Source organism: Suncus etruscus, chromosome 4 (assembly GCF_024139225.1).
Source record: "Suncus etruscus isolate mSunEtr1 chromosome 4, mSunEtr1.pri.cur, whole genome shotgun sequence".
Lineage (NCBI taxonomy): Eukaryota > Metazoa > Chordata > Mammalia > Eulipotyphla > Soricidae > Suncus > Suncus etruscus.
In genome coordinates, this window is record NC_064851.1 from 15121512 (window position 1) to 15179497 (window position 57986).

General features: G+C 50.2%; 2 protein-coding genes across 2 annotated transcripts; one reads left to right on the forward strand and one right to left on the reverse strand.

Moving 5' to 3' along the window:
* Positions 1–7329: 7329 nt before the first annotated feature.
* Positions 7330–12527, reverse strand: RBP5 (retinol binding protein 5). Its single transcript, XM_049772169.1, has 4 exons — positions 12353–12527; positions 11978–12156; positions 8231–8332; positions 7330–7659 (listed from the first exon to the last, which is right to left on the reverse strand). The coding sequence occupies exons 1-4, from the start codon at positions 12423–12425 to the stop codon at positions 7606–7608; spliced, it is 408 nt and encodes a 135-aa protein (XP_049628126.1). The 5' UTR covers positions 12426–12527; the 3' UTR covers positions 7330–7605.
* A 1773-nt stretch (positions 12528–14300) lies between these two features.
* Positions 14301–48446, forward strand: CLSTN3 (calsyntenin 3). The gene is given in 25 exon segments (XM_049771969.1): positions 14301–14634; positions 16927–17049; positions 17451–17646; positions 19222–19430; positions 19589–19738; positions 20823–21008; positions 21712–21993; positions 22989–23101; positions 25932–26021; positions 26024–26104; positions 27059–27107; positions 27709–27770; positions 27772–27867; positions 28002–28040; positions 28042–28151; positions 37503–37540; positions 37543–37728; positions 37929–37988; positions 37991–38098; positions 39085–39230; positions 39323–39364; positions 39366–39411; positions 39414–39461; positions 47069–47271; positions 47520–48446. Coding segments are annotated over 25 exon segments (2919 nt in total). The 5' UTR covers positions 14301–14519; the 3' UTR covers positions 47661–48446.
* The last annotated feature ends 9540 nt before the right edge of the window (positions 48447–57986 follow it).

Genomic DNA, 57986 nt, shown 5'->3' on the forward strand with positions numbered 1-57986 from the left:
AACCAGGCGGTGCTCTAGGGGGCCACGAAGTGCTGGGGATAGAACAAAGTCAGTTGCTTGCAAGGTCTGTGGCTTCACCCCTGTACAATCTCTCTGTACTTCACCACATGTTAGGGAAAACATCTCCAAGATTACAAGTGGGAAGGTATATACTCTTTTGAACTGTTTGTGTTTTTGTTTATTTATTTATTTATTTTGGTTTTGGGGTCACACCCTGCAGCGCTCAGGGGTTACTCCTGGCTCTGTGCTCATAAATTGCTCATGGCAGGCCCGGGGACCATATGGGATGCCGTGATTTGAATCACTATCTGTCCTGGATCTGCTGTGTGCAAGGAAAACACCTTACCGCTGTGCTATCTCTCCGTCTCTCCATCTTCCCACATATTTATGTCCCATCTGTCTCTTGAGAAATTGGAGCTTGTTTATTGTTATTGGTTTTGGGGCAACACCCATATTTGCCCAGGTCTTACTCCTGTTTTACTCTGGCAGACTCAGGGGACCCTATGAAGTGTCGGGGATTGAACCTAGAGCTTCCACATGGAAGGCAACCCTTCCCGCTCTGGTTCCTTTTAACATTTCTTCTTCTTTTTTTAAATTATTTTTTGGGGGGGCTCATACCCAGCAGTGCTCAGGGGTTACTCCTGGCTCAAAGCTCAGAAATTGCCCCTGGCAGGCACAGGGGACCATATGGGATGCCGGGATTTGAACCACTGTCCTTCTGCATGAAAGGCAAAAGCCTTACCTCCATGCTCTCTCTCTGGCCCTTCTTCTTCTTCTTCTTCTTCTTCTTCTTCTTCTTCTTCTTCTTCTTCTTCTTCTTCTTCTTCTTCTTCTTCTTCTTCTTCTTCTTCTTCTTCTTCTTCTTTCTTCTTCTACTATTGTGGTGTTCCTGACTCTACACTTGGGAATTACTCCTGGCAGGGCTTTGGGAACCATATAGTGTGCTGGGGATTGAACCCAGGTTGGCCCCCTTGCAAAGCAAGTGCCCTACCCACCATCCTGTCATTCTGGCCCAAGAAATAGATGTTCGTGACTAGTTTCCACTCTAGCTTGGGCAGATATTCATTCACTCAGAGTGTCTTTCAGCTCCTGTCCTTGTCTCCCCAGGGACAGGCTGGTGGGAAACTGGGGTTCAGGAAGCCTGTGAAGAGTAGTGGTCCTATCCTCACTGGATAACTCAGAGAAGCTGTGCTGACTGGGATCTGGAAGGGAAGATGGAGGCAGGTGTGAGAGACTTTGCATCTCTCCTGTTCACTTTATCCCCAGCATGACCCCAGCTGGGGTCTGTCTCAGTGCTTTCTCTCCTTCTGGGGCTTATGGTCCTCATTACACTTTTCTTGTGGGGGGGGGGGGCGGAGAAGGGATCTTTTGAGCCATGCTTAATGGTGCTCAGGGGCTATTTCTACCTCTGTGCTCAGGAGTAACCCCTGGTGGGATTACTTTGCAGTGCTGGGGATCAAATTGAGGCTGACCATATGCAAAGCAAGTGCCTTAACCTCTGCGCTATCTCTCTGGCTCCTTCATGGTATTTTTGGCCAATAGCTCTATGGACCATTTCTGTCTCCCTTCTTCTATCCATCAAAGCTACATGGGCTGAGATTTGGCTCCTCAACCACCAGGATTCTTCTTGGTTCACTTTGTTTATTTTTTGTTTCTTTGCTTGTTTGTTTTGGGGTCACACCTGGTGGTGCTCAGGGCTTACCCTTAGCCCAGTGCTCATGGATCTCTCTGTGATAACTCAAGTGGGCTCAGGGGACCCCCTGATTAAACTCAGGGAAATTGAACCCAGGTTAGATGCCTGCAAGACAGATGCCCTACCCACTGTACTATCTCTCCAGCCCCAGTTGACTTTGTTTTATTTTAAATTAATTTTTATTAATTAAATAACAGTGAGATACAGAGTTAAAAATTGTTGCTAGTTGAGTTTAAATCATACACTGTTTCAACACCTAGTGTTCATTTTCCCAGTTACCTTCCCATCTTCTCTCAACCCCTACATCCCCACCCCCCTCTCGTCCTCTTAGGCACTCTGCTTTGCAGTATTGTTGCTAAAGGGGTATTATGCATATCACTTTATTTCCTTTCACTTCCCAGTTTTTGTCCAGGAGGATCATGTCTAACATGTCTTAACTGTACCCCCATACCCGTCATTTTTATTGTCTTTAGGTATTATTTTCATACCATGTTTTTTAAAAAATATTCCACAGACGGGGCCGGTGAGGTGGCGCTAGAGGTAAGGTGTCTGCCTTGCAAGCGCTAGCCAAGGAAAGACCACAGTTCGATCCCCTGGCGTCCCCCAAGCCAGGGGCAATTTCTGAACACTTAGCCAGGAGTAACCCCTGAGCATCAAACGGGTGTGGTCCCCAAAACAAAAACAAAAACAAAACAACAACAAAAAATATTCCACAGATGAATGTGATTATATTATGTCGGTCCCTCTCCAGCTGATTCATTTAATTCAGCTTATACTCCTTATATCCATCCACATATAAGCAAATTTTATGATTCCATTTTTTCTTAATAACTGCATAGTTTTCCATTGTAGATATACCACAGTTTCTTTAGCTACTCATCTGTGCATGGGCACTTGGGTTGTTTTCAGATTCTGGCTATTGTGAATAGTGCTAAAATTATCATAGGAATTCAGAGGACTTTTTTGTATTGTTTTTGGGTACCTAGAGTATATTACCAGGAGAGGTGTTGCTGAGTTGAACGGAAGTTCAATTTCTAGTGTTTTGAGGGAAGTCTATATTGGCTTCCACTTCATTTTAAACTTTATTTATTGGTTGGTTGGATATTTTCGGGGGCCACATCTAGCGATGCTCAGGGTTACTACTGGCTTCTGCACTCAGAAATTGCTCCTGGCAGGCTTGGGGACCATATGGGATGCCAAGAATTGAACCAGGTCCTTCCCAGGCTGGCTGAATGCAAGGCAAACATCTCACCATTGTGCTATCTCTCTGGCCTCTTCCATTCCATTTTAAAAACACCTCTGAACCCCAAGGGAGCACATTTCTCAGTCTACTTACTCCACAGTACACACACAAAGGCCACAACTGTGGCTAACTGGTGCCTGGCCCATGAACATGATACAGAAGATGTGTGGTTACTTAGAAAGTTCTGTTAATCTTTCAGGGGCTGGAGAGATAGTACAGTGGGATAGGGAACTTGCCTTACACATCGCTGACCCTGATTTAATCCCTGGCACTGCATATGGTTCCCTGAAACCTTCCTGGTGTGATCCTTGAGTACACAGCCAGGAGTGAGCCCTGAGCACCAATGGATATGACTTCCCTAAGCCCCCAAATCCTCTACTGTCCAAACTCCTGCATATCCACTTCTTACTCCTTCTGAGCATGCTACTGTATCCACTGGATTGGTTCTTCATGGACTGAAGAGGGTCAGAGGACAGAAGAAGGGTGAATTTCTCTGCAAAGTTGTGATGGGGGTTTAGGATGGAGATGAAAGCTGGGGAGAACGCAGGTGTGAGTGCCTGATGTGCTTATCCCTCCCTTCCACCCTTCCTGTTTTTCTCCCTCCCTTTCTTTTCTCAATGATGGAGATCAAAAAAGCCTCATGCTTATAAAGCCTTTCTGAGTCTTCTGGATGGAAGAGTCTTCTGGATGGAATTTTTTGTTCCATTTTAGAAATCCCCATTGGTGCTGCCACCTGCTGTTCAACTGGGTAAGGAAGGAGCAGGAGGGAGATTGCTTTGCTTTGGTTAGTTTTGGTTTGCTTTTGGTATTTTATTTATTATTTGTGACACCCACACCCAGTGGTACTCAGGAATTACTCCAGGCAGACTCAGGGGACCATATGGAATGCCCAAGACTGAATCTGGGTCGACCATGTGCAAGTCTTGTGCCCTACCCACTCTGCTGTCTCCAGTCCTGTCTCTTTTCTTAATCCTAGCACCATCCACCCCTGCTTCAAACCTATTTACTGTGGCTGGTCCACAGTAAATCTGCTTCTGGGCTATCACATGGCACCCCTCTCCTCTATGCTGCAATCACACTCATGATCTTGCCATTTCCCAAACACTGTCTTGTACATTGTGGCTTAGAATTCTCTAGCCCACCCCACCTTCTTCACCCATCAGAGACAAAAGGGACAAGACCCTAGTGACTGGAGTGGATGCCCAGGTCAGCTTTATCAGGTTCAAATCTGGGCTCTGCCTCAAAAAGGATAATGGTTGCTTTTGTTTTTTGTCTTAAGGCCACTCCAGGTGATGCTCAGGGGTTTCTCCTGACTCTGCACTCAGGAATCACTCCTATTGGTGCTCAGAGAATGATATGGAATACTGAGGATTGAACTCAGGTTGGCCATGTGCAATGCAAGCTCCCTCTCTGCTGTACTATTACTCCAGCCCCTGTAGTGATAAATTTTTTGGGTTTTTTTGGCCACACCCAGCAGCACTTAGGGGTTACTCCTGGCTCTGCACTCAGAAATCACTCCTGGCAGGCTCAGGGGACCATATGGGATGGCAGGGATCGAACTGGGGTCTGTCCAGGGTTGGCTGCATGCAAGGCGGGGCTCAGCAAGGAGGGTCTTAGGTTGGTAGGCCTTTGAAATGGAGACTTCATCAAGGCATTTTTTTTAGGGCTTCTGCTAGACCCCTCTGTGGGGAAGATATAGGAGAGGGGTGCTGGGAATGGGGAGGGCTAGACTGGACAGCATGTGGTCCTTGGCTTCTGAAAGCCTCTCCACTGCCGCCCTGTCACAGGCTGATTCCTTTTGAGTGGAAAGGAGCAAAGGTAGAGGAGAATGTGGAACTCTGTCTAGAAAGTGGGGTTCTGGCAGACATTTGGGGCTCCTGGTCCAACACTGAGTAGAACACTGCTGGTTAGAAGGGGAAAATCTTCCATCTCAGGCTGAAATAGCATTTTATTTATTTATTTATTTATTTATTTATTTATTTATTTTGGTGGGGGCCACACCTGGCGGCACTCAGGAGTTACTCCTGGCTCTGTGCTCCTGGCAGGCTCAGGGGATCTTATGGGGTGGCGGGGATTGAACCTGCATCAAGTCCTGGATGGGCAGCATGCAAGGCAAATGCCCTACCGCTGTTCTATCACTCTGGCCCCAAAATAGTCACTTTAAATGCTCAAAGTGTCTCTGGGTGTGAGTGGTGCTGGTCAACAAGTCAGGGACAGTCCTGGGAGCTTGTTGTGTCTCCAGACTGGGGAGGGTCCTCTAAAACTTCCAGAGGGCCTGACCATCCTTTGTCATTGTCCCTTCCCAAACTTTTCTTCATCATTGTTGGTGGTCCTTGTTGTGTATGTAAACATTTTATAGGATTATTTTTTTGTTCTTGTTTTTTTTTTTGTTTTGTTTTTTGTTTTTTTTTTTTTGTTTTTGGGCCACACCCGGCGGTGCTCAGGGGTTACTCCTGGCTGTCTGCTCAGAAATAGCTCCTGGCAGGCACAGGGGATCATATGGGACATCGGGATTCGAACCAACCACCTTTGGTCCTGAATCGGCTGCTTGCAAGGCAAACACCGCTGTGCTATCTCTCTGGGCCCATTTTATAGGATTATTATGTTACTGACCCTACCCTGATCGGTGATTTTGCCCTACCCTAGGGTGTGACCTGGCATTCTGCCCCCACCCTAGGGTGGTACCTGATTCTGCTTCCACCATTGGGTGGTATCTGATTCTGGGGGATAAAAACAAGGGTCTGTGGAAGGCGAGGGGCTTTTGGCTGTAACTGATGCTGAGGCTTTGGACTTCAGTCTTGTCCACCAAATAAAGCTAATATTTCCACAAGCCTGACTGTCTACGAGCTGTTTACCCACCACTGCACCTCAGAACCGCTGGCTGAACAGGGTGGCAGACTCGTGCTCCGAGCTGGAGAGGAAAGACCTCATCCTCCATCCCTCCATCAGTCTACCTCTTCAGGGGCTGACTTGCAACAGCCCTCATGACCAGTTCTTTGCTCTGAGAAGCCATGCAGAGGCCTGATTTGAAAGATGCGGGGGGAGGGGGGGGGTAAAGGGAAGAGAAAGAGAGGAGTGAATGAATGATTGTGTGTGTGTGTGTGTGTGTGTGTGTGTGTGAGAGAGAGAGAGAGAGAGAGAGAGAGAGAGAGAGAGAGAGAGAGAGAGAGAGAGAGAGAGAGAGAGAGAATGGCCTACCCAGATTGTGTGAGTGTATGTGTGTGTTCAGTTCACTGACTTTACTCAGGCTCCTAGAGGTTGGACCAGGTGAGGTGTGTACCCACTGTGTGCACATCAGGAGTTTGGTGTGTCTGCCACTTTCTGAGGTGGGGGGTGTCTGTCAGTCAGTAAGAGCCAGGTCAGACCCTGTGGCAAGAATCCAATAAAGGCTGCCTGACTGAGAAGCACAGAGGACAGTCCTTGGGGAGAGAAATGCTGGGACCCCACCATGCCCCAGTACCCTGGGCCAGGTGAGCCGCTCCAGATGACCCCACTCTGCTTTGCTGTGTTTCTCGAAAGGGAGCTAGAGGATGGCCCCCCAAAACTTAGGAGCTCTGTTATCCTGAACTTCTTTTCCTTCCCAGAGTCACAAAGGCTGTGAAGTACCATAATCCTCACAAGCTGAGTTGTCCTGGGTCCAAGCTCTAGCACTGTGTGGCACAGAGTTGAGTGCTGGCCTGGCCATAGCCGCAGTGGGGGTGAGAGGGTAGGGCAGGCCTCATCTCAAGGATGGGGACTTTTCATCACATCACCCCTTTCCCCCTGCCCCAACCTTCCCATCCATATTCTTCTCTCTCTTGGCTCCAGTGGGACTATTTTTCTGCAAGAAGCAAACTCTGGAGATTGGAGGTGGCAGAGGCTGGATCTTGCCTTACCAGAACTCCACCCTCTGCACTGTTTTTCAGAATGATATGCTAGGACAGTAAGGGTAGGGTTCTGCATTTCTCACTTCCCCTCAACTTTTGTCTCGAGCCTTGAGCTTTCTGATGTGACTTAAATATGCCCAGAGACCCTCATCTTCCTCTCTGCAGACTGTGGCCTTGCCTGGCTCATGTGTTACTGTTTCTGTGTTTTTCTGCACTACTGGAAGTTAGTTCTTCTCAAAGCAGGCATGCAAGCCAAATCACTTTAGGTTTTTTGACCCAAACAGGCAGGATCTAGTCAGTAATGGCTGGGACTCTTGTGGATGAAGTCAGTGTGCTCTGTTAACTAGCTCTGCTGTTTTTTTTTTTTTTTCTGGAGAAAGGCACAAGACAACCAGAAACTCCTATTCGCTTCTTTAACCCTCCCCACTCACAGGTTACCAAGGGGCTCCTGCACTGACTTTCCTCTAATCTCCAGGTACTCGAAGCTTAACTCACTCTTGGAGAAAACAAAGACCAACAGAACTCTGGCATGGCTATTGGTCATTCTCCAGGCCATGTCCTCTCAGACAGGGTCTTTCACCTTGATACAAGACCTTGAACTCAGGTCCAGGCCTGCAAACAGACACTGGGCAGTGGAGAGAGGCAGAGCAGACTTTAGACTGGGGATTGCGAGTTACAGATTAACAGGGTGGAAGAGGGAGGCAAAGAGAGATTCAGAACAGGGAGTCCGCTGATCTGGCATCATCGGGGCTCCGAGGGGATACATGCCAGGGGATTCTTGTGACCCCGCAGCTTGGCTCCCACTATCTGACCTTCTGGTAGACTTGCAGGCACACAGCCTCCCTGGCAGTGAGCTCCTGAGGAAAGAAGAAGGAAGGAGGAGAAGAGAGAATGAATGGTCTGGCCAGAGATGCTGCACACTTTTGTAAGCAGGAATCCCAGATTTTATCCTGGACATGCCCCCACCCCCCAAGGATGTGCAGAAAGAGTTTCCTCCTCAAGCATCTTTATGCTCCCCCTTTGAATCCTTTTTCTTCCTGATTCACTTTGTTCCAAATTGCCCCATCTTCATTTCCAACCTTCCTCCCATCAGTTGGGTCCAGTCTGGCTTAGTCTGTCTTCCCAATTCTCATTTGTTTTGGGACCTCTCTTCAAGGCACCCCTGGCTCTGCACTCAGAAATCACTCTTGGCAGGCTCGGGAGACCATATGGGATACCGGGGATCAAACCTGGGTCAGTCACATGCAAGGCAAATGCTCTCCCTGCTGTGCTATCGCTCTTGGCCTAACCCCCATCCCAGTTCTGATTTAGGGTGATGTAGCTGGGATCACCTGGCCCCTCTCTTCCACCTGCTGTCTGATATCCCCACATGGCTGTCCTTCCTTGGCTGGGGGGGAGTGAGTGGAGCAGACTTCTGGTCCAGCTTACCAGAGACAAATTCTCTCCATCCAGCCATTGTCTCCAGCCCCTGTTGGGAACCTCTCCTCTCTGCACACACACCAGCTGCTCCTCCTGCCAGGTTACCACCGGCTGTAGTGGGGGAAGCAGGATAAAGGCAGTTGGAGAGGACCTCTTGCCCTCTCGACACCCCCCACAACACCCTCTCAACCCTTTGTCATACTCCTCCTGTTCTTTTGGTGTTTGGGTCACACTCTGCGATGCTCAGGGTTTCTTCCTAGTCCTGCACTCAGGAATCAGTCCTGGCAGTGCTCAGGGAACTATATAAGATGCTGGGGTTAAACCCGAGTCAGCTGTGTGCAAGGCAAGTGTTCCCATACATATTTTTTCTTTTTGGTTTAATTTTATTTTAGACATTGGGACTTAACATCTTGATAGTGGTAGGATTTCATGCATAAAATATTCCATCTCTGGAGCCTGAGAGATAGTACAGCAAGTAAGGTACTTTCCCTGCATGCAGCCAATCTGCATTGTTGATTCTATCCCCAACATCAAAATGGTCTCCAAGCACCACCAGGAGTGATTCCTGAGCGCAGGGCCAGGAATAACTTCTATGCACTGCTGGGCATGGCCCCAAACCAAATAAAATAAGATAAAATATCCTATCTCCATGCCTTGCAGCAGAATGTTGGCTTCCTTCCAGCCTTGCTCCTGTTCCCCCCTCTTCTTTTATCTCCCACCCCCAACATGGTGATGTGCTTCCTACTAATGACCAATTCTCACTTTCTATTAACTTGGGGCATTTCTTATTTCTTTACTATGTATCTTTATATTCCACAGTTAAAGACAGAGATAAAAAGCGATTACATTTTAATATGGAGTCATAAATAAAAGCCCAGAATAGCCAAAGTGATTCTAGGGCAAAAGAAGGTAGGAGGTTTCTCTTGTTCCAATTTTATTTTATTTTGTATTATTAAAACATTTTTTTTTTTCTAGTTTGAGGCCACAGTTGGTGGTGTTCAGGGCAGACACTTGGCTCTGCATTCAGATATCATTCCCGGTGGAGCTCAGGGGACCATACTGGCGGGGTGCCAGGGATTGAACCCAAGCCAGATGCTTGCGAAGCAAATACCCTACTCTTGGGACTATTGCTCTGCCTTCTAGGGCCTAATTTTAATACATATTTTATTTAATGTAATATATCTTGAATATGATCATTTCAGTATAATCTTTTTTATTTGTTTTAATTTTTGGGTCACTCTATGCTCAGGGGCTACTCCTGGCTCTGTACTCAGCAATGACTCCTGGGAGTGCTCAGGGGACAATATGGAATATTGGGAGATCAAACCCAGGTTGGCTACATACAAGGAAAATGCCCTACCTACTGTACTATCTCTCTGACCTCCATTTAAGTATAATATTAAGGGAACTTTTTTTTGGTTGTTGGGTCACACCCGGCAGCACTCAGGGGTTACTCCTGGCTCTAAGCTCAGAAATCGTTCCTGGCAGGCTCGGGGGACCATATGGGACGCCAGGATTCGAACCGATGACCTCCTGCATGAAAGGCAAACGCCTTACCTCCATGCTATCTCTCTGGCCCTTAAGTATAATCTTTTTTTTTTTTTTTTTTTTTTTTTTTTTAGTTTTGCTTTTGGGTCACACCAGCAGCGCTCAGGGATTACTCCTGGCTCTATGCTCAGAAAATCACCCCTGGCAGGCCTGGGGGACCATATGGGATACCAGGATTTGAACCACCATCCTTCTGCATGAAAGGCAAGTGCCTTACCTCCATGCTGTCTCTCTGGCCCCATCCTTAAGTATAATCTTAAGGGAACTTTTTTTTGGTTTTTGGGTCACACCCGGCAGTAACTCAGGGGTTACTCCTGGCTCTAAGTTCAGAAATCGCTCCTGGCAGGCTCGGGGAACCATATGGGATTCTGGGATTCGAACCATCGTCCATCTGCATGCAAGGCAAATGCCCTACCTCCATGCTATCTGTCCGGCCTATAGGGGACTTTTTCTGAGATGTTTAGGGCTGGAGAGATAGCACAATAGGGAAGGCATTTGCCTTGCAAGAGACTAACCTGGGTTCGATCCCTAGCATCCCATATGGTCCCCTGAGCACTACCAGAGATGATTCCTGAGTGTAGAGCCAGGAGTAATCCCCAAACAGCACCATATGTGTTGCTTCCCCTCCTCCCAATTTTTTTTTGAGATATGTCACCATCCCCCCTTTTTTTGTGTTGCGTTGAAAAGCTCTGTGTGTGTGTTACATTTATGGTTAATTTGGTTCACTACAATCATGTTGGAAGATACTAAAAAACTTCCATTAATTCTGAATGTTATGCACTTCCTTGCATAGATTTGTGCAGGAACTCAGCAGTCAGGGAACATGAAACCTGAGTCTTGCTCCATTAACAAAGACAGGAAGTATAAGGGTTGAAGCTGGTTATGCCAGTGGGCTTGACTTCAGCCCAGGCCAGTTGGAACATTGCCTCGGTGGTTGAGGACTTCTCTTCAGAGCTCAGGAGAATGCTGGGGCTGAGGAAGACTTGAGGGTCAGTGTCTGGAAGATGACAGAAGCAGGGCAGCAGAAGACAGGGCCCCATGAGGGAAGTAAGGACAAGAGAAAGTAAAGAACAAGAGATAGTACAGTGGGTAGTGTGCTTGCCTTGCACACTGCTGTTGCTGCTCCACCTTAGTGCGGTTTCACCACATATGGTTTCAGGAGCAAATGTCTCTGGTGTTCAAGATTTTTATAACGACAGGGACCTGTTGCAATCCAAGTTTCTACCTGACGTCCTTCCTGCCCTCACAGACTGTCTGTAGCTGGGCAGGGCCTAGGCAAGGTTTTGTCTGAGTTGCTGAGGAAGGGACCTGGAACCTTGGAACCCAGAGCAGGTCTCAAGCTGTCAGTCATGCGAGCCTTATATCTATCTGAAGGTCACTTGCACTGGAAAACACCCTTAGCCCACCCCAAACCCTGAGGGTAATCTTCCCCGGAAGGGAGACGGAATGGCAGTGAGCAATGAATTTTTCTCAGCCCCCCAACCCCTGGAGAGATGCAATAACAGTATTATTATTACTCTTTTTTTTTTTTTTGTCACACCCAGTGACGCTCAGGGGTTACTCCTGCCTATGTGCTCAGAAATCGCTCCTGGCTTGGGGGACCATATGGGACGCCCAGGGATGGAACCGCAGTCCATTCTAGGTTAGCAAGTGCAAGGCAAATGCCTTACCACTTGTGCCACCACCCCAACAACAGTATTTTTGAGGCACAGAGCCAGGAGTAAGCCCTGAGCACTTCTGGGTGTGACCCCCAAACCCAAACAAACACATGCCAAAAATAAAATGGAAGAGACAAGGAGGTATAAGGGATGAAGAGGGATCTGCAAAGGAGACCAAGAGATCCCCGCTATGAGATTGGAAGACGGGGGTGGGGTGGGGAGGAGGAGAGATAGAGACAGAGAGACAGAGACAGACAGATAGGGGGATACGAAAGGGATCATTAGAGGGTGAATGGTGAGCAAATGTTGGCTTGCCTTTATTTTTTCCTCTATTTAGCAGTTGTCAAGAAGGGATAGAGAATAAGGAGGAAATGTGGGGATGGGGGAAGGTCTCTCCCCCATTTCCTGGACTCCACAACTTTCCCTCCAATTTCCAGGTCTTAACTCCTGGCTCCATTGTCCTAGCTGGAGCTGGAACAGGCATCTCTGGACTGTCTTAAATCTCAAGAGCTCAGCGCTCCACTCTCCCAAAGGACCCGAGAACCCTTACCTGGCACATTCGCCCATCAATGATCCTGAGGTCCTCCTCAAACTCAACCCCCACCTCGAAGTTCAGCTCATGATTATGGACGCTGCTGAGGGTCTTCACGGTCATTCGGTCGCCCTCGTGGTGGATCTCCTTGTCGGGTTTGAGCAACAGTGCGACCTTTCTCAGAGCCACATCGATGCCTATGTTTAGGGTGAGAAGAGGTACGTCTGTGTAGCAGGGGTGCCATGGAACCTGGGGGCTGTGAGTTGTCCCCAGATTTCTGGAGCCCTTCCAGGGTCCCATCCCTCCAGGATTCTCCTTCCCTAGGAGCTGGAGAAAGAAGAAAGAAGAGGGAGGAAGCAGAGGAGAAAGGAAGGGTCCTGGGGGAACCATTACTTAGGGTTTCCAAATAATTCTCCAAGTCCTTCTGTGATACAAAGCGGTAGTAGCCTGTGTGGTTGGGGGGCATCGTCTGCCCTGACCCAGAGGGTGATGAAGCTGTGAGGAGAAAGAATCCAGGAGAAGGGGAGCAGAGGGGACCTGTTTGGCCCGTGAGGATGAGGCACAGCCCAGACAAGCTGTAGCAAAGGTCTCTTTGCTCTTTAGGATTTTTATAGGACAGGACAGGGACCTGTTGCAATCCAAGTTTCTACCTGTCATCCTCCCTGCCCTCACAGACTATCTGCAGCTGGGCAGAACCTTGACAAGGCTGTGTCTGAGCTCAGCTGTTGCTGAGGAAGGAACCTGGAACCTTGGAACCCAGAGCAGGTCTCAAGCTGTCAGTCATGAGAGCCTTAGATCTGTCTGAAGGTCACTTGTACTGGAAACACCCCTAACCCACCCCAACCCCTGAGGGTAATCTGCCCCAGAAGGGAGATAGAATAGCAGTGAGCAATGGATTTTTTTTCAGCTTCCCACCCCCAAAGAGATGCACAAACAGTATTTTTCAGGGAGGGGGGTACACCTGGCACTGTTTATGGCTTACTCCTTGCTCTATGCTCAGGGATCACAGCTTTGGAGGTTTCCGGGGCACCCTGTGGGGACCAAATATCAGTCAGCTGCATACAAGGCCTTATCCACTGTACTATTCAACTTAGCACTAAGATATTAGGAGGGAGCAGAGACTAGCGAGATACTTGGCACTCAGTCCATCTTTTTTCCAAACCCCTCCTACCTCCCACCTATGGTCCTCTGAGCACCACCAGGGGTCACTCCTGAGCACAGAACCAAAAATAGCCCTAGAGGACCATTGGGTGTGGCCCAACCTCCCCACATCTCCCAGAAAACAGGGTGGGCAGTCAGCAGGCTAGAATTTCATAAGATAATCCTATTGTGCGGCCCCAGAGCTTCCCCAAACAGCTTCCTGCCAAAAACCCTGGCATTCTGGACCCCCAATTCTTCATGAGGTGAGATTGCCTTTCCCAGGGGCAGCATCCACTGAGGTCTCCTGATTTACTCCTCCCTGTTGGAATTGCCTGAGCTGGGACAACCCATGCTTCCAAGGGTAGCCCCAAATTATGGGGCTGGGGGATGCCTAAAATATTGTATCCCACCCCCCCTGAGCACATATGTTTATTCCTACACACACACACACACACACACACACACACACACACACACACACACACACACACACACACACATTCACCTTCCCTGTTATCTGCAGCAGATCATGGTGTTAAGATGAGAAATTTGGGGATCAGGAGGCAGGGAGGGGGCTCCCATATCCTGGTGAATTACATTGACACACCCAAGAACCCCAAAATTTGACTCAGAAATGCGGGGAAATGAGGGGGAATTCTGAGGTTTGGGGAGAGGGTGTGTAGGACCCCTCTTCGCAGACCCTCTCCGCAAGGATTCGCAGCAGCATGTACGTTGCAACGAGGTTAGCGCAGATTTGGGGTGTGCAATCTCATGCGTGCGTGTGCATGGTGTGTGTGTGTGTGTGTGTGTGTGTGTGTGTGTGTGTGTCTGTGTGTCTGTGTGTGTCTGTGTGTGACGTGGATCCTGCCCCTCCTCGACTCTCTTGGGTCTCCGTTGACGTCTCCCTTCCCCACCCCCGGGTTTCTAGCATCTCGAGTCCCCCCCCATCTCCTCCTCCTCCTGGACCCCTAATTTCATTTTGCATCCCCTCCACGTCTTTGCAGCTTCCTCCCCGGTCCCCGCAGTTCCCTTGCTCCCCCCAAGTTGCAGTCACAGGGGAGGGGAAAAAATAGCCCAGGACTGGTTCTCTCCCCCAACCACACCAGCCGGCTCCCTGGGGGGCCATGGGGTCCCGCCCCCCTGCAGCACCTGGCCCGGCCCCCGGCACCCCATTGGCCCAGGGCCGCGTCCGTCAGCGCCTGCCGGTGTGACGTCATCCTGCAGCAGCTTCACCGGGGTGCGAATGAGCGAGTGAAGAAGACACCCGGCTGGGAGCGATCGGGGTGCCACTGCGAGTCCCCCCCCTGCCCGGACCTCCCCGCCTAGCTGCACGGGTGTGTGTGGGTGGTCTTTTCCCGGGGACCCTGCTTTGGGGGAGCTCCTGCAGGCCCCATCCTCCAGGTGGAAGACTCTGGCTTGGATGGGGGTGCCCCAGAGGCGAGTGATCACTCCATCCTCCCCACCCCAAGCCATGGTCCTCCTGCTGCTGCCCCTCGTGCTGGCTTCCCTGCTCCCCTCCAGCTCCGGGAACAAAGGTGAGCCAAAGGGGGGGGGGACAGGACACGAGAAAAAGGGTATCAGGAGGTGTGGGGGGTAAGGATGGAGAAATGACAGGTGTCACTCTTCCCCCACCCCCACCCCGGCTTTCCTCTCCCCTAGACCCCCCCATCTTTGCCACTGTCTCCTCTCTGTTCCTTCCCCATCCCTGAGTCTCTCTGGATGGTGGGTTTTGGCCCAGCCACCCAATGGCTCCTGGCTGGGGCACCTCCTTTCTCAGGTTTGTACCTGACGGGTGCTGTCCTGGCTTGGGGAGGCCTGGGGAGGGGCTCCTGGGAATGGGGGGGCTTGCCTCCAGTTCACCCCTTCCCACCGGGGACAAACTGCTCCTGGCGGCTCAGGGATTCGAAGCACGTAGGTATTGGCGCAGCAGTGCTGGCATCACGCGAGCACGCAGCTGGGCTGGGGGGTCACTGAGCTGCTCCTGGCTGAGCCCTTCCAGCCACTGAGCTGGGTGAGGGGTGGAAGGAGGAGGGAAGGGAGGAAGGAGGGAGGCCCAAGAGGGTCCCCCCACCCAGGTGGAGGAAAGGCAGAAGTGGGTGTGGGGTGCTGCTGAGCAGCGAAGGGAGCATGAAGTGTGGGAGGGGGGTAAAAGGGGGACCATAAAGGGCAAAGGAGGAGGCAAAAAAAAAAAAAAGAATGAAATGGGAGACCAGTGGGAAGGAGAGAGACAGGGTGGGTGTGCAAGGATAGAGAGGTGCCTGGAAGAGTCCCTGGGCCAGGAATGGGGGAAGAGGCTGCACTGTTGATATGGGGACTCAGCTTGGCAATGCCCCAGTGCCCACTTCTGGGACTCACCCGGCACTGCCTGTTTGCCCTTGTTCAGTGGCCAGTTCTCCAGGGAGGTGGTCTTGGGGGGTGGTGCTTGGCAGGAAACGTGTGTGTGTGTGTGTGTGTGTGTGTGTGTGTGTGTGTGTGTGTGTGTGTGTGTGTGTGTGTGTGTGTTTGGTTGGTTGGAGGGAAGAGTGGGAAGAGGCCATCTTGCTCACCACCGCCTACCGGCAATGACTTCCTTCCCTTCTGTGACTCAGTTTCCCTCTGACAATCCACTTCCTAGGCTCATGCCCTGTTGGTGGATATGCACCAGGAGCCTGTTAGGGTGTTGGAAAAAATGAGCTAGGGCAAGTCCTTGTGGAGGGGGCATGGGACATCATGGGGGAGGGGAGGAGGCCCCCAGAACCTTCCTAGGTGAGGCACCAGCCAGTTCTGAGAAGGGGACACACATGGGCCAAGGCTGGTAGGAATGGGGGTGACATTTGGAGGTAGAAGGAGTCTTGTCTGAACCCTGGCATCAACTGGAAGAGGAGAAAGAAAAAGGGGTGAACTGGGAAGGGAGAAAATGGACCTATTGTGGGTGTGTGTCCAAATACAGGGATTCAGGGATATGGGGAGTGTGGGGTGAGCTGGTTTGGGGTGTGGGGTGCTGATTCGGTTCAGAATGTGTCCTAGGGTGCGGGGGTGAGAAGCAGGACAGGGATTGGTTCTGTTTCTAGGCCACTTCCATAATCCCTTATGATGTGGCGCTGCGGGGACCAGTTCTTTGGCACCAATTTCTCGGTTCTATCTGTCCCTGTCCTTCCCTGTCCCCTCCCTCTGGCCTATAAATGTTCTCTTCTGTCCTGTCTCCTCATCTCTCCACCCTGGGGTCACAGGGCCTTTGATTGGGCTTGGGGGGGGGTTGAAATGGGGGTTGGTGGGGATAGATGGAAAGGCAAAAAATAAAATAAAACAAAGTAATAAAAGAAACCCAAATCTCGGCTAGGGACTTAGCTCAGTCACAGAGCACTTGCCTTGCATTTATGAGGTCCTGGATTCGATCCTTGCAGCACTGCCCCCCCCCAAAAAAAAACCCTATCAAAAAACCTACCACCAAAATCTCAGGAAACTTCTAGATCTCTTCATTACAATTCTGCCCTTCCATTTCTCAGGGCCTTGAGTAACCCACCATTACGCCCTGAAAATCTGGTCTGCACTTGAAATCATTCACTTGAGATCCCTAAAGAAAATTCTCTACTCTCTGAGCATGTTTCCCAGAGATGTGCCCCCCAATGTTACCATGGAAACTGCCTATCCAGCTCCAGGAGAAGGTTGTGACCTCTAACAGACCCTTTGGCTTCTTTGCCTGTTGAATGCTGGTGTGTGTGTGTGTGTGTGTGTGTGTGTGTGTGTGTGTGTGTTTTAAGGGAATGTTTAAGGCCTGTGGGCTTGTCTGGGTCAGCCAGGGCCCAGGCAGAACAGAGGCTCAAACTCTTCTCCCTGGGGGGGCTCAGCCAACAAGCACAAGCCATGGATCGAGGCGGAATACCAGGGCATCGTTATGGAGAATGACAACACCGTCCTGCTGAATCCCCCTCTCTTTGCCTTGGACAAGGATGCCCCCCTACGCTATGCAGGTAGTTGGGGTTGGGAGTACCCTCAGAAATGGGGGTGTTGGTGGTGAGGAGCTTGGGAGAGGGCAGATGAAGTGAGAAGTGGCTGGGAAAGGGAGCCAGAGAGCAGGATGTGGGCTGGCAGGAGTTAAGTGCATCCGGGGCATCTACTGATCTCAGTTCTGGTGGTTTGGAAATGGGGTGTGTGTGTGTGTGTGTGTGTGTGTGTGTGTGTGTGTGTGTGTGTGTGTGTGGCAGAGCGGTTGTAGCTTTGTGCATCAGTGAAGTCAGCCTAAGCTTTCCTGTGCACAGGAGAAGGAAAAGGGCTCTGGAAGGCGGGTGAGGGGGCTCCCTGGAGGCTAAGGCTGATTCTGGAAGGGGGTGCAGGCGCCTCACACTTCTTCCCTCCCTGTACAACTGGCCAGGTGAGATCTGTGGCTTCCGGCTGCATGGATCTGGGGTGCCCTTTGAGGCTGTGATCCTGGATAAAGCGACGGGAGAAGGGCTGATCCGGGCCAAGGAGCCGGTGGACTGCGAGGCCCAGAAGGAACACACATTCACCATCCAGGCCTATGACTGTGGCGAGGGCCCTGACGGGGCCAACACCAAGAAGTCCCACAAGTGAGGCAGCCCTGCCCTGTCCTCTGTCCCCATACCCTCTCCTGGCTTCCCTTCACAAGGACCACCATGACCGGAATCTACACAGGGAATATATTAGAGCTAGGTCTAGTCTGGCCCTGCCTCCTTTTCTTCCCCATCATACCTGGCAGTGCTCAGAGGTTACTCCTGGCTCTGCATTCAAGAATCACACTCCTGGTGGTGTTCAGGGGGACCATAGGGAATGCCAGGGATGACTGGGTTAGGCACATGCAATTGCCTTCCTTGTCTGCTATCGCTCCAGCCTCTGGCTCTGCCTCTTAAGACCCGGATAACTGGCTTATTCTCAGTGGAATGAAGAAAATGGGGTGCAGGAGAGAACTCAAGTGGTCAGGCACTTGCCAAACATGGGCGAGGCCCCAGATTGTTTGGTTTTGGTTTTTGGATTACTCTTTCGGTGGTGCTAAGGGCTTACTTAGCTCTGCAATCAGCAATCACTCCTGGCAGTGTTTAGGGAACCAAGTGGGGTGCTGGGGATGAACTTGGGTTGGTCACAAAGAAGGCAAATGCCCTCCCCACTTCACTATGGCTCTTACCCTTAGTCCCTGCATTTTATCCTCAGTCCCATATGCTGCCCTTCCCCTTTCTTTTGCCTCCCTCCCCAACACTGGGGATGGACCCTGTACCAAACCCTCAGTCTCAAGCATTGCTGAGTGGTGGAAATGGAAATCATGCCTAGACCTGCTCACTGGGTTGTTGTGAAGATTGGGGAAAGATAGGTTGAGTACAAAAGAAGCACCCCTACTCGCATGAAGCCTGCTGAAGGGATGAAGAACACAGTACATGGAAGGAGGAGGAGGGATTGGAGGGAGAGGATGGGGAGAAAGAAGGAGAGAACAGAGAGGAGGAGGGAGGGAGTGGAGGGAGAGGAGGGGAGGGATGAAGGAGAGCAGCAAGTGGATGGAGAGGAGGAGGAAGAGGATGATGGAGGATGGAGAGGAGGGACAGAATAGAGAGGATGATAGAGAAAAGGGAGAGGAGAAGTGGGAGAGGATGGGGAGGTGGAGGGCGAGGAGAGAGTCAGGGAGGAAGGTGAAGAGAAAGAAAAGAGGCAGGAAGAGGGAAAAGAAGAAAGGACAGGCAGGAGGAAGGAGAGGACATAGAAGAGGAGGGAGAGGAGCGAGAGAACAGAGAAAAGGAGAGCATCCATCTCCCCTCCTCCCTGCGCGCGCACACACACACACACACACACACACACACACACACACACACACACACACACACTGACACACACATGCACACGATGGCCACAGCACCAAGGAGGAACTTGGACCCCCGACCCAGCAGAGAGAAGCCTGAGGCCTAGGCTCCAGGGCCACCGCAGGAGACACAAATCCTCGCTCAGGCCCCATGTGTGACCTCCCACCCAGAACTGCCCAGAACTTTCCATCCCCTCCACTGCACAGTCCCCTGGACCTGTCCCCCCGCATGCATGGGGATCCTGTCTCTCACATCAGGGCCCTGTGGCTGGGCGGTGGCCCCTGGCCGGCTGGGGGTGTCCCTGCGGCCCTGGCCCACCCTGCCATCCTGTCCCCACAGGGCCACGGTGCATGTGCGAGTGAACGACGTGAACGAGTTTGCACCTGTGTTCGTGGAACGACTATACCGCGCGGCTGTGACCGAGGGCAAACTGTACGACCGCATCCTGCGCGTGGAGGCCATCGACGGCGACTGCTCGCCCCAGTACAGCCAGATCTGCTACTACGAGATCCTCACCCCCAACACCCCCTTCCTCATCGATAACGACGGTGGGTGGCTGGTGGGTGCGGGGACCCCCGGCCTACCCTGGACAGGACACCCCCGGGCCCTGCTGTGACTCCCCACTCCCCCCTTCCACACCCACCCCTGCTGCCTGGCTACCCTGGTCTGACCCCAGCCCCCTGGGCCCTCCCTCCTGCCCATCCAGGCAACATCGAGAACACCGAGAAGCTCGAGTACAGTGGAGAGAAGCTGTACAAGTTCACCGTGACGGCCTACGACTGCGGCAAGAAGCGGGCGGCCGACGACGCGCAGGTGGAGATCCAGGTGAAACCCACCTGCAAGCCCAGCTGGCAGGGTGAGCATCCCTGGGGAGAGGAAGAGGGGGAGCATGGGGGGAGGACCAGAGGAAGAGGGAGAGGATGGGGAAGAAGAAGGAGGGGATGTGGAGGAGGAAAGAGAGGACAGAGAGTGTTGTATAGATGAAAACATTTCCATAAGATTATTCTTTGCCTGTTGCCCCACCTTGACCTTCCAGGTGGGAGCGCTGTTGAGAACTGAATAAATAGTTTAGGAGCGAGGTGTTGGGGTCTTTTGGGAGAGTTTGCTGGGTGGCTCCAGTTGTTTTTGGGGGCTGGTAGTAGGCTGACAAAGGACTCTCTGTGCCCAACCTTTTACCCCTTAACCCTCTTGTCTGGGTGGATTATTTGCTGCAGATAAATATTACCAAGATCTCCCCCCCCCCAAAAAAAAAAGGGGAGTAGGGGGTGGGAATCAATTTCTCATTCTGGGAGCTCTTTGAGGATATACAAATAACCAATAAAGGAGTAAACGGGAGTCCACAAGAGAGGAGGAGGGGGAGGATGTGGGGGAAGACAGAGAGGAGGAGGGGAGGGAATGGGAAGATGAGGGAGAGAATAGGGACGAGGAGGAGAAGAAAAAGGACAGGGAGGAGGAAGAGGACAAGAAGGCAGATGACAAGGAGGAAGGAGGGGAGAAGGAGGAGAAGGAGGAGAAGGAGGGAGAAGATGGGAAGGAGGATGGAGAGAAGGAGGAGGGAGAGAATGAGAAGAGGAGAGGAAGGAGAGGACAAGGAGGAGGATGGTAAGAGAAGGAAGAAGAGAAGGGAGAGAACAGGGAGGAAGAGGAGGACAGAGAGGGAGAGGTGGAGAAGGTGGATGGAGAGAGGATGGGAAGGAGAGAGAGGAGGAGAAGGGAGAGGAGAGAGGATGGAAAAGATGATGGAGAGGAAGTGGAGGGAGAGAGGGAGAGGACGAGAGGAGGAGGGAGAGGACGGGGAGGAGGGAGAGAGTTGTGTGGGAAGGTGGCAGCCATCTCTGCAGTCTGGCCGCTTTCACCCTACGGTAGAGCTGCTCAGAGAAGCATAAAGGGGGCTTCCGCCCCTTCCTCTTTCTGCATCTTCCTGCCTCTTCCCTTTGCAGGTTGGAATAAAAGGATTGAATATGCCCCGGGAGCCGGGAGCTTGGCTTTGTTCCCCGGCATCCACCTGGAGACCTGCGATGAGCCTCTCTGGAACATTCAGGCCACCATCGAGTTGCAGACAAGCCATGTGGCCAAGGGCTGCGACCGGGACAACTACTCTGAGCGGGCCCTGCGCAAGCTCTGCGGTGGGTGGCCCCTGCGCCCCCAGGCCAGGTCCACTGCCAGCAGGTGTTTGGTTGGCCCCAGCTTGTCTATGGGGTTGGTGTGTGTGGCCCATGGAGCGAATAAACAGGTCAAAGCAGGCACAGAGATGTTACAGCCTTGTGTGATGACCTCAAAAATTCCTGGGATGAAAGGAGAGGAAGTTGAGGCCATGGCAATAGCATCCTCCCTGTCCCTTTATTTGGGGGGGGGTGTCACACCCAACAGCTCTCAGGGGTTATTCCTGGCTCTAAGCCCAGAAATCGCACCTGGCAGGCGTGGGGGACCATATGGGATGCCAGGATTCTAACCACTGTCTTTCTGCATGCAAGGCAAACACCCTACCTCCATGCTATCTCTCCGGCCCTCCCTTTTTTTTGTTTTTGTTTTTGTTTGTTTTTTGGGGGGGAGTTTGGGCCACACCTGGTGACACTCAGGGGTCACTTCTGACTTGGGGACTATATGGGATGCCGGGGGATCAAACCACGGTTCATCCTAAGTCAGACATGTGCAAGGCAAGCGCCCTACCTCTGTGCCACCCATCGGGCCCAGTCCCTGTCCTTTTGGTCAGCAAATTGTGGAGGGAGGAAGTCTCCCCTTGCTCCCCTTTCCCCTCTCTGCTTCCGGCTTCCCTGGCTGCCCATATCACCTTCGCTCTGATGCGGCTGTTCTGGGGGGGCCCTGCAGGCGCTGCCCCTGGGGAGGTGGACCTGCTGCCCATGCCTGGCCCCAACGCCAACTGGACGGCGGGGCTGTCGGTGCACTACAGCCAGGACAGCAGCCTCATCTACTGGTTCAACGGCACCCAGGCTGTGCAGGTGCCCCTGGGCGGCGCGGCTGGCCTGGGCTCCGGAGCCCAGGACAACCTCAGTGACCACTTCACTCTGTCCTTCTGGATGAAGCACGGGGTCACTCCCAGCAAGGGCAAGAAGGAGGAGGAGACCATCGTGTGCCACACGGTGCAGAACGGTGAGCCTGGCCTCAGGGGCTGCTGGCCTCGCCTCTGCCGCCCGGCCCTCGGCTGTCTATGACTGTGTGTGTGTGTGTGTGTGTCTGTGAAGGCGAGTGCTCGTGTGTGTGCTTATGAAAGTGTAGTCGGGTGTCTGCAATTGTGTGCATGTGAACATGAAACCATGCTCATTTATGGATTGCATGATGCGCACACATATGTAGCGAACATGCATGTAAATGTGTGAACGTGTGCAAGTGTGTGTGAGTGTGCCCTGTGTGTGACTGCACTGTGCAGATGCGTGTACGTCTTGGTGCGCGCGCCCCTTTCCTATCCCGCTGTGTTCACCGCATTCTGAAGTTCTGAGATTTTTCTCTCTGTCCCATAAGCAAACACCTCTCTGTACTCCCTCTTGTGTAGTGGGCTTCCCCTAACCCGCTCCTGCCAGCTCCCTGAATGCAGTGGAACTTCCTGGGGGCTGTACCTCTCTTTCTCTCATTGCCACCCACCTTCTCGAGATAGGGTGCTTGGAACCCCTGGTCAAGAGTCCCCCTTTTCCTCCAAAGTCACACCTCCTCCCATAGGAGGGCCTCTCCTGAACCCCACTTCCAGTCCTAGCTAATGTGTTTGAGCCCCCTTCTCTGGGTCTGGGTAGGACAGTCATTTGAGGTGTTTGTTAAGATCTGAGTGACACCCCCCCCCCACTTGGAGTGCTGAGAAGATCCTGGATATCACGTGGACTTTATATGCTCAGACATGTGGGGAAGGAGGGAAGGAGGGAGGAGAGAGGAAAAGAGGAAGGGGAGAGTAAAAGAGAGAGAGAGAGAGGTAGAGAAGTAGAGAGGAAGGAAGAGAGAGAAGGAGGAAGAGAATGAATGGAGAGAGAAGGAGAAAGAGGGAGAGAGGGAAAGAAAAGGAGAGGGAAAGAAAGGAAGGAGAGCAGGAGGGCGAAGAAGAGAGACACAGGGAAACAGTCACGGCCATGCCTGACCACCGTCCCTGTTGTATCCCCCAGAGGATGGCTTTTCTCACTATGCACTGACCGTCCACGGCTGCAGAATCGCCTTCCTATACTGGCCCTTGTTGGAGAGCGCCCGCCCCGTCAAGTTCCTCTGGAAGCTGGAGCAGGTGAGGTCTCCAGGTGGCCCCTGGGATCTACCCCCTGCAGGGAAGGAGCCCCTGAAGCAGGGGCTGGCATTTCCTGGGTGCCCTGTGCCTGCCCTCTCTGCCCCTGCACATTCTGATCCCAAGATCTCCTCTCAGCCTTGTCTCCAGTAGAGCACAGACAGGATTAGATGGAAAAGGGAGGGCCAGGGAGGGCCCTTGAAGGGCTGAAATGGCCGTCAGGCACGCAGAGGACTCCAGGTTCAATCCCCCAGCACCCCTGAGGGACTGCCAGGTAGCTATGGCACCCCCTACAGTGACATTCACTAGAAAGAAATAAAAACAAATCATAACTAACAACAGACGACCCAAATCACTGCCCTCACCCACAATGTAAGGTCATCTTTCTTTGGTCTTATTTTCCTTCTCTCTTCAACTCCTCTCTTTTCCTCTCCCTTCTTTCCTTTTTCCTCCCTTCCCCTCTTCTCTCCTTTCCTCTTCCCCCTCCCCTCTCCCCTCCCCTCCCCTCTCCTCCTCCCTCTCTCTCCTCTCCTCTCCTCTCCTCTCCTCTCTCTCCTCTCCTCTCCTCTCTTCTCCCCCCTCCCCTCCCCTCCCCTCCTCTCTTTTCTCCTCCTCTCCCCTCCTCTCCTCTCTTCTCTCCTCCTCTCCCCCTCTTCTCCCTCTCCTCTCCCCTCTTCTCTCCTCTCTTCTCTCCTCCTCTCCTCTCCTCTCCCCTCCCTTCCTCTTCTACTCTCCTCCCCTCCTCCTTCCCTCCCCTCCCTCCTCTTCTCCCCTCCCCTCCTCTCCTCTCCCTTCCCCTCCTCCTTCTTCTTTCTTCCCCCTCCCCTCCCCTCTTCTCCCCTCCCCTTCCTTCCTCTCCCTGCCCCTCCCCCCTTCTCTCACCTCCCTCTCCCTCTCCTCTCCTCTCCTCTCCTCTCCTCTCCTCTCCTCTCCTCTCCTCTCCTCTCCTCTCCTCTCCTCTCCTCTCCTCTCCTCTCCTCTCTCTCCTCTCCTCTCCTCTCCTCTCCTCTCCTCTCCTGCTCCTCTCCTCCTCCTTCTCTCCTCCCTCCCTCTTGCCATACCTCACAGTATTCAGGGATAACTCCTGGCTGTTACACTCAGAAATTACTCCTGGCAGGCTCAGAGGTCCATATGGGATGCTGGGGATCAAATCTGGGTTGTCCTATCGCTCCAGCCTCCAATAGGACTATCCTCAAGGAAGGCTCATGCGTTGTTTTTTTTAGACAGAATTCTTACACACTTACTAGATTTTAGTAGATAATCAGGGCTGCTTAATGAAGTTTGGTCAATGATAGATGACATATACAACAATGGGTCTGTTGAAATGGTCCCACTGGAAACAATGTTCCACTTGGCTATCCAGAGCTGAGAAAGGGAGCAGGTATATTCACAAGATATGTGTAGTTCTACTCCTGTGATACTTGTATGACAAAACTGACCCATGAAGCCTTTTTACAACGTCTCCTTACTATTAAGCCAATGCACAAACAGCGGGTAAATGTCACTTTTATGTAGACTGGGAGACCAAAAAAATTCATGTGAAGGGGGCTGGAGAGATAGCATGGAAGTAAAGCATTTGCCTTGCTTGCAGAAGGTCGGTGGTTTGAATCCTGTCATCCCACATGGTCCCCCAAACCTGCCAGGAGTGATTTCTGAGAGTGGAGCCAAGAGTAACCCTTGAGAACTGCCGGGTGTGACCCAAAAAGCAAAACAAAACAAAAATTCACGTGACTCTCTTTATTGAGAAGTTCACTTTTATCACAGTGCTCTGGAGAAAAATTTGAAGTCCCTGAGGTGGGACCGCACTTCTTAAACTTAAGCTTCCTATGAGCCTTTCAGGTCAGGGGGCCCAGAATTCAAAGGAAATTTATGGGTTAGATTTGTAGATTTGGATTTTATCAAGAATAACCCTGTTATTCCTGTTAGGAGTAACCCACAGAAATGAATAAACAACTTTTAGGAAGTGGATCCAGTGAAGCTTCCAAAAACTCACTTAGGGCTGGAGCAACAGTACAGCAAAGAGGGTGTTTGCCTTGCAAGTGGCCTACCCAGGTTTGATCCCCGACATCACAAAAAGTCCCCTGACCATGCACTTCTAGGAGTGATCCCTGAGCACAGAGCCAGAAGTAAGCCCATAGCAGCACCAGAAGTGGCTTCAAAAACAAACCAAAAAACACATAGAAACAAACAACAAACAAAAACTCTGACATTTGAAATTTTGGGGGGTAGATAATTCTGTCCCTCATTCTGTTGATATCCTATGGCCCCATCCTGACTGACCCCAGAAGAAACTCAGAGAACAGCATGTTGGTTCTGTGGCTTGCTGAGATGCCACACATCCATGAATGCGAACATACATCCACATACATCCATGTGCATTACAGGCATGTATATGCAGAAGAATTTCTTGGAAAATGGGAATATTTTTGAAGATTTGCAAGATAATGTAATGTCCTTTATTTTTTTTTTTTTTTAGTTTTTGAACCACACCGAGCAGCACTCAGGTGTTACTCCTGGCTCTGTGCTCAGAAATCATTCCTGGCAGTCTCAGGGGGACCATATGAGATGCCAGGGATTGAACCTGGGTCCATCTTGGGTTGGCCGTGTGCAAGGCAAATGCCTTACCGCTGTGTTTTCACTTCGGCCCCTTGTCATATTCTTTAGGGAGGTTCATCATTCATTGTTTTGCTACTCCTTAAGCCAGATAGGAAGCAATTCACACATCAGCCCTATTTTCCTTCAGCTCATCTCCTGTCTGCCAAGAAATGGGTCTTACCTTGGGCCTGGTCCCTGCAGAAGGCATAAGGGAAGGCTTCCTGTGCTTCTTCTGCAGGTCTGTGATGACGAGTGGCACCACTACGCTTGGAATCTCGAGTTTCCCACGGTCACGCTGTACACGGACGGGATTCTCCTTCGACCCTGCCCCTCATCCATGACAATGGACTCATCCATCCACCTCGAAAGGAGGCCGCCCTCATGATTGGGGCCTGCTGGATGGTAAGGCCTGTACTTCTCAGGGAAGATACTGCCAGCCAGAGGCTCCAGGAAGGGAAGATCTGGGGAAAGGCAGCCTGAGTCTTGAGCATCTCCAGAGACAGACTTTGGCCTGCTAGCTCTCTCATTCACTCAGCTGCCCAGGGCCTCTGACTGACTCAAAGGCATTTCTGCTTGGGTCCTTGCTAGAACTTAGAACTGTGTCCTGAGCACCAGTGGGCACTGACACTGATTTTCATAGCCAGTTCCCCTCTTGGAGACCAGAAACTCTCCATCAATCTGTTTTTGTTTTTGTTTTTGGGCCACACCTGGTAATGCTCAGGGGTTACTCCTGGCTCTGGGGTCAGATATTGCTTCTGGCTCGGGGACCATATGGAATGCTGGGGGGATCAGACAGTAGTCTGTCCTAGGTCAGTCGCATGCAAGGCAAACACCCTGCAGCTGCACCACCACTCCGGCCTTCCATCAATCTTTTACCTTTTAAGCCCTGGCTTAAAATTTCCGTGTGTGTGTGTGTGTGTGTGTGTGTGTGTGTGTGTGTGTGTGTGGCCACATCCATCAGTGCTCAGGGCTTACTCGTGGCTCTACACTCAGAAATCACTTCATATGTGATGCTGGGAGTTAAACCTGTGTCTGCTGCATGCAAAACAAATGACTTACTACTCACTATACTATTGGTGGTCTGGCCCCAGTGTTGTTCCAGTGTGTGGTGTGTGTGTTGTGTGTGTGTGTGTGTTGATCATCTCCTATGCTGTTTCTTCAGCCAGTTATTTGTATGTTGGCTGATGTAGGCGGCCTGACTCAATGATATGACTTGCCTATCTCAATGGACAATGTGGGACTCACTCAGCTGAAGGCCAGTTGCGGTTTTTTCTGGGGGCAGAGTAGGGGAGATATTTTCTTCTATCAGTCTGTCCCCCACAAACCTGAGCTCACTGCTGCCCTTTCTTTCCTCCAGATGAGAAGAGCAAAGAGAAGGAGAAGGGCGGAGACAACACTACAGACAGCTCACAAGGTTACTGTGTGTGGAAGACCAGCGAGACGATTGATGCTTTCTACGTGAGGCCTAAGACCTATCTCGAGAACATCTCCTAGGGCCTCCAAGCTCCAAGAGCTGCCATGGAGCAGTTTCCTTGGAGGAGACAAAACCTCATGGACTGCATTCTGGGCCCCCCCACTGTCAGCAGAGTGTGGCCAAAGGATACTCTAGCTGGCTTTCCGTGTTCTAGAACGCTGGAAGCTAGAAGTAGCCCACAGAACAGACCACATCTGGGCATCTGTGAAGGAGCACTTGTCTGTCCAATGTTCCTCGCATGCCCTAAAGATCCTTGCTCCATCTTCCTCCTGTGTTTCGCCACTTCCTTTGGCCCCCTAATTTCCTCCCTTACCTCTCCCAGAAGCGGAAGTGGACGCATTTCTAATTTCCTTGACTCCTGAGCTTCCTGGGGTTGGGAGTCTCTCTTCCATCACTCTCTCTCTTCCTTCCTTTCTTCTTCCAGTTCTCATTTTCCTTCTCCCAAGGCAACTGCCCTTCTTCCTCTCTCTTCCCTTCCTCTCAGCCCTTCTCCCCGATCCTCCTCTCTCACCTTCCGTTTGCTCCTGTGTTCCTACCCTAGGAGACCCCTTGCCGGTCCACCATTACTTCCACGGCTACCTGGCTGGGTTCAGCGTGCGCTCCCGGCCGTCTGGAGAGCCGCGAGGTCATCGAGTGTCTCTATGCATGTCGGGAGGGGCTGGACTATAGGGATTTCGAGAGCCTGGGCAAAGGCATGAAGGTATTGGCCCCTTTCCTCCAGCCCTGTGTCCTCCCCCATGGGCATGCTCCCCACTCGCCCCCCACGATTCTTGCTCCTTCCCTCTCCTGCCTCCCTGATCCTGCTCTCAGTCGTGTCCTGTGTCTGGGGCCCAGGTCCACGTGAACCCCTCGCAATCCCTGCTCACCTTGGAGGGGGGACGATGTGCAGACCTTCAACCATGCCCTGCAGCATGTGGCTTACATGAACACTCTGCGCTTTGCCACGCCTGGCGTCAGGCCGCTGCGCCTCACCACTGCCGTCAAGTGAGTGTATGTGTGCAAGCGTGCCTGTGCATGAATGTGTGTATACGTGTGTGTGTGTGTGTGTGTGTGTGTGTGTGTGTGTGTGTGTAGGGGGGAGGTAGGCAAATCACGGAGCAGAGCCAGGCAGAGGAGATGATGAGGTTCTCCTGGCTGGACACACGTCCCTCATGGTGACGGTAGACTTGGACCCGAGAAGGTGCCACCTGGCCTGTCCCACTGACACAGTCATGTACCTGGAATAGTCTGGACTCACATTTCTCAACTACAGCTTCAGTCCTCACTCTACGTAGTTTTACTTCCAGGATTTAGGGATTTGTCTTATTTATTTATTTATTTATTTATTTATTTATTTATTTTATTTTTTGGTTATTGGGCCATGCCTGGTGATGCTCTAGGATTACTCCCTGCTCTGCACTCAGGAATGCTTAGGGGACCATATGGGATACTGGGCATTGAACTTGAGTGGGTGCGCGTCGTGTGTGTGTGTTGTGTGTGTGTTGTGTGTGTGTGTGTGTGTGTGCGTGTGTGTGTGTGTGTGTGTGTGTGTGTGTGTGCGTGTGTGTGTGTGTGTGTGTGTGTGTGTGTGTGCAAGGCAAGTGCCCCTGCCCACTGTACTATCTTTCTAGCCCCAGGGTTTTGTCTTATTTTTCATTTTTATTTATTATTTTTGTTTTGGGGATACCTCTGGCAGTGCTCAGGGTACTATTTCTGGCTCTAGTGCTCAGAAGTGATTCCTGGGGACCATCTGCAATGCTGAGGAAATGGAGTTGGATGCATTGCAAAGTAAATGCCCTGATCTACTATACTATCTCTCTGACCCAGCCTGGGGGTTTTAATCTTCTCTGTGCCAGTGTCAGCAGATCTGACATTAATTTTGACTCAGTGCTAATTGCCTGGGTGACCTTGGCAAAGAACTTGTTCTTCTACCTATTTTTATTTATTTATTTATTTATTTATTTATTTATTTATTTATTTATTATTTATTTATTTATTTTTTTTGGTTTTGGGGCCACACCCGGTGACGCTCAGAGGTTACTCCTGGCTGTGCGCTCAGAAATCGCTCCTTGCTTGGAGGACCACATGGGATGCTGAGGGATTGAATCGAGGATTCATCCTAGGCTAGTGAGGGCAAGACAGATGCCTTACCGCTTGCAGTATTGTTCCGGCCCTATTTATTTTATTTTATTTATTAATTTATTTTTTGGCTTTTGGGGCCACACCGAGTGTAACTTAGAGATTACTTTTGGCTCTGCACTCAAGAATTACTCCTGGTGGTGCTCAGGTGTACCATATGGGGTGCTGGAGTTCAAACCCAGGTCAGCTGTGTACAAGGAAAGAGCTTTTACCCACCTTACTATCTCTCTGCTCTCATTCTACGATTTTAGTGTGAATTCAAAGAACTCTCCAGATGGTTGCTAACTTGCTGCCCTGCTTTTATAAATAAGGTTTTTATTAAAATGCAGCCATACCTGTTTATTGGCATATGGTGATAGTTTTTTATTCCACGGTGGTGGCAGGATTAGGTATTTGGAAGACAGATGACATGGTCTCAAAAGATGAAATTCATCTGACATGTCTCAGAAAAGAAGTTGGCTGACCCTTGAATTCTAAATGAGTTCTTTGAGTTTTTCTTTTAAGTTGCCATTACTTGGAGGTTTAAGTAAAATTGGGGGTTTAAATACAACAGGTTAACTGGAATGTAATGGAGGCATAATAGTTATGGACACAGTTGATTACTAGTTTTTTTTTTTTTTTTTTTTTTTTTAGCACTGAGCAAGGGCAGTAAATCTGTAGAGAACAATAGAAGCTAAATCATAGAAATTATCATAGGAAACTAAATGATGTCATCCGGGCTCCAGATCAAATGTCTGCTTTGCAAATGTTGGCGATTCCTTCGAAGGCATTTTTACTCCCTGGGACAGTTTCTGGGTCAGTGTAGAGATACGGCCATCTAGTGGGAAGATTGTGTACCACCAGAGAGGATTTCCAAAAGGAAGTATTTCCTTTTCTCTTACTCTGTCCTCTTTTTTCCAAAAACCCTAGGAAGAGAAACTTCCCTGACTTGTCCCTGTTTTAGGAAGAGTACGTTTAGAGAAGAGAGGGTCTGAACCCCCACAAAGAAGTGGGCCTGGTGACCAAGGCTTTGGAAGGATAGGCCATGAATACTGGAATTGGGCTGCTGTTCCCCGACGTGGCCAGGAGGGTGGCAAGGAAGGTCAAGGCTAGATGCAATCATGTAAACTTGCAGCGGCTTGTGCATCCCATCCTCATCCCAAATCTAATTGCTAGACGGTTGCATAGTTTGGAAGAGTTAGCTCAGCACCATGTTGGGTCTTTGCATCTCCCTAAGATCTCAGCAGTGGGAGATGTGGGAACCCACATTGTGGATGGCTGATCAGAATTCCTCCTTGCAGTGGTCCTTTAGAAATATGATGTTGGGGGCCCGGAGAGAGAGCACAGCGGTGTTAGCCTTGCAAGCAGCCAATCCAGGACCTAAGGTGGTTGGTTCGAATCCCGGTGTCCCATATAGTCCCCCGTGCCTGCCAGGAGCTGTTTCTTTTTTTTTTTTTTTTTTTTTTTTTTTTTTTTTTTTTTTGGTTTTTGGGCCACACTCGGCGGTGCTCAGGGTTACTCCTGGCTGTCTGCTCAGAAATAGCTCCTGGCAGGCACGGTGGGGGGACCATATGGAACACTGGGATTCGAACCAACCACCTTTGGTCCTGGATTGGCTGCTTGCAAGGCAAACACCGCTGTGCTATCTCTCCGGGCCCCAGGAGCTATTTCTGAGCAGATAGCCAGGAGTAACCCCTGAGCACCGCCGGGTGTGGCCCAAAACAAAAAAAAAAAAAAGAAAGAAAGAAAAAAGAAATATGATGTTGGGGGGCTGGAGAGATAGCATGGAGGTAAGGCGTTTGCCTTGCATGCAGAAGGTCGGTGGTTCGAATCCTGGCATCCCATATGGTTTCCCCGAGCCTGCCAAGAGCGATTTCTGAGCATAGAGCCAGGAGGAACCCCTGAGCGGCGCCAGGTGTGACCCAAAGACACACACACACACACACACACACACAAATATGATGTTGGACCTTCTAGAGGAAAGAGTTTTTGTAGTTGGTTGTTGCTTTGTTTTCGGGCCACACCCAGCGGTGCTCAGAGTTTATTCCTAGCTCTGCATTCAGGAATCACTCCTGGCAGTACTCAGGGGACGATTTGGGATGCCCAGGACTGAGTCATGGTTGGCTGCATGTAAGAAAAGGGACCTACCCATTTTACTATCTCTCTGGCCCCCAGAAAAGAGATCTTGTGTTTTCTCTAGGAGCATAGGAAAGTTAGAGTGCTTATTCTCCATCTGTAGGGAATCAATGTGCTTGGAGCACCCCTGAGGTTGTAGAAAATATACATGTGTGTTTGTGCAGAGAGAAAAAATCATCTCCCTTTCTCAGATATACATTCTTGTCCCTGCCCTTCCTGGGTCTCTAACCCCCAGAATCCACAAGTTGGCCTCTGTTCATATACAACAGATTTCTGAAACTCTCAGAATCAGTACAGGCTCCTGGAATGTGCTTTGGTTTTGGGGCCATACCCAGTGGTGCTCAGGGGTTATTCTAGGCTCTGAACTCAGGGGCCACTCCTGACAGTACTCAGGGAGGGGGACCTATGTTATACCGAAGATTGAACTGGGTCAGTTGAATAGGCAAGTTGCTTTCACTCCTGAACAATCTGTGGATGGCCCACAGTTTTGCTTTTTATTTTTGATCTCATTCTTAGATACGTCATTTGGCTCATGGCATTAATTATCGGACAGTTGGTTCCTCTATTTTTCTTAGCTTTGACCTCCCCAGAGTCCTTTGATACTTTTCGGCTAGCTCTAACTTCTATCCAGAGGTTCTGCCAGCACCTAAGACCATATGGTAGAAAATGAAAATACACCACTTCTCCCCACTGCACCCTCCATTTCTGTAATGGGCTTTCTGTCTGCACTCACGCAGGCTTGAAACCTCTGAGTCAACTCTGCTCCCTTTCTTTATCCTCTGCACCCCATCAGAAGCCCAGCTGCCTGCATCCTGCCCTCTATGACACTATATAGCATCGTTTTCCTCTTCCCATTTCTATTGCTACTACTCTAGCCTCAGATCTTCCATTTTGTTTTTGTCTGGGCCCCACACCTGGTGGTGTACAGAGCTTATTCCTGACTCTGTGTTCAGGGGATCACTCCTGATGGGGCTTGGGCCACCCTACGCAAGTGCCAGGGACTGAAACCCAACTTGGCTGAGTGTATAGTCAGCACTTCCCTTTATTCTATCCTGACTTTCCTGTCCTGAGCCCTAGCCCCAGATGCCCATCGATGGTGTCTACCTTGTGACTGGTGTAATCTCCTAACGCATTGATGTTTTAGTAGTATTCTCTGAAGCGAGGTGAGTGATACTAGTCTGAATTTTCATGCTCATCCCAATGACTGTGCTGTCCATGGCTTCCTCATACTCACTGTGTATGCAGAACTGTATTGCCCCACAAAAGCCACAACCCTCAGTCCCCTGCCTGCCTTTCCTGCGTTATGTCCCTTCTCCTGGGACATAAGGTGGAAATATGTCCACTCTAGGGCAGACAGCTTTCTGGTCCATACATTCCCATCTCCTTCCAAGGCTCAGTTGTTCTTCCAAATTACTTTATTCTCCCATATGAGAGGGGACCCTCTCCCCATCCTAGCCCAGCAGTCTCCTCTCTGAACTCTCACAGCTTTGTCCTTTGGCCCCTCTCAGAGGACAGAAGATATTTTTCTTTTTTGCTTTTGGGCAAAGGTGCTCAGGGGTTACTCCTGGATCTGTGCTCAGAAATCACTTCTAGGAGCCGAAGAGATATGCACAGCGGTAAGGCATTTGCCTTAGATGCAGAAGGACGGTGGTTCAAATCCCGGCATCCCAAATGGTCCCCGGAGCCTGCCAGGAGCGATTTCTGAGCATAGAGCCAGGAGTAACCCTGAGCGCTGTTGGGTGTGACCCTAACCCCTCCCCCCCCAAAAAAAAGAAATCACTTCTAGCAAGCTTGGGGGGACCATATGGGATGCTGGGGATTGGACATGGGTGGGCTGCCTGCAAGGGCAGTTCTCTACCTACTTAAGCTATCTTTCTGGTTCTCACTTTTCTTTAACCAATTTTTTTCTAATGTAAAGAACCATGGTTTACAAAGTCATTATAGTTGAGTTTAGGCATATAATATTTCAACACCAGTTCCATCACCATTGTCAAGGTCACGTCACTGGTGGTACTTCCATTTTCTATCATCCCCCCACCCCCAAAGTCCCCTACCCCCTGCCAGCCCACCCTGACAGACTCATTACAAAAGCTTGAAGGTTGCAGCTTAGATCCCGTGTTTTCAGTGCTATTGAGTCTGTGCTTTGGGTTTACACCACTCTTCCCACCATCCCAATATAACTGAAGACCCCCACTCCCTGTTCCCTCATTCCTTTCCTTTCTTCCTCTTCTTTGTTCTGCCTTGATTCCTTTTTCCTCCTCTGCCTTTCTCCCTCCTTAGGCTTTGGGGTTAAGGGTGATCTAGGCATCTCCCTTCTAGGGACATCACATTTCCTCATCCAATTATTTTACCATACCACAGATATATGGTGCTCATCCTTTGTTTTTCTTCTGGCTTACTTCACTCCACATGCTATCTTCCTGTTTCCAACCAGGTTGCAGCAAACTGCTTGATTTTTTATCATTCATCACAGCAGCCAAGTTATTGTGTTATATTTATTACCATATCCTTCATAATCCATTCATCTGCCACCTGTCACCAAGACACCTAGGTTGCCACTCTTAGCTAGTATCCTGTTGCAGCAGTGAAAAATGGTGTGCATACATCTTTTGAAGGAATATATATATGTAGTATATATATTGTTTGTTTGTTTTGTGTCACATCTGGCAGCGCTCAGGGGTTATTCCTGGCTCTATGCTCAGAAATTGCTCTGGCAGGCTTGGGGGACCATATGGGGATGCCGGGATTTGAAACCACCATCCTTCTGCGTCTAAGGCAAATGTCCTACCATTGTGCTCTCCTTCTCCTGCCCCCTTGAAGGAATATCTTTTAAATCATAGGACAGAAGTTTGTATGTGGGTCTGATCTCTCCAGATCATTGCTTTTTGGGGTAGGAAGGCAGTTCTTCTGGGTTGTGTTGGGTCCCCCCACTTTGGGCTGGCTGCCTTCTTACTGAGAATGTCTACCAGAGCCTGTGTTTCTAGGGGAGTCTCCTGAGACACTTGGATCTTACCAAGTTGTGGAGCAGGCAAGAGCCTTTATGGACCTGCCATGTTGTCATGGTCAGCCTGACTCCTTCTGGCTCACAGGTGTCATGTTGCACATATTTTTGTCACACCACCACTTACAATCCTCCCAGGAAGACCTTTTCAATTAGCACAAGTACCTGAACCCCGCTTGCAACTCCCACATGATCTAGTCCCCTCATAAAGACTATGGGCTCGCTGGAGGTGTTTCTGAATCAAGAAATTTCGGTGCTGCAAAATCAGGGTGCCAGAGGGTGGCTGTGATTTGGTGGAAAGAGCATCTTGGGCTTGGCTCAGGCAGAACCTGAGTTCTTGAGTGGCTAAGGTGGTTTCTTAAGTGGCTAAAGCACTAGGGAGAGGGGAGCTTTCACTTTTTTTTTTTTTTGGCTTGTTTTTGGTGGGAGACTGGGGCCCTACCCCCACCACAGGGAATATTCCTGTTTCTTAAGTTCTAGGGGACATCTCTGAATGGAAACCATTTGATGATGTGATCATCAATATGATGCCATCGAAGCAAGTGTCTTACCAAGCAAGTGCCTTAATCCTTGTACTATCTCTTGGCCTAGTTTCTTCCCCCAATTCCAGCTCTATGATATTAAATCAAATAACACAATAGATATTTCTGGGACTTACGCAGGGGACTCTGGGAATGCCTACTAGTGCTTTAGCTGTTATACTAACAACTATGGTTTCTTCTGGTTTCAGACATTCTGGGGCATAGTTGAGAAGATAGAAATGTAAGCAGAGGCCAGAATGATAGCACAGTGGGGTAGGGTGGTTTTTCCTTGCAAGTAGCCAACCCAGGTTCAATCCCTGGCATCCTATATGGTCCTTTGCACCAGGAATGATTTCTGAGGTGTGCCAGGTCCCATTCCTGGCATCCCATATGGACCCTTCCCCTCCTGAGCCAGGAATGATTTCTGAGTGTGGATTGCAGGGAGTAACCCCTGAGCACTGCTGGGTGCTCTGAGCACTGCTTGTGGCTCTCAAAACCCAACGACAACAACAAAAACAAAGAAAGAGAAATTTAGGCAAAGAGCTCAAAATTATGTTTGCCGGCAAAACTGCAATTTTGTAAAGCTGATAACGCTTAATACTGAAAACACCTCTTTCCAGTGACTTAGATTTTACTGGACAATGAAACTTTCTCTTCATTTCAGCCACTTTTTGTGGCATTACATTTTTGTAGATAAGTATTTCTATGATGGATTTTTTCTGTGTTGAAATCTGCAAGAGCGTGACCTCTCAGACGCTCAGGAGGTGTCCTATAATCTAGGTTTTGATTTGGAGATAAAGACTTCCCTGTTCATTTCCTCTCGGTCTGAATCTGTTGAAGTCACTTTTGATGTCAAGCATGGACTTTCTACTCTAATTCTTCCCTTGGAACCATCAACTTTGAACATGCTTCAATGTGTGTTGGAATTGTTGCCAATTTGTGTTTCTGAGGGCAATATCCTTAGATGGCATTTGTCTGGAGTCATCAGCAGTTTCTTATGGCTTAATATTTCTTCGACTCTTCTCATAGGTAAAAGGACTTGATCCAGTAAAAAAAAAATAACACAGGGCAGGGGCTGGAGCAATGATGCAGCAGTAGGGCATTTACCTTGCACGCGGCTAACCTAGGACTGACTGTGGTTTGATTCCCCGGCATCCCATATGGTCCCCCAAGCCAGGAGTGATTTCTGAGTGCAGAGCCAGGAGTAATCCCTGAGCGTCACTGGGTGTGGCCCCAAAACCCAAAACCAAAAAAACAAAAACAAAAACACAGGGCAAAACATTTCATACACAAACAGTTAGTTTGGTTGTCACAGCTGGATGGAGGATGGTGCCAGAGGTGGCACTTAGGATAGCTGTGCTCAGAGTGGTCTGAGTTCTCGGTGAGAGATGACTCTGGCACCAAGATCAGTGGGGTTTCTGGGGCGCTAACAGCAGGGTCAGGAGGCTCTGATGAAGTCCCCTGCCAGTGCACATCTCTAACCTGGAAGAATATGTGTGAGATATAGAGCCAGGGCCGCTCAGCAAGGTTCCCACCTATCAACACCAGCTCACAAAACTTATGCTGCTGATTTTTTTTTTTCTCAGCACACATACTCAGGATAGTTGATGGAACAGAGTGAAAAGAAACAGAAGTTCTGATGTATATCTACGTTTGAATATGCACTGTTTGGAAATACTGTTTGATGCATGCCCCTAACCTCACTCAGGCTGGGCATTAATTTGTGATCATTGAATTTTTTCATTCCTTTCCTCTTTTTTTTTCTTTGATACGTGATCATTGGTTCTTCTTTTCTTTTCTCTTCTTTTCCTTTTCTGTTTTCCTTTCTCTTTTTCTTTCTTTTCTTTCTTTCTCTCTTTTCTTTCTTTCTTCTTTCTTTCTTTCTTTCTTTCTTTTCTTCCTTTCTTTTCTTCCTTCCTTCCTTCCTTCCTTCCTTCCTTCCTTCCTTCCTTCCTTCCTTCCTTCTCTCTCTCTCTCTCTCTCTCTCTCTCTCTTCTTTCTTTCTTTCTTTCTTTCTTTCTTTTCTTTTCTTTCTTTCTTTCTTTCTTTCTTTCTTTTTCTTTCTTTCTTTCTTTCTTTCTTTCTTTTTCTTCTTTTTCTTTCTTTTCTTTCTTTCTTTCTTTCTTTCTTTCTCTTTCTTTCTTTCTTTCTTTCCCCACACCTGGTGGTGCTCTGAGTTTACTCCCAGCTCTGCACTTGAAAATCACTCCTGGCAGTGCTCAGGGGACCATATGTGGTACCAGGGCATTGAATCTGGATTAATCATGTGTAAAGCAAGTGTCCTCCTCCTCACTGTATGATCTCCCAGGCCCCTCACTGCAATTTGACCTTCCACCTCTGACCTTTTCCAGCAGTGTCATTCTCCCAGAAAAGGGGACTCCCCTCGGATTTTCTACTTACTGGGGGCTAATAATGGGAGATGGCCCCTCTTCCCCTTACATCCTGCCTGGACTTGGGGCGGGGGAGAGAAATGTGCTTTAGTGTCCAGGTAGAGGCTCAGGGCGATGAAGTGGAATCTGGGGGTGTATGTGTGAGAGAGAGAATGTTGGGGTGACTAGCTGTCTCCTGTTCCTCCTTTAGGTGCTTCAGTGAAGAGTCGTGTGTGTCCATCCCCGAGGTGGAGGCTACGTGGTAGTCCTCCAGCCAGACGCCCCCCAGATCCTGCTGAGTGGCACAGCACATTTTGCCCGCCCTGCTGTGGACTTTGAGGCCAACGAGGGGGTCCCCCTGTTCCCAGATCTTCAGGTCACTTGCTCCATTTCTCATCAGGTGGAAGCCAAAAAGGATGAGAGTTGGCAGGGCACAGGTGAGAGAGGTGGGGAGTGGAGAAAGGTGGGTGCGGGGGGGGGGCTCATTTCCTTTTGTTTTGAAGCCCCCCAAGGCCATGCAATCCAGGACATCAGAGACCAGTGGACCCCCTGATGGCTCTCTGGGGTTGATCCTGGAGGGCCAGGAACAATGGGGGTGCAGCCAGCTGAACCAGGTCTTTCCTTCTCCCCTGCCCAGTGACAGACACGCGCATGTCGGACGAGATCGTGCACAACCTGGACGGCTGTGAGATCTCGCTGGTGGGGACGACCTGGACCCCGAGTGGGAGAGTTTGCTCCTAGAGGCCTCCTCCTGGCAGCAGCGAGGCCTGGAACTCACCAACACCTCGGCCTATCTCACCATCGCGGGTCAGCGGGCCGCGCGCCCTCTTGCGGTCATTCCGGGAAATGCACCGTGTTCCGCGACCTTGTCCATGTTTCCTTGCAGAAGAGCTTTGGGCCTCCCTCTCTCCCTTTCCCCCCCTCCTTACCCACTCCCGTCCCTTCCTTCTTCTCCCTCTTCCACCTCCCTATGCTCAGCAGAGTTAAGTCCCCTTGCTGAGGAGAAGAAATGATCTAGTGGGTGCTAAGAAAGTTCTGCTTGTGGGGTCAAAGTAGCACAGGGATAGGACTCATTGCTTCATATGTGGCTGACCCAAGTTCGATCCCCAGCATCCCTTATGGTTCTTTGAGCCTGCCAGGAGTGATCCCTAAGTACAGAGATGGGAGGAAGCATTGGGCAGGCGAGTTTGCGCTAGAGGTAAGATGTCTGCCGTGCAAGCGCTAGCCAAGGAAGGACCACAGTTTGATCCCCGGGTGTCCCATATGGTCCCCCCAAGAGAGAGAGGAGGGAGGGAGGGAGAGGGAGAGAGGAGGGAGGGAGGGAGAGAAGAGAGAAAGAGAGAGGAGAGTTATAGCACCAGTGGCAGGGCACTTGCCTTGCACCAGGCAGAAACAGAACAGACCTGGGTTCTATCCCCAGCATCCCATATGGTCCCCTGAGCCTGCCAGGAGCAATTTTTGAGCACAGAGCAAGGAGTAATCCCTGAGCACTGCTGGGTGAGGCCCGAAAAAACCCAAAACCAAAACCAAAGAAGAAAGGGAGAAAAGAAAGTGTTTTCTTCTGCAGGACCCATCTCTATGGGAGAAGATGGGCAAGATCAGGGCCCTCCCAGAGCCTCCTAAGAATGCTCCTGTCCTCCCCACTCAGTCCCTCTTGGCTCAAGATGGGTGAAGGAGGGAGGCAATTTCAGCTCAGATCTGGGCCTCCTGCCTTCTCACGGGGTTGGGCTGGGAGAGGGTCCAGACTGGATCTTCTCCCCTGAACCCAAGTGTCCCCCATCCTCGTGCCACAGGGGTGGAGAGCATCACCGTGTATGAGGAGATCCTACGGCTGGTGCGGTACAGGCTGCGGCCCGGGGCTGCCCTCTATGCCCGCAAGTTCCGGCTCTCCTGCTCGGAAATGAATGGACGTTACTCCAGCAACGAATTCATCGTGGAGGTACTCTTGTGCTTGTGCTGGACACCCCCAGGGCAGTGGAGAAGGGGGTCTGCAGTAGGGGGTTTAGAACTTGTGACCCTCTTTCTGCCCAGGTCAATGTCCTGCACAGCGTGAACCGCGTCGCTCACCCCACCACCAGATGTCCTCAACTCCCAGCAATTCCTGCACCGTGGCCACCAGCCACCCCGGAGATGGCCGGACACAGCCTGGCCAGCTCCCACCGCAATTCCAGTAAGTGGGTCTGCCGGGCAGAGGACAGAGGGTCACCGGGTTTGTCTCTGCCCCCACCCCTGGGGTGCTCTGCTCCCCGTATCGACTTCTTTGACCCTGTGTTCCAGTCCCTTTGTTCCCTGAATCGTTCCTTTTCCCCTGGTGAAGGAGCCGCCAAGTCACCATATGTGAGTGGACAAGTGTAAGTCTCTGAGTGTGTGAGTTTGTGCCTCCCTACTATTTCTGCCACACTTACCCAACAATAGCCAATGGGCCTGGCACCCAGGCGTCTCCACAGTAGATACGGTTGCAAGTCAGCCCTTGAAAAGGTTGACTGATGGAGGGATGGAAGATGAGGCCTTTCTCTTCCAGCTCGGAGCATGTGTCTGCCACCCTGTCTAGCCAACGGTTCTCAGGTGAAACGGTGGGTAAACAGCTCGCAGACAGTCAGGATTGGGAAATATTAGCTTTATTCAGTGGATAAGACTGAAGTCCAAAGACTCAGCCTCAGTTCCAGCAAAAGCCTCCCGCCTTCCACAGACCCTTGTTTTTATCCCCCAGAATCATGTACCACCCAATGGTGGGATCAGATACCAACCAATGGTGGAAGCAGAATCAGGTACTACCCTAGGGTGGGGACAGAATGCCAGGTCACACCTAGGGTAGGGCACAATCACCAATCAGATTAGGGTCAGTAACATACTAATCCCCTAAAATATTTACATACACAACAGATACTATGAAGCACCCATGTCCCAGTACTCCTAAAACAGATCTAGAAGTAAGAAGGATGCTCTGGGGGCCATAGAGATAGCATGGAGGTAAAGCATTTGCCTTGCATGCAGAAGAACAGTGGTTCGAATCCCGGCATCCCATGTGTTTCCCTGGGCCTGCCAGGAGCAATTTCTGAGCGTAGAGCCAGGAGGAACCCCTGAGCACTGCCAGGTGTGACCCCCAAAACAAAACAAAACAAAACAAAAACAAACAAACAAAAAAAGAAGGATGCTCTGGGCAGACTCAGCTCTGTGTAGTTGTGTGAGTTTCTGTGTCTCCTCCAACTCCCCTTCAGAGCCATTGTGTCCTGGCTCTGGTCTTCTACCAGTTGGAAAATGTTTTTGTTTGTTTGTTTGGGTCACATCCGGCAGTGCTCAGGGCATACACCTGGCTCTGTGCTCAGAGATCGCTCCGGAGGTGCTCAGCACAAACCAGAAAACCCTCCCTGAGTACAAACCAGAAAAGAAGAGAGATTTGCAGGATTTGCTGTATTTGCTGGGGTGCTGGGGATTGAACCTGGGTTGGTTGTGTACAAGGCAAGCGCCCTACCTATTGTACTCTCTTTCTGGCCCCCACATGCTCTTATTTTATTACTTGTTGGATATCCCTTGTTTTTTTGGGTTTGCTTTAGACGATGCTCAGGGGTTGTTCCTCTTGGCTCTGTACTTAGGAATTACTCCTGGTGGTGTCATGGTATTGTGTGGGATGTCGGGGGTCAAACCTAGGATTGATTGCATGCAAGGCTAGGCCCCCTCTGCTGTACTATCGCTCTAGCCCTAGGCCATGCCTTGCTTTGACCTAGTTCAGTATTCACTTCCGTCAGCCTAGTTCAGTATTCACTTCCGTCAGCGTTAGCTCTGCGTTTTCCTTGTAAGGTTTTTGTTTACTAAGCTTGGGTTGATGTTAGTTTTTGTGACTTAATGTTTGAGGGTTACCCTTTCAACCTATTATGATATTCAGTATATGTCATTCTATACTGCACGTCCCAGGGTCCCTCCTCCCCTCTCCCACTCTCTGAGGGATAGAGTGGCACCTCTTGGGAAACGTCACAAGATGTGGTACAGGCAATCCTCATAGGAATGACAAGAATGCTTCCAGAAGTTTATGTCCTAACCTGAAATGAGCCACAGTCCTTTCTACACAGTCACTGCAAACAAAGCTCAGTGCCAGATACTAGAATGATCCCTTCAAACAGCAAGGAAATAGAGGCCCAGAGAGGTCAAATACTTCCTCCAAGATCACACAGCTAAGAAAGTAGTTTCTTTTCTTTTCTTTCTTTTTTTGATTTTTGGGCTATACCCAGCAGCTCTTAGAGGTTACTCCTGGCTCTGAATTCACTCAGAAATTGCTCTGGCAGGCTCGGGGGACCATATAGCATGCCATGAATCGAACTTGAATCTATCCTGGGTTGGCCACCCCTACCACTGTGCTATCGCTCCAGCCCAGGGGAGCCTATTTTCAAATCCAGGATTCAAATCTAGGCAGCAGGATCCCAGAGTCTTAAGCCTTTATGATGGCATGTTAGATTATAATCACAGAGACAGCTCCCCCCAAACGCCCCCTGGGTTCCAGTCTGTTTCTCCTCGTACACAGGCCAAGTGTTCTTGTCTGTGTTCCCTTTTCCCCGGTACCAGCTCACCTCTGCCTGGATCTCTCGAGAGAGCAACTGCAGAGGGCTTTGAAGATGTAGAGAGGGGGCCAGAGTGATAGTTTAACAGGTGAGGATTTTGCCTTACACAGGGCCAAACCGAATTCAGTCCTCAGCATCCCATAAGAGCAGTGTTGGGAGTCATTCCTGAGTGCAGAGCTAGGAGTAAACCCTGAGCATTGCCAGGTGTGACCCAGAAAGGAACAAAACAAAACACCGAGAAAAAAAAATGCAAGAGGTAGTATTGCAGGCATGGCACTTGCCTTGCATATACTCAATCCAGGTTCAAACTCTAGCACTGTATGTGATTCCTTTGAGCATTGCCAGGAGTGGTCCATGAGCACAGAGCCAGGAATAGCCCCTGAGCACTACCAGGAGTGGCTCCCTCCTCCAGTACAAACCAGAAAAGAAGAGTGCTTGGCATGATTCGCTGTGAACCAACACGCAGCAAGGGAAATCGGGCCTAGGAGGGACTTAAGACTGTTGACCACAGTGCCTTGGTGTTTTCCTCTATAGCTCAGGTCTTTGTGGCTGTTCCATGGATGCTGGGCGCCGGTATGAAAGTTCCTCAGCTCTTTCTCCAGCTCTTTCCTGGGAGACCAGCCCCCTCACTCCTGTCTGGGGCACCTGTGGGGTTCAGCATTGTTGTGGGGGGTTGCTGAGTCTTCAGTTAGTCTATTCTGAAGCTGCCTTCCTACATGGCCCTACACTGAGCAGTTTGGCAGGCTGTGTTCATCTCTCCAGTCACACCCCCATCTGCCTGGGGGTGCCTCAAGTGTGTCCCCTTGCTTCACCTCCCTGAGATGAAGCCCCAGCCTTCCTCCAAGGGAGAGTACCTGGCTTGTGCTTCCCCCTATTTTGCCCTGCTACAAGCTCAGGGGGAGGGGGCAGGACATCAATGACTGACAACTCTGGACTCCCTTTAGTGCCCCATTCACCAACTGGTCCCATAGATCTAAGAGGGCTTAGATCTTAGTTTTAGAAGCAGGAGGAGCTAGTGCACCTTCCAGAGAAATGGGGTTCATTTCTCATTCCTCTGGGTATCAGAAAAGGGAGTTCAGTCCTCACTGGGATTATTGGGAATTCTTCGCTGAGTTTATGCTGGTATCTAGGCAGACAGTAGAAATTTTTGCATAGCCTCAAGAGAGAGGGCAAAGAGCTGTTGAAATTTAGGAGTGGTCTGTTGTGGGGTTTGTAATATTCTGGGAGAATAAGATGCTATTTTTCTAGCAGTCCCAAGCTGTGAACCCCTTTAGACTTTCACCTTAGGGATCCCTGAAAGGGTACAGAGCCTGGAATTATACTCTCTGGAAACATGACACAGGGATGTCATACTTGAGAAGGGAGCCAGGCCAGAATTCAGAGATTTTTTTTTTTTTTGGTTTTGTTTTGGGGCCACACCTGGTGACGCTCAAGGGGTTACTCCTTGCTCTGCACTCAGAAAGTACTCCTGGCAGTGATCAGAGAAGGATACCAGGGACCTGGGTTGGTCGTGTGCAAGGCAAATGCCCTACCCGCTGTGCTTGGGTTTCAGAGATTCTCAGGCAATGCCAGCTTGGAGTCAAAAGTGGCATTCACCTTTGTTCTTCATTTTCTACTGGAGCTGTCAGGGCGGATTTTAGAACAGAGAGAGAAGGGACAAGAATGTTGGCAGCGGAAAGCAAGAGCTGAGATAAGTGAAGATGACCCGTGATAGGGGCTCAGATCAGTTCCTAGAAAGTTCTCTCAAGAGGTGAGAGGGCTGGGCTGGGGTTTCTACTCTGAACTCCCACATAGCCAAAGTACCTGAGTCCTTAGGAAAGTCTATAAGAAGAGGTCCTGGTATTTCCAGAGAACACAAAGAAGTTTCTCTGGAGGCTCCTGATAAGGACAGCATGGGCAACTTTGACCTCATAATCCCAAGAAAGCACAGGTTTGCCACTTGGCTTAAACACTCCTTCCTGTTGGCCCTCGAGGTCCATCAAGGGCAGAGTTAATGACTTAGAGCCAATGTCACAAGACCAGATGAATATCTTTGGATGACCTGGATTTCTATCTGTAGCTATCTTTGGGGGGGTGTTGGGGACCACATCCAGGCAGTATTCGGAGGTTGCTCCTAGCTTTGCATTTAGGTATTATTCTAGTTGGGATGCCAGGGATCGAACCGGGGTTGGCTCCATACAAGGCAAGTGTCTTCCCTGCTGTACTATTGCTCCAGCTCCTATATCTATAGCTAATTTAAAATTCTTGCCCAGTTGGACAGCCTCCTGGTTTCCTGAAAGCCAATGAGCCACTTCTTTTGTCAAGACACACACAAACAACACTTTTGCTGGCGTTTGGTCTTAGCTGATGTCCCTTATTCTGAGTCTGACCCCAGAGCACGTGAGGAAATTTTGGTTGCTCATCGACATGTTCCCCTAGACAAGAGCATCTACTCCAAAGGGGGGGGGATCCCATTCCTCCTGGGCTTTGTGAACCCCAGGGTCCCTCTGTTGGGGAGTTGGAAGGGACTCCTGGCTTTCTGGATCTTACCATTTGGCGTGACAACGGCAAAGGGACTATTTCCTGCAGCCGGGTAGAAAGGGCGCTTTGTTTCTGCCTGCCCACCTCCTCCATCTGGCCCCAGGCTGTTGAGAAACAGCCACTCGGAGCTCAAGTGGGTTACGGGTAAGGTCACCGTGGGGCCCACTTGGGAGAGAGCCATGAGGGCGGCCCAGGGAGGTGCGTGGCCCAGGGATGCTTGCTCCGACTGGACATTTGCTCCACACCTGGTTGTGTGGCAGTGTGCATGCATGCGCGGGGAGCTGGGGAGTTGGGGTACGAAGCAGCGGGTCATGCTTTGGGGGTGCGCCTTGGCTGCGGTTCTCCCTGCTCTGCTCTGACATGTGAGTTTGAGGGCTAGGGGTCAGTTTGCAACTGGGAGGCCTGGATGGGGGCTGGAAGCTGACGTATGTGCCGGGAGGGGAGAGACAGAGAGAGACAGTAAGAGACAGAGACAGAGAAACAGAGAGAGACAGAGAGACAGAGGCAGAGAAAGACAGAGAGAAATAGACAGAGGGACAGAGAAAGACAGAGACAGAGATAGATCAAGACAGAGACAGACCGAGACAGAGAGACAGAGACAGAGGGACAGAGAGAGGCAGAGATAGATCAAGACAGAGATAGATTAAGACAGAAAGACAGAGACAGAGGGACAAGAAAGACAGATAGGGAGACAGAGACAGGCAGACAGAGATAGCGAGACAGAGACACAGAGAGACAGAGATAGATCAAGACAGAGACAGACCGAGACAGAGACATACACGCATGCACAGAGACACCCACTAACACCCGCTCAGCTCACACAGGCACACGGACTGGGGTGCACCCATGTGGGGTGCAGTGACCCAGCTGCCTGGGAGGGTCCTGGGCTTGTGGCTGCGCCTCGGGGCTTTCTGCCTCCACGTCCTGGCCCTGGGGCTGTGGGCTCTGCTGTTTTGCCTGCTCCTGCCCCTCCGGGTGTTCTTGGCCTTCTTGAGGCAGCTGAGCAGGGCTGCACGCTCGGTGGCACAGCACGGGAGCGTCTATGGCTTTTATGGCCTCTTGCAGGGCGCGGCCAGCTCCACTCAGCTGGCCAGGAACTGTGTGCTGGCTCACACAGACCTCTATTGGGCCCTGCTGGATGTGCTCCGGCTCGTCCCAGTGCTGCAGCTGTGTGAACAGGCCGCCAGGCTGCTGTTTGAGGCCGGGGTGCGGGCTGGCAGGGGCCTGGCAAGAGCACCAAGCGTGGCCACCTTCGTCCAGCTGAGTGCCCACACCATCTTCCTGGGCCTGTACTTGTGCGCTCATGTCTGCGTGGCTGCCATCAGCTCCAAGGTCCACGTCCGGGTGCATGCGCCCTTCTATGTCTCCTTTCCCTTCAGGGTGCATGCACCCCTCAACATGGGCATCAAAGTGAAGGTGCCGAGCAGCAGGAGTGTGATGGCACCCGTAGGGGCCCTGGTGGAGGTAGCTGAGCCTCAGGAGGAGAAAGTGGTAGAGAGGAAAGTCCAGAAGAGGCCAGATAGCCCTTTGCCACTCCCGATGAAGAGGGCTCTGTCCTCCCGAGAAGGAGGTCCCTGAGTGGAAACAGGCTCCATCCCTGGGGTAAGTGATTTTGGGGGGGGGAATCTTGTCTCCCCACAGCCCACTGTGGGCATAGCGCCTTCTCCTGGCAGCCAGCCTGTTTTTTTACTACATTCTTTGGAGTGTGCTGAGGATCAGAACCAGGGGTTCTGGGCCTGAGAGCCAGGAGAGGCGGGTAAGACACTTGCCTTGCACACAGTTGACCCTGGTTCTAGTATAGGGTCCCCCGAGTTCTGGCAAGAGACATCCGGAGCCAGGAATAGCCCTGGAGCATCTCTGTGTGTGGGTCCCAAACTAACAACATGAAACAGAACAAAACAAAGCAGAACAATGAAGGCTTCCTATATGCCAAGTTTCTGTTGCTGTGTTTCTTTTCTTTTCTTTGCAGGGGTAGGGATGCAGTGGGAAAGGGGAGCTTGGGTCACACTCATCAATGCTCAGGGATCACAGCTGGCAGAGCTGGAAGGAATCACATGTGGTGCCAGGGGTGGACCCAGGTGAACCCCTGCAAGGCAAACACCCTCCTTAAAGTGCTAGTCCTCCACCTCCCTTTAAGAAAAGCTTAAGGGCCTGGAGAGATAGCACAGCGGCATTTGCCTTGCAAGCAGCCAATCCAGGACCCAAGGTGGTTGGTTCGAATCCCGGTGTCCCATATGGTCCCCCGTGCCTGCCAGGAGCTATTTCTGAGCAGACAGCCAGGAGTAACCCCTGAGCACCGCTGGGTGTGGTCCAAAAACCAAAAAAAAAAAAAGAAAAGAAAAGAAAAGAAAAGCTTAAAACTCCATATGAGTGCCCCCACACACACTTGAAATCCACTGGCAGGGCACCTCCCTTTCTCCATCCTAGGTGCAGGGTGCCTGAGGAGGCCCAGGCTGAAATGCTGAAGTTTCATCTGCTGAGAGTTCAGGACTGGGGCTCCTTTTCCAGCTGCAGCTGGCTTCCCCCTTGGGCCTTCTCTCCTCTGGGCAATCCTGAGGTTTTGATTCTCTTCTAGCATCCACAGGGGCACCGGGGCCTAGTTCAGTGGTCTCCTCTTCCCTCTTCCTTTGGGAACTCCTCTTGCCTCTCCCTCGAGCCCCCCTTCCTTCCCAGCCCTCAGCACTCATCTCCCCTTCTCCTGCAGTGGTCCCCAGCGCAGCAACCCTCATCATCGTGGTGTGCGTGGGCTTCCTGGCACTGATGGTCGTGTTGGGCCTGGTGCGAATTCACTCTCTTCACCGCCGTGTGGCAGGCAGTGCCGGGCCCCCGGGGGCTGCAAGCGACCCCAAGGACCCCGACCTCTTCTGGGATGACTCTGCTCTCACCATTATCGTCAACCCCATGGAGGTGTGTGGCCCCCTGGGAAGGTGGCTGTGGGAAGACATGGAGGCAGATCAAGGCCTGGTGGAAGGTTCTAGATAGAACTGCCTGGGAAGGGCTGGTCAGGAAGGTGGAAGGTTTGGGCCTTGGGAGATGTAAAGTGCTGTTGTGGGGGTGGGGACTGGGAAGGAAAAGTGCCCCCCCAGGAGAGCTCTTGGGGGGGCATGTGGACTGCAGAGCCCTTCCTGACACACACACCCCACCATCACCTCCAGTCCTACCAGGGTCGGCAGACCTGCGGGCCCAGAGCTGCAGGGGCCCAGCAGGATGACGAAGACAGCAGCGACTCGGATGCAGCCGACTCCCCCAGCAGTGATGAGAGGCGCATCATTGAGACACCCCCTCACCGCTACTAAGACCCCAACCCTTCCTGAACAGAGGGAGCGAGGGGCACCCCAAAAGAGAGACCAGGAAGTTGGGGGCAAGAGCAAGCGGAAGTGGGAAGCTTTTGGGGATGAATCATCTGGTCAACCGCAAATCCCAGGGGTTCCCTGGCACCAAACCAGTGCCAAGTGTCCCTGTCTCAGGCCAGGGCTCTGCTCCCGCTACCCCGGCCTGAGGGCATGGGTTAGATTTTGGCCTCTCCCTTCGTGCTCTTGTCTCTGTCTCCCCCTTTCACTAGCCATGTACCCACTGTATTAGGGGGTCAGTAGCAATGGCAGGAGGGATCCAGAGTGGTATTGAAGGAACCCCCAACTCTGGCTTCCCTCCATCCATGGAGTCTTCTCCATGCCTCTCCCTGCCCCCCCCCCCCCCACAAACTGGGCCTTCCCTACTTCTCATGGTACCCCTGTGCCCTTCTTTCCCCTTCACTCTGGGGATCCCTGTTCCTTCCCCCATTCCTGGCTGTCCCTCTGTCCTTCCCCTCCTGAAACCTTGGTGGGGTGGAGTGGGCGGCCCCCCGGGGTAGTATATATAATGTATATTTTTTCATGCTGGTGTGGGCACAGCGCCATGATCCGTGTGCTGCTCACAGCCATGTGTGTGTGTGTGTGTGTGTGTGTGTGTGTGTGTGTGTGTGTGTGTGAGTGAGAGCGCATGAGTGAGACATTGTCATGTCCCAGGGCGGGCAGGAAGTAGAAGGGGCCAGGGAGGGAGGGGAGCTCACCCTAGGGTTTTGAAATAAAACCATTGAAAAAAGAGTTCTGGCGGCTGGTTCTGTGTGGGGACTGGTGCTCTGGGGTCCTCTTTGATGAAGGATTTGAGCAGGGCCACGGTTGGCAGGCTAGGGTGGGGTATCCACAGAACACTTCCTCTTGAGGGGCTGTGTGGATCCCTGGATATGTGAGACCACTGTTAGCACCTCTTGGAGCATGTCTTAGCAGGAGAGAACAGTCACCCTTCTCTCTGTACAAGGCAGAAGGACCCGGGTGTTGGGGGTGGGACTTAATGGTGGGAGCAAGCACTTGCTTGTGTGTGTGAGGCCCTGGGTTCTATTCCTAGCAAAACACACACACACACACACACACACACACACACACACACAATGTACATGGACCTTAAGCTGAATGACCTTGGACCCCCTCCAAGCTTAGCATGATGTGGACTGTTGGTTTTGTGAGTCCAGGTGGTGAGGGCCAGGCAGTGGACAGAAGGGTGGGCCAGAGGGGGCGCCTTCTGTGTTCCTCCCTGTTCTGGGAATGCTAGGCCCCCACTTCCTCTCCATAACACGAGGATGGGGAGCCTTTGTCTACCTCGAGACATTTATTCCATCATTTGAGGGCATCTGAGGAAAAGCATCTGAGCTGCCAGCACCAGGGCAGACACAGGATGAAAAAGGCCCCATGGACTGGACACTGTCCCTACCCACACCCTGTATCTGCTGTGGAGTGAGAGTTCCTGAGTCCTAGCAATGTTTGGGATGGTTCCTGGACTTCTATGCACATAGCTGGGATGTGTGTGTGTGTGTGTGTGTGTGTGTGTGTGTGTGTGTGTAGGTGCCTTTTGCATCTCACATTTTCTCTACCATGTGCCACTCTGGCCTCAGCTATGGTTCCTGGACTTCTATGCACATAGCTGGTGTATGTGTGTGTGTGTGTCTCTGTGTGTGTGTGTGTGTAGGTGCCTTTTGCATCTCACATTTTCTCTACCATGTGCCACTCAGTGTGGCCTCAGCTACCAACTGTGCACTGGAGTTTCTGTTTCTCCTACCCAGTCTCTCTACTAACTCCACTTCCATTTTTGTTGTGTTCATTCTCTGGCATCCTGTGCCTCAAAACACCACCTGTGCCCTAGTACTGCCAGTCCTGTGGTCCCTCCCTTCCACCTTTCACTCACTGACCTATTCTGCAGAGACCAGTGATTCATCCCAGATGGCTCCCTTGCCCCAAAACACAGGTCCCAAGATGCCCATCAGCTGGTCTGGACTTCACAAGAGCTGGCAGAGAGCTTCTCAGAGCCACTCAGCTCTGATTCAAACATTTGACCCGAGAGACTGGCCAGCTCCTTACCAGTTCTCCCCCACCCCACTAGGCCTTCCCCCAGGCCAGTCCGTCTCTCATTTGTGTCACCTCTCAGAAGCGGAAGCATGGACCTGATTGTCTCTCTGTACCCAGCCTGCTCTGTTCTCCATCTCTCAGTTTCTACTCCTCTTCTTTCTCCTCCATCCTTTTCTCCTCCCGCTCCTTCTTCCCACACTCACCAATCATCAAGGGTTACTTCTGGCTCTGACCTCAGGAATCAGTAATGGTGGGGCTCAAGGGACCAAATATGGTGCTGGTGATGGAACCCAGGTTGGTCGTGTAGAAGGCAAGCACTTTGTCCACTCTACTATCTTTGTAGCTTCAAGAAAGAACTTAAAAGAAATGCCACCACTGCATAGGATTTGGTCTTACCATGGACCAGGAGAGGTAGAACTCAGAAGAGAAATGTATAGGATCCAGGCAGGTAATAGTGACAATAGCCAAGGCCTGGGCTGTTGGAGTGGCTGATGGCAAATGAATCCCTTGTGCAAGGCCCTCACCTTCTTCATCATGATGAAGGTGCAGCAAGAAGTGTTTATCACCCACCCTCACTCTACCTCCATAAGAGGCCCTTTCTGGGAGACAGTCCCATGCTCTATTTTGTTCTGTTCTATTCTGTCCCATGCTCTCATATGAACCAGCTGGCAACTGGCTACGAAGATGAATGAAGACAAACTGGGCCTCATGACCCAAGCCTGGGACCACATTCTGCACATGTGAGAGCAAATAACTGGGTCTTGGTGCTTCTGCTTTGTGTGTATCAAGTCACCAGATGATCAGTATAGTGACCTTTCTGCCTCTGTCACAAGAGTGGGAGAAGTAAACACTTGAGATTGGTCATTAGGAAAGAAAGAGAGGGGCTGGAGAGATAGCATGGAGGTAAGGCATTTGCCTTGCATGCAGAAGGACGGTAGTTCAAATCCCGGGGTCCTATATGGTCCCCCCAGCCTGCCAGAAGCAATTTCTGAGTGTAGAACCAGGAGTAACCCCTAGGCGCTGCTGGGTGTGACCCAAAAACAAAAACAATAAAAAGAAAAGAAAGAGAAAGGAAAACACATATACAAGATTCATTAAGCTGTGAGAAGAGATTTTCCTTCCTCCCTTCCTTCCTTCCTTCCTTCCTTCCTTCCTTCCTTCCTTCCTTCCTTCCTTCCTTCCTTCCTTCCTTCCTTCCTTCCTTCCTTCCTTCCTTCCTTCCTTCCTTCCTTCCTTCCTTTCTTCCTTCCCTCCCATCCTTCCTTCCTCCCTCCCTCCTCCTCCCTCCTCCCCTCCCTTCCTCCTTCCCTCTCCTTCCTTCCTTCCTTCCTTCCTTCCCTCACTCCCTCCCCCCTCCCTTCCTCCCTCCCTCCCTCCCTCCCTCCCTCCCTCCTCCTTCCTTCCTTCCTTCCTTCCTTCCTTCCTTCCTTCCTTCCTTCCTTCCTTCCTTCCTTCCTTCCTTCCTTCCTTCCTTCCTTCCTTCCTTTCCCATACCCAGTGATACCCAGGGGTTCCTCCTGATTTATGCCCAAGAATTCCTTCTGGCACGCTGGGGGTGACCTTACGGGATGCTGGGGATTGAACACAGGTTGGCCAAGTGCAAGGCAAGTGCCCTACCCATATTGTACTATCACTTCAGCTGCACTCCTTTTATTTTCTTTTTTTTTTTTTTTTTTTTTTTTTTTTTTATGGTTTTTGGATCACACCCGGCAGCACTCAGGGTTTACTCCTGGCTCTACTCTCAAGTATCTCCAATCCTTCAAGTCAGGTGTGCCACAACTGGAGTCTGCACCCTAGGGGGTCACTACCACAAAAGGAAGGGAAGCGTGAGCACCACAGACAATGTGTAGCTCAGGTTTAATTCCCAACACCATGAGGTCACTGAGCACCACTTGGGTGCACCCCCCCCCAAATTAGTTTAAAGGTGGTGAAGTAACTCATGGAATTTGGATGTTACGTTGAAGATAAATGTAGAAGCCAGCATGAATTCATGTTAAGTTTTATGTTTTCCACTTTATTTGTGGATTTTTTTAGACAAATTTTTTAGTGATTGCAATTATCACCGGAAAAGTGGAATGTGCTACTCAAGCTCATAGCAGTTTTATAACATTTGGGACAAATCAAACGCCTGAACACGGTCAAGCGAGTCATTAGATGTGCAAAAGTTGCTTATGCTATCAAAAAGATTTGCATGTAAGGAAGTCAGTCTAGCTTCTCAGCAATAAATGCTCAAGGAAAAAAATTATATTAAGCTATGAATACTGTAAAAGACAGCTTTGGAAATTTTTAGCAAGTTGCGTAGATGGCAATAATTATCAAGGAAATTTGAATCTAAGTTAAACAGCAATCAGAGAACAAGTGTGAGTAATTAAAAAATCATTTAGGACATCTCTGCTGGGATTTTCAGGATTCTCAAGTTGAATTGAAAGGCTTACGGTAAATTTTGTGTGCAGATTTTATGCTTCCTACCATGCTAACTAGTTATTATTTAAGTATCAATTAAAATATGAGTTAAATATTCATTAAAGTCTCAGGTAACTGGAAGGAGTGTTTCCAATACAGATTAGATCTAAAGTAGAATCTTAGCAATGGGGTGTTTATGGAGTCATAACTGATTCAATAGTCATTGACTCAGAGAGAGGAACAGAATCCAGAGGAATCCATGAACGAGAAGAGAAGATGCAGAGGAAAATGGAGGTGCCAGAAGGAAGTTTGGATCCAGAATACAACTAAGAGGTGGTTCCTCAAAGCTGCCACAGAGTCCAAAAACTGAAGACCAGGGGCTAGAGCGATAGCACAGTGGCAGTGCATTTGCCTTGCATACAGCTGACCTGGGACAGACTCAGGTTCAATCCCAGACATCTCATATGATCCCCTCAGTCTGCTAGGAGTGACATCTGAACAGAGCCAGGAGTAAATCCTGAGCACCGCTGGATGTGGCCCCTTCCCCAACAAAAGAACCCCCACTGAAGATCAGAAGATTGCAAGAGATGCACCAACCTCTTGATTAGAAAAACTGTTTTTTTTTTTTGGTTGGAGGTGTATGTTGTGGGGTGAGGATGAGGATAGGGGTGGGGGTGAGCCATATCTGCAGTGCTTAAAGCTTACTCCTAGCTCTATGATCAGAAAATACACTCTTTTTTAAAAAAAATAAATTTATTTAAACACCATGATTACAAGATTGTTCATAATACAGTTGTTCCCATGCCCACAGATAGAAAGTCATTCATGATTGAGTTTCAGTCATGAAACATATAACACCCTTTACCAGTGCATATTTCCTGACACCAATGTCTCCAGTTTTCCTATCTCTCGAAGATCTCTCTCTTCCCCCCCCTCTCTCTCTTTTCTCTCTCTCTCTCTCCCCCCCATTCCCCACCCCATCCCTTTTAGACATTGTGGTTTGCAATATTGTTACTGAGGGGTATCATGCCTGTCACTTTTTGTGTGTGTGTGTGTGTGTGATTTTTGGGTCACACCCAGCAGTGCTCAGGGGTTATTCCTGGCTCCAGGTTCAGAAATTGCTCCTGGCAGGCACGGGGGACCATATGGGACGACGGGATTCGAACCGATGACCTCCTGCATGAAAGGCAAATGCCTTACCTCCATGCTATCTCTCTGGCCCCATGCCTATCACTTTATCTCCTTTCAAGGATCACTTTTTTGGGGCTGGAGAGATAGCATGGAGGTAGGGCATTTGCATGCTGAAGGTCCGTGGTTCAAATTCCGGCATCCCATATGGTACTCCGAGCCTGCCAGGAGCGATTTATGAACATAGAGCCAGGAGTAACCCCTGAGCGCTGCCGGGTGTGACCCAAAAACCAGAACAAAAAAGGTCACTTTTTTTGGGTGGGGGTTTGGGTCACATCTGGTGAAGCTCAGGGGTTACTCTGGCTATGTGCTCAGAAATTGCTCCTGACTTGGGGGACCATATGGGCTGCTGGGGGATTGAACCGAGGTCCAACCTAGGTTGTGTGCAAGGCAAACGCCCTATCATTTGCACCACCATTCTGGCCCCTATTTCTCTTTCCTTTTATTTTTGGGGGGGCACACCCAGTGACACTCAGGGGTTACTCCTGGCTATGCACTCAGAAATCGCTCCTGGCTTATGAGACCTTTATGGGACTCGGGGGAATCAAACCATGGTCCGTCCTAGGTCAGCCGTGTGCAAGGCAAACGCCCTACCGCTGCGCCACTGCTCTGGTCCCAGAGGAATCACTCTTGGAAGTGCTCAGGGACCATAAGCTATGCAGGGGTTGGTGCATGCAAGGCAAGTGCCTTAACCCCTGTAATATCTCCAGCTTTTGGAAAATCCCTTAATCGAGTTCATTTTCACAGTCACTGACAGAGCCAGACACCGGTGACCAGAAGGGTTGACTGTAGTGGAGAGAGCCTACTGCTCACCAAACCAGGGCTCATATATTGCGGGCATATTGCCAAACTACATTTGCCAGCCTCCTCTGCTTTTAGGGAGACTGATGACCGAGCACCAGTCAGTGGTCCTTAAAACATCCAGTCATACTAGCCTTTTGATTGTAACATCCTCTCAAGAGGCTTTAATTTCATAGTCATTAGCATAGTGTGACCTTAAAACCAGTATTTCCTCTATCATTCTTTTTCTCTATTTACTTCTAAGTTTTCTCTGCTATAGTTGGTTGATAGCACAGTTAACAATTTCTTACCAAATTTCCTTTGACTTTTGGCTTTTGTTTATGGGCCACACCTGATGATGTTCAGGGCTTATTCCTGGCTCTGTGCTCAGAAGTCTGGGGTAGGCAGCATGTACGAACGAGTGATTTAACCTCTTTTACTATCTCTGCTTCTCTCCTGATCTTACCTGCAATTAAAAATTTATAGAGCTGGAAATCCAAAGTCTGACATGGAAATTAATTTGTTGGTGTCACCTATCCTGTACTGGTCAGGCTATTTATAGACTTCACCTCAAAGTGAACTATGCTTACAATATATTTTTTTTTGATGGGGGCACACCCATACCCTGCAATGTTCAGGGGTTAGTCATTCTTTGCTCTCTACTCTGGAATTACTCCTGAAGGTGCATAGGAGAACCAATATGGGATGCTGGGGATTGAACCCAGGTCAGCTAAGGGCAAGATGAATGCCCTACCTTGTTGTACTATCACTCCAGTTCCCAATATTCATAGCTTTTACTGAAGGACTAATATGTTTGAATTGAGGGGTTCTGCTTCAACTCTCTCTAGAAAATTATCAATTATATATTGTTTGTTAGTATATACACACATACATACAGTATATTAAATGATAACAATTTGCAAAGTCTTCTGAGTAAAGTGAGAAAACATGGATGCTGGGGTTGAACCTGGATGAGCCACATACAAGGCACTTGTCCTATCTGCTGTACAATTGCTCCAGCCCCCCAGTTCTAGTAAACTATTTTTTTTTCTTTTGGTTTTTGGGTCACACCTGGCATCGCTCAGGGGTTACTCCTGGTGTCATGCTCAGAAATCACTCCTGGCAAGCTCGGGGGACCATATGGGATCACAGGATTAGAACCAATGACCTTTTGCGTGAAAGGCAAACGCCTTACCTCCATGCTATCTCTCTGGCCCCAAAACAAACTCAGCTCTTTTATTTATTTATTTATTTATTTATTTATTTATTTATTTATTTATTTATTTATTTATGTTTTGTTTTTGGGTCACACCTGGCAATGCTCAGGGGTTACTCCTGGCTCCATGCTCAGAAATCGCCCCTGGCAGGCACAGGGGACCATATGGGATGCTGGGATTCAAACTACCATCCTTCTGCATGAAAGACAAACACCTTACCTCCATGCTATCTCTATGGCCCCTGTTTGTTTGTTTTTGAGTGATACCCGCCAGCTCTCAGGGGTTACTCCTAGCTCTGTGCTCAGAAGTCGCTCCTGGCAGGCACAGGGGACCGTATGGGATGCTGGGATTTGAACCACCGTCTGCCCTGGGTCATTTGTGTGCAAGGCAAATGCCCTACCATTGTGCCATTGCTCGGACCCTAGTAAACTATTTTAAAAAAAAAGCTCATTTAAACATTTGTGATTTCCTAAGTTATTCATAGTTGGGTTTCAGACAAACAACGTTTCAGGGACTAATCTTACCAGCAATGTTAACTTCCTTCCACCAATGTTCCCAGAGTCCTCCCATGCCACCACCCCTTACCCCCTAGCCTGCCAGCATAACAGTCCTGCTTTTTAATTTTAGTTGTTGAAGTTTTGGTCTCATGATTTTATTGTTGTTGATTCTAGCTTAGATATTTATTTCTGTCCTTTCTTAATGCCACTAACGCACCTGAGATCCTTGGCCCCTGTCCCCCATCCTTTCATATTTGTATTTTTTTCTCCTTCACTTAATTTCTTTACTTTTCCTCACTATAATCTGGGGCCTAGAGTGTCTGGGCAAAGCCCATTTAAACCATTGCAAGGTTGATAAGTGCAGCTTTTTCCAAATCAGGAAGGAAGTACTTATAAAGGGAAGAACTTATTTGGAATTATTTCTGCAATAAATTTGTTTTTTTTTTTTTTTTGGTGCTCTGTGCTACTTCCATTCCTTTGTCATGTTACTTTATAAACCATAAATAAGTAAGCACATCAGGTGTTTTCCATCTTCCTCTGATTTATTTTACATGACACACTCCAGTTCCTTCCAGATTGCAGAGAAGTGCATGATTTCATTTTTTCTATGACAAGCCTAGGTTTCATTTGGTAAGCAGATACTAACTACCAGTTATGATCATTTCCTTTCTCCTATAACTGGTCTTGGGTGAGGTATTATTGCTAAACCATGATCACACTCCTAGCCTAGTAGAAGTTTATGTGTTGGGGCATTTTGAAATTTTCTCGGGACATCCTTGCTGGCCGACTTCATAATGTGGGGGTGGTGGTGAGCTATTTCCAAACCAGAGTCAACAAAACTAAAAACATGAGATCCAAACTACAACAACCAAACTTTAAAATGTGTTTGTCAAGATGGCAAGTTAGGGGCGATGGGTAGGTGGGAGGGAACTCAGGAACTAGAGCTAGAATGCTCTATGTCTAAAAACCCCAACTACCAACAATTTTGAATATCATGTTTTTAAAATAAAACATAAACAATTCTACCATATCACAGGCTTGTGACTGAACATGGCTGTCTCCAGGAACAAGCCCTCACTTCCCAGAGGCATCCCTTCTTCTTCTTCACCCTGGTTTAGCTTATTAGGAATTGCATGGTTTCTTTTGTAACAACAGCTCAAGGACGGTGGATAAGAGAAGAGCTGGGGCTTTTGGTTTGAAGCAAAAAGGGGCTTTGGGCTCAGGACTTCTGAAAGATGGTGGAAAAGTAAGGGATAGGAGAAACCCTGAGCTTCTGCAAGCCAGGTTCCTGGTAAGGAACTGAGCTCTAAATTCCCAGGGAGGGCCTGAGCGGTGGTGCAAGCGGTAGGGCGTCTGCCTTGCACATGCTAACCTAGGACAGACCATGATTTAATCCCCGGTGTCCCATATGGTCCCACAAACCAGGAGCGATTTCTGGGCGCCTAAGCCAGGAGTAACCCCTGAGTGTCACCGGGTGTGGCCCAAAAAGAAAGAAGAAAATTCCAAGGGAGTTCAGGCAGCCAGACCTCCTGCTTTGAAATCTGCTGCAAGGCAGGAAAGTAACTTGGCCCAGGGCGCCACCTGCTGTCTGCCAGCCTCCTCTCGGGGCCCGTGGGTCCTATTGGCAGGAACCCCTTCTGTACTGTGGCACTAACCCTTCCTTGTTCAGCTAGCTGTCTTTGCAGCTCAGGTCACCACCTGCCCTTCTTCATGACACTAGGGCACTGTTAGTCTTGGAGACGTCCCTGCTCGTTGCTGTTCCTCTGTGACCTTGAGGTTGGAAGCCAGAACAAGTCTTCTGGCAGGTGGTAGGTAGGGCCTGAGGCTGATGCCATAAGTGAGAATTCCTTCTTGCTCCAAGTCTGTGAGTTTTCAGTCTGGAGCAGTGGCAAAAAGGCCACCGGATGACCTTGGCCTATGGTGGGAAGTGGGGGAGCAGGGAGGCGAGTGATTCATTCACAGGGTGCCTTCCCTCTTAGTTACCAGTTTGAGATCTTCAGCTGCATTGCATCCTATTTTAGAATCTGGAATTTGTCATCATCAGTGTTTTTCCCCCACCCTATGCAGAAGTGGTTATGGGATGAAGGAGCAGGCCTCTGTCTCCATGGAAACCATAATGGTGCTGGCCAAGGGGGCAATTTGGAAGTGGGTAGTGATCA

Bases quoted from the DNA above. Each gene is read 5' to 3' on its own strand.
- RBP5 (XM_049772169.1), bottom strand. From the start codon at position 12,425: ATGCCCCCCAACCACACAGGCTACTACCGCTTTGTATCACAGAAGGAC. The intron at 8,333-11,977 runs GTAAGGGTTCTC...CCCCCACTACAG, and splicing joins TTGATGGGCGAATGTGCCAG to CCGGTGGTAACCTGGCAGGA. The intron at 7,660-8,230 runs GTAAGCTGGACC...TTCTTTCCTCAG, and splicing joins ATGGAGAGAATTTGTCTCTG to GAGCTCACTGCCAGGGAGGC.